Genomic DNA, 72,089 nt, shown 5'->3' with positions numbered 1-72,089 from the left:
CAACTCAAGACCTGAAGATAGAATTGGAAAAAATTAAAGAAAACACAAATGGAAGAAATAATGGAAAGGAAGAATCTAGGGAAGAAAACAGGAACTACAGAGGTAAGCATAACCAACAGACTACAAGAGATGGAAGAAAGAATCTCAGGTGTAGAAGATACAATGGAAGAAATCGATGTATCTGTCAAAGAAAATGTTAAATCCGAAAAATTCCTGTCACAGACTGTCCCAGAAATGCAAGACAATATGAAAAGACAAACCCTAAGAATAATAGGTATAGAGGAAAAAGAAGACTCCCTTCTCCAAGGCCCAGAAAATATTTTCAACAAAATCATTGAAGAAAATTTCTTCAAGCTAAAGGAGAGGCCAATTAGAATACATGAGGCCTACAGAACACCCAACAAATTTGACCAGAAAAGAAAAACCTCCTGCCACATAATTATCAAAACAGTAAGTATACAGAACAAAGAAAAAATACTAAAAGCTGCAAGGGAAAAAGGCCAAGTAACATATAATGGCAAACCCATTAGAATCACACCTGACTTTTTAACAGAGACTATGAAAGCCAGAAGGGCCTGGACAGATATCATGCAGACCCTAAGAGAACACAGATGTCAGCCCAGGCTACTATACCCTGCAAAACTCTCAGTCCTCATAGATGGAGAAAACAAGATATTCAATGACAAAAACAAATTTCAACAATACCTACAAACAAATCCAGCATTAAAGAAGACACTAGAAGGGAAAATACAACCCAGGAAAACTAGCTACATCCAAGAAAACACAGGGAATAAATAACCTCACTTCAGTAAAACAAAAAGCAACCAAGCACACAACCTGATGACCACAGCCAACATCAAAATCAAGGGATCTAACAGCCACTGGTCATTAATCTCTCTCAACATCAATGGACTCAACTCTCCAATAAAAAGACACAGATTAACAGAATGGATACGTAAACAAAACCCAGCAATCTGTTGCATACAAGAAACACACCTAAGACACAAACATAGACATTACCTGAGAGTAAAGGGTTGGAAGACGTCTTTCCAAGCAAACGGACCCACGAAGCAACCAGGAGTAGCCATTCTAATATCTGATAAAATAGACTTTCAACCAAAATTAATAAAAAGAGATGGGGAAGGACACTTCATACTCATCAAGGGAAAATTCCACCAGGAAGACATCACAATCCTGAACATCTATGCCCCAAATACAGGGGCACCCACATTTGTGAAAGAAAAATTGATAAAATTTAAAGCACATATAGATCCCCACACATTAATAGTGGGAGACTTCAACACCCACTCTCAACAAAGCACAGGTCAACCAAACAGAAATTAAACAAAGAAACAATGTCTCTGACAGAGGTCATGAATCAAATGGACCTAACAGATATTTACAGAACTTTACACCCAAACACAAAAGAATTTACCTTCTTCTCAGCACCTCATGGAACCTTCTCCAAAATAGACCATATAGTGGGTCACAAAGCAAGCCTCAACAGATACAAAAAGATTGAAATAATCCCTTGTACCTTGTCTGATCACCACAGAAAAAAGCTGGACCTCAACAATAACAGAAATAACAGAAAGCCTACACACACATGGAAACTGAACAACTTGTCACTAAATGACAGCTGGGTGAGGGAAGAAATAAAGAAAGAAATTAAAGTCTTTCTAGAAATCAATGAAAATGAAGACACAACATACCCAAACTTGTGGGACACAATGAAAGCAGTGCTAAGAGGAAAGTTCATAGCACTACGTGCCTTTAAGAAGAAATTCGAGACAGCTCATTCAATCACCCTAATGGCTCACTTAAAAACCCTAGAAAAAGAAGAAGCAGACACACCAAGAAGGAGTAGACGGCTGGAAATAATCAAACTCAAGACTGAAATCAATCAATTGGAAACAAATAAAACAATCCAAAGAATCAATGAAACCAAGAGCTGGTTCTTTGAGAAAATCAACAACATAGACAAACCCTTAGCCAGGCTAACTAAAAGGCAGAGAGACACCACCCAAATCAACAAAATCAGAGATGAAAAAGGGGATATAACTACAGACACTGAGGAAATCCGAACAATCATTAGTACTTACTTCAAAAGTCTATATGCCACAAAACTTGAAAATCTAAATGAAATGGACAATTTTCTTGATCGATTTGACTTACCAAAGCTGAACCAGGACCAGGTAAATCTACTAAATAGACCTATATCCCCCAAAGAAATAGAAGCAGTCATCAAAAGTCTCCCATCCAAAAAAAAGCTCAGGAACAGATGGCTTCAGCGCAGAATTCTACCTGACCTTCAAAGAAGAGGTAACACCAATTCTCTTCAAACTATTCCACAAAATCAAAACAGAAGGAACATTACCAAACTCATTCTATGAAGCCACAGTCACGTTGGTAACTAAACCTCACAAAGACTCAACAAAGAAAGAAAATTTCCGGCCAATCTCCCTTATGAACATTGATGCAAAAATACTTAATAAAATACTTGCAAACCGAATCCAAGAACACATCAAAGATATTATCCACTATGACCAAGTAGGCTTCATCCCAGGTATGCAGGGGTGGTTCAATATACGGAAATCCATCAATGTGATGCACCATATTAACAATTTGAAAGGAAAAAAACACATGATAATCTCCCTAGCTGCTGAAAAAGCCGTTGACAAAATCCAACATCCATTCATGTTCAAAGTATTGGAGAGATTAGGGATACAAGGCACATATCTAAATATAGTAAAGGTGATATACAGCAAGCCTATAGCCAACATCAAACTGAACAGAGAGAAACTTAAAGCAATCCCACTGAAATCAGGGACAAGACAAGGCTGCCCACTCTCTCCATATCTCTTCAACATAGTTCTGGAAGTCCTTGCTAGAGCCATAAGACAGTTGAAGGAGATCAAGTGGATACAAATTGGAAAGGAAGAAGTCAAATTATCACTATTTGCAGATGATATGATAGTATACCTGAGTGACACAAAAATTCTACCAGGGAACTCCTACAGCTGATAAACACCTTCAGCAAAGTGGCAGGATACAAAATTAACTCAAAAAAATCAGTAGCCCTCCTGTATACAAAAGACAAAAGGGCTGAGAAAGAAATTAAGGAAACAACACCCTTCACAATAGCCACAAATGACATAAGGTACCTCGGAGTAACCCTAACCAAGGAAGTCAAAGACTTGTATGAAAAAAATTTCAAATCTCTGAAGAAAGAATTAGAAGAAGATATGAGAAGATGGAAAGATCTCCCATGCTCATGGCTTGGCAAGATTAACATAGTAAAAATGGCCATCTTACCAAAAGCAATCTATAGATTCAATGCAATGCCCATCAAATTACCAACACAATTCTTTACAGACCTGGAAAGAAAAATTCTCAACTTCATATGGAATAACAAGAAACCCAGAATTGCTAAAACAATCCTCTACAATAAAAGATCTTCTGGAGGAATCTCCATCCCTGATATTAAGTTGTACTATAGAGCAACAGTTTTAAAAACTGCATGGTACTGGCATAGAAACAGAATGGTGGATCAATGGAACCGAAAAGAGGACCCAGAAATAAACCCACACACTTATGTACACCTGATCTTTGACAAAGAGGCCAAAACCATTCAATGGAAAAAAGATAGCATCTTCAACAAATGGTGCTGGTCCAACTGGATGTCTACATGTAGAAAAATGAAAAAAGATCCATACTTATCACCCTGCACAAAACTGAAGTCTAAGTGGATCAAAGACCTCAACATAAAACCAGACACATTAAATCGGCTTGAAAAAAATGTGGGTAATACCCTAGAACTCATTGGTACAGGAGAAAACTTCCTGAACAGAACACCAACAGCACAGGCTCTAAGAGCAACAATCAATAAATGGGACCTCATGAAACTAAAAAGGTTCTGTAAAGCAAAGGACACCATCCTCAAAACAAAGCGACTGCCTACAGATTGGGAAAGAATCTTCACTGATCCTTTATCTGACAGAGGACTCATATCAAGTATATATAAAGAACTAAAGAAGCTGAAAAGCAGCAACCAAGTAATCCACTTAAAAAATGGGGAACAGAGCTAAACAGAGAATTCTCTGTAGAGGAATACCGAATGGCAGAGAAGCACTTAAAGAAAAGCTCAACCTCACTAGCCATTAGGGAAATGCAAATCAAAACAACCCTGAGATTTCACCTTACACCCATAAGAATGGCCAAGATCAAAAACTCAAGTGACAACACATGCTGGAGAAGTTGTGGAGAAAGGGGAACCCTTCTCCACTGCTGGTGGGAGTGTAAACTTATACAACCACTCTGGAAATCAATCTGGTGCTTTCTCAGAGAACTAGGAATAGCGCTTCCCCAAGATCCAGCCATACCACTCCTGGGCATATATCCAAAAGAGGCTTAAGTACACAAAAAGGACATTTGCTCAACCATGTTTGTAGCAGCTTTATTTGTAATGGCCAGAAGCTGGAAACAACCCAAATGCCCCTCAACTGAAGAGTGTATGCAGAAACTGTGGTACATCTATACAATGGAGTATTACTCAGCAATGAAAAATAAGGAAATCATGAAATTTGCAGGTAAATGGGGGGATCTGGAAAGGATCATCCTGAGTGAGTTTTCCCAGAAGCAAAAAGACACACATGGTATATACTCACTCATATAGACATACAACATAGGACAAACCCACTAAAACCTGTGCATCTCAAGAAACTAAGCAAGAGAGAGGACTCTAACTAAAATATCCAATCCCCACCCAGAAAGGCAAAGAGGATGGACATCAGAAGAAGTAGAAAACAGGAAACAACCTAGGAACCTACCACAGAGGGCCTCTGAAAGCCTCTGCCCTACAGACTATCAAAGCAGATGCTGAGCCTGATGATCAACTGTTGGGCAGAGTGAATGGAATTTTATGTAAGAAGTGGGAAATAGTAAGAGCTGGAGAGGACAGGGTCTCCACAAGGAGAGCAACAGAACAAGAAAATTTGAACACAGGGAACTTCCCAGAGACTCATACTCCAACCAAGAACTATTCACAGAGATAACCCAGAACCCCTGCACAGATGTAGCCGAGGGCAGGTCAGAGTCCAATTGGGACATAGTAATGTGAAGAGGGACTGCCTCTGACATAATCTGATTGGCCTGCTCTTTGATTACCTCCCCCTGGAGGGGAGCAGCCTTACCAGGCCATAGTAGAGGACAATGCAGCCACTTTTGATGTGAACTGATAGACTAAGATCAGAAAGGAGAGGAGAACCTCCCCTATCAGTGGACTTGGTGAGTGGCATGCAAGCAGAGGGAGGAGGGAGGGTGGGATTGGGAGGGGAGGAGGAAGGGGCTTATGGGGGGATGCAGAATGAAAAAAGTGTAATTAATGAAAAATTTTAAAAAAAGGGGAAAAACATAATTTAAGAACCTTAAAGGACTTTCAAAAGTGGAGGAAAACATGGAGTTAGTCAATTTACATGGCGCACGTCTCACCCCTGGGGGCAATGGTCTCCTGAACCTACTCAGACCTCGGACTCCACCACTGCTAGTTCTAGAACTGATTCAGGATGTTCCAACGAGGGGTTAAGGCTTCTCATAATATTTCCTATAAGCCCACACCTGTTTGTTTATATCCCCCATTTTTATTCATTATTAGCCAGATAGAACCAAGTAATTGCGGTAATGATACTTGCTTTTTTGCCCAATGCTAGAATGCTAGTGAATTTAGGTATGCCCTGGTTACTCGCATGCCTCGCTGGGTGCCTGTGCCCGTTGATGCCCCTCACGCTATGACTCTCTTCAGACAGAAAAGGGATCTTGTAACTACAGCCACCATTGTTACTGCCATCTCATTGGCGGCTATTGGAGCTACCACCTTGGCATTACCCATGAGTCATACTGTGCAGACTGCTCAGACCCTTAATAATCTTTTAGCCAATGTAGCTCATGCCTTAGATGTACAAAAAGGAATTAATGCTCAACTAAAAGGAGGCTTGATGGTGTTCAATCAGAGGATTGACCTCATGCAGGAGCAAGTTGATACCCTATGGCAAATTGCTCAAATTGGCTGTCAATGGAAGTATGCTGGACTTTGTGTCACTAGCATACAATATGAGAATTTTTCCCGTGCTGCAAATCTGTCTAAACAATTGTCTAGCTATATTTTAGGTAATTGGACTGGAGAATTCAATACTACGATGGAGCAGCTGTGAGTAGCCATTGTCACGGTAAATTCTACCAGAGTGGACGCAGGAATAGCCACAGGATTATCATCATGGATTGCTGCAGCCATGAATCATCTGAAGGAATGGGCAGGCATGGGAGCGTTAGCAGGCCTTCTGGTGTTGGTCTCCATGGTTTGCCTGTGGTGTATATGCAAGATTAGAGTCTCACAACAGAGTAATGCAGCCATGACCATTCAGGCCTTTACAGCCATTGAAGCAGGATAGTCTCCCCAAGCATGTTTGGCTACCATAAAAAGCTAAAATGTTACTCTCAGGATGCGAGGCTAAGCACTGCACTCAGAGTCAGCCACTTTTGACCCAGAGAAGAGCATATCTGATTGCATGTGTGTCGATGCCCCAGGCCCTGCCTCTGAGAAAAAGGTATCAGACGGGTCTGATGCTCTTTGGGTGGATGACACCTAAATGAACATCAGTACAAAGTCCCAATTTATTTCTAATATCAGAGATCAGACCTCTACTCTTACCTGATGCATCTAAAACAAAAAGGGCGAATTGTAGAGAGCTGCGGAATGCTATGCCTTAAAGATGGAGCTGGTTTCCACCTTCTACCTTCCCGATGGTGAGTGCTCTCTGTCACGAACAATTCCACATTTGGCTAAGGCTGAAGATCTGGCTTGCTTCCATGTATGTGCACCTATCTGCATTGCCCACATGGCACGCTGGCGTTGGCTGCCCAGAAGCTATTTAAGCTGTGGGCTGGCTTTCCCCAGGGTCAGATGATTGTTCAAGGTTCCTGAATAAACTGCATTGAAAAAAAAAAGAAAAAAATATTATTTTTATATAAATATATTGATATGAATATTATATCAATTTTATTAGCAGCAATTCTATAATGGCAGAGCCTCTATGCACTATTATACTTTTAAATTCTAGTATTGGTTATTGCTGGTATATTATTTTATATACTTTTCTTTCTATTTTAACAATATACTGAACATTCTAAAGTAATTTTAAAAGTCTTCATACTTTTTGAAAATACAGATGTATCTGATTGAAGTTTTGTTTTTCCAGTTCTGACTATTATATATTCTAATTATTAATTTTTTTAGCTGACTCTGTTGACAGGGACTTTTAGTCCAATGGTATTTGACAACAGTGATTGGTAGTATCTCAACAGCATTTCCTACCAGAATGATAATTTGAACTTATCATTATAACAATTTCCATCCAACAATATGCTTAGTTCATGGAAGATATTTATATATCCTAAATTATGAAAGCAAACTTTTAAAAGAATGCTGCTGTTGCATGATTACTATGTTAAAATTAGTTCATGTTGAATTACATAAAACAATTTTTACAGCTATAGAAAGGACAATATTAGTTTGGAAACTTAACCTTCTGAATAGGGGAGATGCATTGATTCGGTTTTCATTTTTATGAGTATGCTATTGCTGAAGTAGGACTTCTTATTTTAATTTTCATAGATGCAAATTGACTTGTTAATATTTACTCCAGATCATTTGCATTAACAGTAAGACTGATCTGTGATTTCTTCACTGTATTATTTCTACCACATTTCACCAACAAAATTACCCAACTTCAAATAATAATTTTCAAAATCTTTCAACTTTTCTAATCTTAACAGTTTAAGGATTCTGCTATTTCCTTCCTAAAATATGAAAGCAATAACATTAAGTGGTTTTGTGGGTGACATTTGAGTGATTTGAAAGGTGTAATTTTCTTAATAGATAGTCTTCTAATTTTCTATCTTTTTATAAAATTATAGAAAATTGTATTTTTCTAGGGATACAGTTATCTAAATTTTATAGTTTTACATAACTACATTCAAATCTTATCACTGGCAGGGTGATTTGATCTACAGCAATATATTCTTCTCAAGTCATTTATTGATAATTTATATTTTTCATTTTTCTTGAGTGTTCTTGCTATATAATTTAAAAATTATTTTAAATCAATTTTTGTACCTATTACTTTTGCTATATATTTCATGTTTTATAGGAAAGACTGAACTAAATACCGGGTTTAAATATGACATATTTTAAAGACCTGTTTGGAAAAAAACAAAACTTTAAGGCTCTGAAGAAACAAATTGAGGAAGATATCAGAAGATGGAAAGATCTCCCCTGCTCATGGATTGGTAAGATTAATATTGTGAAAATGGCCATTGTGTCAAAAGCAATCTACAGGTTCAATGCAATCCCAGCAAAATACCAACTCATTTCGTTACACAGCTGGAAAAAAAGATTCTCAGCTTCATATGGAGAAACAAAAAAAACAGAATCTCCAAAGCGATCCTGTACAACAACAGATCATCTGGAGGCATCTCCATCTTGATCTCAAGCTGTACTACAGAAGAAGCAAGAGTAATAAAAACTACATGGTATTGGCATAGAAACAGAAAGGAGGATCAATGGAACCAAATAGAAGACCCAGAAATAAACCCACATACCAATAAGTACTTGATTTTTTTACAAAAAGCCAAAACCATTAAATGGAAAAAAGACAGCATCTTCAACAAATGGTGCTGGTCCAACTGGATGTCTACATGTAGAAAAATGAAAATAGATCCATATTTATCATCCTGCACAAAACTAAAGTCCGAGTGGATCAAAGACCTCAACATAAAACCAGATACTCTAAATCAGTTAGAAAAAAAAGTGGGGAAAAGCCTAGAACTCATTGGCACAGGAAACAACTTCCTGAACAGAATACCAACAGCACAGGCTCTAAGAGCAACAATCAATAAATGGGACCTCATGAAACTGAAAAGCTTCTGTAAAGCAAAAGACACTGTCGTCAGAACAAAACGACAGCCTACAGACTGGGAAAGGGTCTTCACCAACCCTATATCTGACAGAAAGCTGATATCCAGCATATAAAAAGAACTACAGAAGTTAAAAAGCAATAAATCAAGTAATCCAATTATAAAATGAGGAACAGAGCTAAACAGAGAATTCTCTGTAGAAGAATATAGATTGGCAGAGAAACACTTAAAGAGATGCTCAATGTTCTTAGCCTTGAGGGAGATGCAAATCAAAATGACAATGAGATTTCACCTTACACCCATTAAAATGGCTAAAATAAAAAACTCAAATGACAAAGCATGCTGGAGAGGTTGTGGAAAAAGAGGAACCCTCCTCCATTGCTGGTGGGAAAGGAAACTGATACAACCATTTTGGAAGTCAATCTGGTGCTTTCTGAGACAGATAGGAATAGTACTTCCTCAAGACCCAGCTAAACCACTGCTAGGATACCCAAAATTTGCTCAAGTACACAAGGACATTTGCTCAACCATGTTTGTAGCAGCTTTATTTGTAATAGCCAGAACCTGGAAACATCCGAGATGTCCATCAACAGAGGAATGGATACATAAATTGTGGTATTTTTACACACTGTAGTAATACTCAGCAATCAAAAATGAGGAAATCATGAAATTTTTAGGCAAATGGTGGGATCTAGAAAAGATCATTCTGAGCGAAGCATCCCAGAAGGAGAAAGATACACATGGTATATACTCAGTTTATATAGAGCTATAAGATATGATAAACATAATGAAATCTATACACCTAAAGAAGATAAACAAGAAAGGGGACATGGGGTAAGATGATCAACCCTCACTTAGAAATACAAATGGAATGTGCATTGGACATAGGAGAAAACAAGTAACAGTACAGGAGCCTACTGCAAAGGGCCTCTGAAAGACTCTACCTAGCAGTGTATCAAAGCAGATACTAAGACTCATAATCAAACTTTCTGCAGAGTGCAGGGAATCATATGAAAGAAGGGGGAGTTAGTGTGACATGGAAAGGATAAGAGCTCCACAAGGACCAAATATATCAGGGCACAGGGGTCTTTTCTGAGACTGACACTCCACCGAGGACCATGTTTGGATATAACCTCAAACCTCCACTCAGATGTAGGTTTCCCATAGTAATGGGAACAGGGACTATTTCTGACAGGAACTCAATGGCAGGCTCTTTGACTTCTTCCCCTTCCCCAAGGGAGGAGCAGTTCTGCTAGGCCACAGAAGAGGACTTTGCAGCCAGTCCCGAAGATACCTGATAAAACAGGGACAGGGAGGAGATGAGGAAGGGTGGGTGGGATTGGGAGGGAATGAGAGAGGGTGATATAGCTGGGATACAGAGGTAATGAAATGTAACTAATAATAAAAAGGAAAAAAGGAAAAAAAAAACAACTACTTCAGAAAAAAAATGACATATTATCATAAGCTTATTTTTGAACACTTGGTCCCCTGATGACAGTACTGGTTAGGAAAGGTACATAACCTTTTTTTTTTATGTTAGATTTATTTATTTATTTATTTATTTATCTATTTATTTATTTATTACGATTTATTCACTTTGTATGCAAGCTATAGCCCCTCCCTCTTCTTCTCCCAATTATTCCCCTCTTCTTCTCCTCCCATACCCTATCGCCATTTCACTGATAGGGTAGGTCCTCCTCCCCTTCCACCTGACCCTTTCCTATCAGGGCTCATCAGGACTGGCTGCATTGTCTTCCTCTCTGGCCTGGTAAGGCTGCTAGCCCATCAGGGAGAGGTGATTAAAGAGCCAGCCACTGAATTCATGTCAGAGACAGCCCCTGTTTTCCTTACTAGGGAACCCACTTGGAGACTGAGCTGCTATGAGTTACATCTGTGCAAGTGTTCTAGGGTTATCTCCATGCATGGTCCTTGATTGGAGTATCAGTCTCATAAAAGACCCCTGTGCCCAAATTTTTTGGTTCTCTTACTCCCTTTGTGTTGCTCCTGTCCCCTCCAGGTCTTTTTTTTTCAACTTTTTAAAAGTTTTATTCATATCTTAAGGAATATGTTCACATTTATTGCTTAAATATCTTTGGCAGCAATAGAAAGAATAGAGACAATGTTTGGTAGTACTTGTTAACATCATCAATTAAAAGACAGTGGTTCCTGAAAAAATTTAAGTCAAGGAACTAATGTTTCAATATCTGTTCTCATAGAGACAATATGATCAAGTACCAACAAATATGACATTTACGACTGTTCCACAAAATTTTAGAGGCATCATATGTATTTTGTTAATATTCAGAAGCAAAGACATAAATGAAAAAATAGAATTAAAATCATTTATATGTCCCTTAAAGTTACTTTATGTGTGTCTCAATATTAAATAAGCAAAGGTGAAGAGATTACAAGTTTGACAGTGGGGAGGCATAGGAGAGATACAAGGAGGGAATCTGAGGGAAGAAAGTGTTGTAATGAAATATTTCAAGGCAGCAACCAGATTCACAGATTGCTATATTTTACTATAGATAAAACTTACATATAGTGGTACAGTGAGACATTTAAATATTATTCAATATTTTTGAGTATTTCTCATATAGCTCCATGTTTTCTAGTATCAGGCAGTTGACTGTGAAAAATAATTTTCATAGTTTGTTTTCCTATGTGAAAGCAAAACACTATCAATGTTATCTTAGTAATAAACATTGCTGTTTGGAGACTCATGTGAGATTATATGAACATGTATTTTTTTAATAGAATTACAACCCCTCCAGGTCCTTCTGTCTCCCCCTTATTTCATAAGATTCCCTGCACTCTGCCAAAAGTTTGGCTATGAGTCTCAGCATCTGCTTTGATACACTGCTGGGTAGAGTCTTTCAGAGGCCCCCTGTGGTAGGCTCCTGTCCTATTATTTGTTTTCTTCCCCTTCTGATGTCTATCCCATTTCACTTTCTGAATGAGGGTTGAGCATCTTACCCAGGGTCGTACTTCTTGCTTTGCTTCTTTAGGTGCACTGATTTTAGTATGCTTATCCTATATTATACGCCTAATATCTACTTATAAATGATTATATGCCATGTGTGTTTTTCTTCTTCTGAGATACCTCACTCAGGGTGATCTTTTCTAGTTCTCACCATTTGACAGCAAATTTCATGATTTCCTTGTTTTTGGCATAGTATTCCATTGTGCAAATGTACCACAATTTCTGTATCCATTCCTCAGTTGAGGGACATCTGGGTTGTTTCCAGATTTAAGCTATTAAGAATAAAGCTGCTATGAATATGGTTGAGCAAACATCATTGTTAGGAATAGTGCTACCTCAAGTTCCACCTATACCAGTCCTACAGTCTTGTAGGACTATTAGTCACAAAATGTGCTCAAGTATACAACATAATATTAAGAAGATAAACCGCAACAGAAAAAGTGGGTCATTTGCAGTGAGCCTTCAGGTTCTATAATCCAGTCCCACATTTTGTCTGCTCTCTTATATGTGGTCCCCCAGCCTGTAGGAAAGTGACAAATCTCAGGTACTCCCTACACTGTCATACCTTCTCCATCAATTGTACCATCAAACTGAACAAAAATAAACTATTTTAGGTGGTTTTGTTACATCAGTAAAAAAAGTAGCTGTTTGTCTCCCTCATTTTAGGAAAATCATTTGAGGAATTGCTTGTCATGCTGATGTAGCATATGTTACTTCTTCACTTAAGAATTAAAAACAAGGAAATCATTAAATTTGCAGGCAAATGGTGGGATATAGAAAGGATTATCCTGACTGAGGTATCCCAGGAATAGAAAGATACACACAGTATATACTCACTTATATAGACCTATAAGATAGGATAAACATACTAAAATATGTGCACCTAAAGAAGATAAACAAGAAAGAGGACCTAGAGTAAGATGATTAATCCTCATTTAGAAAGACAAATAGGATCTACATGGGCGATAGGAGGAAACAAGAAACAGGAAAGAAGCCTACCACAGAGGGCCTCTGAAAGACTCTACCTAGCAGTGTATCAAAGCAGATCCTGAGACTCATAACCAAACCTTGGGCAGAGTGCAGAGAATCATATGAAAGAAGGGGGAGTTATAACCTAGAGAGGACAGGAGCTCCACAAGAAAAAAAATATATCAGGCACAGGGGCCCTCTATGAGACTGTTTCTCCAACCAAGGACCATGTATGGATATAACCTTGACTCGCTGCTGAGATGTAGCCCATGATAGCTCAGTAACCAAGTAGGTTCCCTAGTAATGGGAACAGGAACAATTTCTGATGTGAAGTCAATGACTGGCTCCTTTACCCCCCAACCCCTGAGGGAGGAACAGTCTGCTAGGCCACAGAGGAGGACATTGCAGGAAGTCTTGAAGATACTTGATAAGCTAGGGTCAGATGGAAGGGGAGGAGGACCTCCCCTAGCAGTGGACTTGGAAAGGGACAGGAAGGAGATGAGGAGGGAGGGTGGAATTGGGAGTGAATGAGGGAGGGGGCTATGTATGGCTGGGATACAAAGTAAATAACCTGTGATTAATATTAAAATTAAAATAAAAAATTAAATGTCCTAGGCTAGAGAGATGGCTCAAAGGTTAAGAACACTGGCCTTTCTTCCAGAGGTTCTGAGTTCAATTCCCAGAAACCACATGGTGGCTTACAACCATCTATAATGAAATCTGGTGCCGTCTTCTGGTTGCAGGTGTACATGGAGACAGAACTCTGTATAAATAATAATGTTAATAATAATAATAAAGAGATTAAATGTCCTCAGTGTTAACATAATATTTGCTGTTCTAATACTTATTCTGTCATTTCACTTCAGTCTTAGAAATTAAGTTGCAGATTTGCAGAGTTCAAGACCCAGCCAAAATGTTGTTTTCTCTTACTTTTTGGACATTTGACTTAATTTTTACATCCTGGTTTTACTGGCCATTAATTTTCAGTTTTACTTATCTGCACATGTAAGATGTCCAGAAAGTATTCTGGCTTTAATGCTTTATTCTTGGCCCTCTGTAAAAGATTTTCCTAAAATCTTCCAATCTTGTGAGAGGAGAAATAAATTTTGAGTGCTAAGTCATATCTCTATTTCTGTTGTAGCCTTATCTTTGAAATAATAAAGGCAGTTTATAGCAAGCTCATAATCAACATCAACCTTAATCAAGAGAATAATCAAAGCAATGCCCCTAAAACAAAGAACAAGACAAGGTTTTCCACTCTCTCCATACCTAATCAATATAATATTTGAAGTCTTAGCTAGAGCAGTGTGACAACTGAAGGAGATCAAAGGGATTCAACTAAGAAAAAATGTCAAAGTAATTTTATTGCAGATCATATGATTTTATTTGTAAAGAGCCATCTGGGAATTTCTGCAGCAGAAAAAAAAAAACTGTTAGCAAAGTAGGAGGATACAAAATTAACATGCAAAATAAATAGACTTCCTATGCACAATGGCAAAATGGGCTGAGAAAGAAATCAGATAAATAATACAGTAGCAATAGCTCAAAAAATACCTTAAGATAGCACTGTCATAGTATGGGTTATTTTTGCTATAATAAAACACCATAATCAAAAACCATTTGTGTCAGAAAAGAATTATTTGACTTAAAATTTCCAAACCCTTAGTCTGTTCTGTTACTGAAGGAAATCAGACTAGGAAATCAAACAACCTAAGAACCTCAAGGCAGAAGTTAATGCAGATACAATGGTGTTTACTGGCTTATTCCTCATGGCTTGCTCAGCCTTCTTTCTTACAAAATCCAGATCACCAGCTCAAGAATAAACCCACCCACAACGGCTGGGCCTTCCTACATCAATCACTAATTAAGAAAATGTTCTACAGGCTTTCATATAGCCCAATATTTTTTGGACATTTTCTCAGCTGGAGTTCTCTTCTTTCACATGACTCTAGTCTGTGTCAAGTTAAGATCAAATTAGCCAGAATAAACACAAGCTAAGCACTTGTATAATAAATAAGACCTGTGTAATAAAAACTTTAAAACTTTTTAAAAAAATGATTTGAAGAAGACATTGGAAGGTAGAGAGATCTCCTATGCTCATGGATTAGTAAGATTAATATTGTGAAAATAAGGCTGTTTCTTATAATGTTTCCAATACCAATATGTCTTCTTCTGATGCTGTTTCATTTTTCTTGATAGCCCTTGTCTTCAATTTTCTGAATATATACTTATTTGTACTCTCCTAGTGTCTTGCTCTCATTAGTGGATACTTTTCTTCTTTATTTCTTTCTTTCTTTCTTTCTTTCTTTCTTTCTTTCTTTCTTAATTTTTTATTAGTCACATTTTATTAACTCCGTATCCCAGCGTGAGATTGATTTTCAGAGTGGTTGTACAAGTTTACATTCCCACAAGCGGTGGAGGAAGGTTCCTTTTTCTCCACATCCTCTCCAGCATGTGTTGTCACTTGAATGTTTCAGCTTAGCCATTCTGATGGGTGTAAGATGAAATCTCAGGGTAGTTTTGATTTGCATCTCCCTGATGGCTAAGGATGTTGAGCATCTCTTTAAGTGTTTCTCTGCCATTCTATATTCCTCTACAGAGAATTCTCTGTTTAGCTCCATACCCAATTTTTAATTGGATTACTTGATTTATTGATTTTCAACTTCTTTAGTTCTTTATATATGCTGTATATCAGCCAAGGGCCCCTTAAAGACTCTACCTAGCAGTGTATCAAAGAAGATACTAAGACTCATAATCAAACCTTCTGCAGAGTGCAGAGAATCATATGAAAGAAAGGGGAGTTAGTATGGCATGGAAAGAATAGGAGCTCCACAAGGACCAAATATATCTGGACACAGGGGTCTTTTCTGAGATTAACACTCCACCAAGGACCATGTATGGATATAACCCAGAACCCCTGCTTGGATGAAGCCTGTGGTAGCTCAGGAACCAATTGGATTCCCATATAAGGGGAACAGGAACTATTTCTGACAGAAACTCAATGGCAGGCTCTTTGACCTCCCCACCCCCAAAGGGAGGAGAAGTCCTGCTAGGTCACAGAGGAAGACTTTGTAGCCAGTCCTGAAGATACCCGATAAATCAGGGTCAGATGAAAGGGGAGGAGGTCCTCCCCAAGCAGTGGACTTGGAAAAGGGCAGGGAGGAGATGAGGGAGTAAGGGAGGGCTTGGGAGGGAATGAGAGAGGCAGATACAGCTTGGATACAGAGTTAATAAAATGTAAGTATACCCAGCAAAGCTATCAATCAACACGGATGGAGAAACAAATATTCCATGATAAAACTAAATTTAAGCAATATCTACACAGCAACCCAGCCTTACAAAAGATACTAGAAGGAAAACTCCAATCCAATGAAAACAACTACACCAAAGAAAATATAGGATACAGATAATTTCCCAACAAAAATTAAAAGAAAAAAAAAAGAATGATTCATAATAAGACCACCAAATCCACAATAAAAGGAACGAACAGTCATTGGTAACTATTATCAACATAAATGGTCTCAACTCTCCAATAACGAGACACAGACTAACAGAATGGTTTTGGAAACAGGATCCAACATTCTGCTGCACCCAAGAAACACACATACACAAAAAATATAAACGCTACCTCAAAATAAATGGCTGGAAAAAATGTTTTTCAAGCAAATGGATTCAGAAAACAGGTGGGGGTAGAGATCCTAATATCCAATAAAATAGGCTTTCAATCAAAGTTAATCAAAAAAGATGAGGAAGGGCACTTCCTTCTCATCAAAGAAAAATTCCAACAGGAGGACATCACAATTTTGAACATCTATACACCAAATACAAGACCACGTACATTTGTAAATGAAACATTATTAAACCTGAAATCACACATTGATCCCAACACTTTAGTAGTGGGAGACTTCAACACTCCACTCTCACCAAGGGACAGGTCATCTGGTCAGAAGCAAAACAGGAAAACAAGGGCACTTACAGAGGCCCTAAATCTAATGGACCTAATAGATGTCTACAGAACTTTTCACCCAAAATCAAAAGAGTATACCTTCTTTTCAGTACCTCATGGAACCTTCTCCAAAATAGACAATATAGTTGGTCACAAAGCAAACCTCAGCAGATACAAGAAGGTTGAAATAATCCCTTGTATCCTACTTGACCATCATGATCTAAAGCTGGACCTCAACCACACAAAAACAGCAAAAAGCCTGCACATACATGGAAACTGAACAACTAGCTACTAAATGACAGCTTGGTTGGGGAAGAAATAAAGAAAGTAATTAAAGACTTCCTAGAATTTAATGAAAATGAAAGCACAACATACCAAAACTTATGGGACACAATGAAGGCAGTGCCCATAGGAAAGCTCATAGCACTAAGTTCCTGCAAGAAGAAATTTGAAACATCACATACAAGCAACTTAATGGCCCAACTGAAAGCCCTAGGGGAAAAAAAAAAAAAAAAGAAGCAGATACACCCAAGAGGAACAGATGGCTGGAAATAATCAAACTCAGGGCTGAAATCAATCAATTATAAACAAATACAACTATTCAAAGAATCAATGAAATCAAAAGCTGGTTCTTTGAGAAAATCAACAAGATAGACAAGCCCCTAGCCAAATTACCAAAAAGGCAGAGAGAAACTATCCAAATCAGAAAAATCAGAATGAAAAAGGGGACATAACTACAGACACTGAGGAAATCCAACCAATTATTAGGTCTCACTACAAAAGCCAATATGCCACAAAATTTGAAAATCAAATTGAAATGGACAATTTTCTTGATAGATTCCATTTTCCTAAATTAAGTCAAGAAAGATAGAATAGATTGAATAATCACATAACCCCCACAAAAATAGAAGCAGTCATCACAAGTGTCCTTTCCAAAGACAGCATGTTCAACAAACGGTGCTGGTCCAACTGGATATCTATATGCAGAAAAATGAAAATAGATCTGTATTTATCACCCTGCACAAAACTAAACTCCAAGTGGATCAAAGACCTCAACATAAAACCAGATACTCTAAATCTGTTAGAAGAAAAAGTGGGGAACAGTCTACAACTCATTGGCACAGGAGACAACTTCCTGAACAGAACACCAACAGCACAGGCTCTAAGAGCAACAATCTATAAATGGGACCTCATGAAACTGAAAAGCTTGTGTAAAGCAAAAGACACCATCATCAAAACAAAGCGACTGCCTACAGATAGGGAAAAAATCTTCACCAACCCTTTATCTGACAGAGGAATCATATCCAGTATACATAGAGAACTAAAGAAGCTGAAAAGCAGCAAACCAAGTAATCCAATTAAAAAATGGGGTACATTTTGGTTGTGAGCCTAGCCTTTAACAGATACCTGATAAAATAGGATCAGATGAATGGGGAGGAGGTCCCCCCTATCAGTGGACTTGGAAAGGGGCACAGTGGAGATGAGGGAGGGAGGGAGGGACTGGGAGGGAATGAGGGATCAGGACACGGCTGGGATACAGAGTTAATAAGATGTAACTGATAAAAAAAATAATAATAAAATAAAAAATGGGGTACAGAGTTAAAGAGAATTCTCAATAGAGGAATATCAAATGGCAGAGAAGCACTTAAAGAAACGCTCAACCTCATTAGCCATTAGGGAAATGCAAATCAAAACAACCCTGAGATTTCACCTTACACCCATCAGAATGGCCAAGATCAAAAACTCAAATGACAACACATGCTAGAGAGGTTGTGGAGAAAGGGGAACCCTTCTCCACTGCTGGTGGGAATGTAAACTTGTACAACAACTCTGGAAAGCAATCTGGCTCTTTCTCAGACAACTAGGAATAATGCTTCCTCAAGATCCAGCCATACCACTCCTAGGCATATATCCAAAAGAGGCTCAAGTACACAAAAAGGACATTTGCTCAACCATGTTTGTAGCAGCTTTATTTGTAATGTCCAGAAGCTGGAAACAACCCAGATGTCCATCAACGGAGGAATGGATACAGAAATTTTGGTACATCTACACAATGGAATACTACTCAGCAATCAAAAAGGAGGAAATCATGAAATTTGCAGGCAAATGGTCGGATCTAGAAAAGATCATTCTGAGTGAAATATCCCAGAAGGAGAAACACAAGCACGGTATATACTCGCTTATGTAGACCTATAAGATATGATAAACATAATGAAATCTATACACCTAAAAAAGATAATCAAGAGAGCAGACATAGGTTAAGATGATCAATCCTCATTTAGAAAGACAGATGGGATGTGCATTGAACGTATGACAGGAGTCTACTGAGGGCATCTGAAAGACTATAACTAGCAGTGTTTTTAAAGCAGATACAAAGACTCATGACCAAACCTTTGGCAGAGTACAGGGAATCATATGAAAGAAGGGGAGTTAGTCTGATGGGGAAAGGATAGGAGCTCCACAAGGACCAAATATATCTGGGCACAGGGTCTTTTCTGAGACTGACATTCAACCAAGGACCATGTCTGGATATAACCTAGAACCTTGGCACGGATGTAGCCCGTGGTAGCTCAGTAACCAATTGGTTTCCCATAGTAAGGGGAACAAAGACTATTTCTAACAGGAACTCAATGGGTGGCTCTTTGACCTCCCCACACCCCAAGGGAGGAGCAGTCCTGTTAGGCCACAGAGGAGGACTTTGCAGCCAGTCCTGAAGATACCTGATAAAACAGGATCAGATGAATGGGGAGGAGGCGCCCCCCTATCAATGGACTTGAAAAGGGGCAGGGTGGAGATGAGGGAGGGAGGGTGGGATTGGGAGGGAATGAGGGAGCAGGATACAGCTGGGATACAGAGTTAATAAAATGTAACTGATAAGAAAAAATAAATAAAATTTAAAAAAATTATCTTTTCCAAAAAAAGCCCAGGGCCAGAAGGTTATAGCTCAAAATTCTATCAGACTTTCAGAGAAGAGTTCACTCCAATTCTCTTCAAAATATTCTACAAAATAGAAACAGAAGGAACATTACCAAACTCATTCTACGAAGCTACAGTCACTTTGATACCTAAACCACACACAGACCCAACAGAAAAGAGGGAACTTCAGACCTATCTCTCTTATGAATATTGACGCAATAATACTCATTAAAATCCTTGCAAACCGAATCCAAGAGTACATAAAAGGTATCATCCCCCATGACCAAGTAAGCTTCATCCCAAGCTCACAAGGTTGGTTCAGTATATGGAAATCCATCAATGTCATCCACCATATAAACAAACTGAAGCAGAAAAACCACATGATCATCTTCTTAGATGGCCAAAAGCATTTGACAAAGTCCAACACCCATTCATTTTTAAAGGATTGGAGAGATCAGGGATACAAGACACATACCTAAACATAGTAAATGCAATATACAGCAAGACTGTAGCCAAATTTAAACTCAGTGCAGAGAAACTCAAATCAATCCCACTGAAATCAGGGACAAGGCAGGGCTGCCCATTGTCTCCATATCTCTTCAACATAGTTCTGGAATTCCTAGCTAGAGCAATAATACAGTTGAAGGAGATCAAGGAGATACAAATTGGAAAGGAAGAAGTCAAAATATCACTGTTTGCAGATGATATGATAGTATACATGAGCAACCCCAAAATTTCAACCAGAGAACTCCTTCAACTAATAAACACCTTCAGCAAAGTGGCTGGATACAAAGTCAACTCAAAAAAATCAGAAGCCCTCCTGTATACCAAAGACAAAATGGCCAAGAAAGTAATTAGGGAAAAGATACCCTTCACAATAGCCACTAATAGCATAAAGTACCTTGGGGTGACTCTAACCAATCAAGTGAAAGACCTGTTTGAAAGAAACTACAAGTCTCTGAAGAAAGAAATTGAAGATACAGAAGTTGGAAAAATCTCCCATGCTCATGGATTGGTAAGATTAATATAGTGATAATGGCCATTCTGCCAAAAGCAATCTACAGATTCAATGCAATCCCCATCAAAACACCAACACAGTTCTTTACAGTCCCTGTAAGAAAAATTCTCACCTTCATATGGAGAACCAAAAATCCTAGAATTTCCAAAACAATCCTGTACAACAACAGATCATCTGGAGGTATCTCCATCCCTGATCTGAAGCTATACTACAGAGCAACAGTAAGAAAAACTGCATGGTATTGACATAGAATCAGAAAGGATGATCAATGGAACTAGATATAAGATTCAGAAACAAACCCACACATTTATGAATACTTGATTTTTTACAAAGAAGCCAAAACCATTCAATGGAAAAAAAACAGCATCTTCAACAAATGGTGCTGGTCCAACTGGATGTCTATATGCAGAAAAATGATAATAGATCCATATTTATCACCCTGCACAAAACGAAAGTCCAAGTGGATCAAAGACCTCAACATAAAACCAGACACATTAAATCAGTTAGAAGAAAAATTGGGAAGACCCTAGAACTTATCAGCACAAGAGACTACTTCCTGAACAGAACACCAACAGCACAGGCTCTGAGATCAACAATCAATAAATGGGAACTCATGAAACTGAAAAGCTTCTGTAAAGCAAAAGACACTGTCATCAAAACAAAACGACATCGTACAGACTGGGAAAGGATGTTCACCAACCCTACATCTGACAGAGGGCTAATATCCAGTATATATAAAGAACACAAAAAGTCAAAAAGCAAAAAATCAAGTAATCCAATTAAAAAATGGGGCACAGAGTTAAACAGAGAACTCTCTATAGACGATTGTAGAGTGGCAGAAAAACACTTTAAGAAATGCTTAATGTCCTTAGCCATGAGGGAGATGCAAATCAAAATGACCATGAGATTTTACCTTATACCCATCAGAATGGCTAAGATGAAACACGCAATTAACAACACATGCTGGAGAAGATGTGGAGAAAGAGGATCTCTCCTCCATTGCTGGTGGGAATGCAAACTTGTACAACCACTTTGGAAATCAATCTGGCACTTTCTCAGACAAATAGGAATAGTGATTCCTCAAGATCCAGCTGTACGACTCCTAGGCATATATCCAAAAGAGGCTCAAGTACATAAGTACATTTGCTAAACCATGTTTATAGTAGCTTTATTCGTAATAGCCAGAAACTGGTAACAACCCAGATGTCCCTCAGCTGAGGAATGGATACAGAAATCGTGCTACTTTTACACAATGGAATATTACTCAGCAATTGAAAACGAGGAAATCATGAAATTTGAAGGCAAATGGTGGGACCTAGAAATGATCATCCTGAGTGAGGTATCCCAAAAGCAGAAAGACACACATGGTATATACTCAGGTTTATAGACCTATAAGATAGGAAAAATATAATGAAATCTATATACCTAAAGAAGATAAACAAGAAAGAGGACTTGGGGTAAGATGACCAATCCTCACTTAGAACCACAAATGGGATGGACATTGGTTATAGGAGAAAACAAGTAACAGGACAGGAGCCTAAACAGAGGGCCTCTGAAAGACTCTACCCAACATTGTATCAAAGCAGATGCTGAGACTCATAAACAAACCTTTGGCAGAGTGCAGGGAATCATATGAAAGAAGGGGGAGTTAGTAAGACCTGGAGAGTACAGGAGCGCCACAAGGACCAAATATATCAGGGCACAAGGGTCTTTCATGAGACTGTTTCTCCAACCAAGGACCATGTATGGATATAACCTAGAACCCCTGCTCAGATATAGTCCATGGTAGCTCAGTGTCTAAATGGGTTCTCTTATAAGGGGAATAGGGACTATTTCTGGCATGAACTCAATGGAGAGCTCTTCGACCCCACCCCCAACCCTGAGGGAGGAGCAGCCTTGCTAGGCCACAGAAGAGGTCATTGCAGCCAGTCCTGAAGAGACTTGATAAGCTAGTGTCAAATGGAAGGGGAGGAGGGCCTCGCCTATTTGTGGACTTGGAAAGGGGCAGGGAGAAGATGATGGAGGAAGAGTGGGATTGCAAGGGAATGAGGGAGGGGGCTATGGCTGGGATACAAAGTAATAACCTGTGATTAATATAAAAAATAAATAAATTAAAAAATAATTAGAATGCTCATCAATATCCAGTACTCTTCATAGTCCTTGATTATATATATATATATATATATATATATATATATATATATATATATAATTAACATGTATGGAACACTCCATCCCACACTTTTATCTTCCATTGCTTTATTTTAATCCTTAGTTTATTTACTTTTTTTATTTTTTTTCCTTTTTTTTTAAATTTTTCATCAATTACACTTTATTCATTCTGCATCCCCCCATAAGCCCCTCCCTCCTCCCCTCCCAATTCCACCCTCCCTCCTCCCTCTGCTTGCATGCCACTCCCCAAGTCCACTAATAGGGGAGGTTCTCCTCTCCTTTCTGATCTTAGTCTGTCAGTTCACATCAAAAGTGGCTGCATTGTCCTCTACTATGGCCTGGTAAGCCTGCTCCCCCCCCAGAGGGAGGTGATCAAAGAGCAGGCCAATCAGATTATGTCAGAGGCAGTCCCTCTTCACATTACTATGTAACCCAATTGGACTCTGAACTGCCCTGGGCTACATCTGTGCAGGGGTTCTAGGTTATGACCATGAATAGTCCTTGGTTGGAGTATGAGTCTCTGGGAAGTTCCCTATGTTCAAATTTTCTTGTTCTGTTGCTCTCCTTGTGGAGACCCTGTCCTCTCCAGCTCTTACTATTTCCCAGTTCTTACGTAAAATTCCATTCACTCTGCCCAACAGTTGCCCATCAGGCTCAGCATCTGCTTTGATAGTCTGAAGGGCAGAGGCTGTCAGAGGCCTTCTGTGGTAGGTTCCTAGGTTGTTTCCTGTTTTCTTCTTCTTCTGATGTCCATCATCTTTGCCTTTCCAGATGGGGATTGGACATTTTAGTTAGGGTCTTCTCTCTTGCTTAGTTTCTTTAGATGCACAGGTTTTAGTGGGTTTGTCCTATGTTATATGTCTATATGAGTGAGTATATACCATGTGTGTCTTTTTGCTTCTGGAAAAACTCACTCAGGATGATCCTTTCCAGATCCCACCATTTACCTGCAAATTTCATGATTTCCTTATTTTTTATTGCTGACTAATATTCCATTGTGTAGATGTACCACAATTTCTGCATCCATTCCTCAGTTGAGGGGCATCTGGGTTGTTTCCAGCTTCTGGCTATTACAAATAAAGCTGCTACAAACATGGTTGAGCAAATGTCCTTTTTGTGTACTTGAGCCTCTTTTGGATATATGCCCAGGAGTGGTATGGCTGGATCTTGAGGAAGCACTATTCCTAGTTGTCTGAGAAAGCGTCAGATTGATTTCCAGAGTGGTTGTACAAGTTTACATTCCCACCAGCAGTGGAGAAGGGTTCCCCTTTCTCCACAACCTCTCTAGCATGCGTTGTCACTTGAGTTTTTGATCTTGGCCATTCTCATGGGTGTAAGGTGAAATATCAGGGTTGTTTTGATTGGCATTTCCCTAATGGCTAGTGAGGTTGAGCATTTCTTTAAGTGCTTCTCTGCCATTCGATATTCCTCTACAGAGAATTCTCTGTTTAGCTCTGTTCCCCATTTTTTAAGTGGATTACTTGGTTTGCTGCTTTTCAGCTTCTTTAGTTCTTTATATATACTGGATATGAGTCCTCTGTCAGATAAAGGGTTGGTGAAGATTCGTTCCCAATCTGTAGGTGGTCGCTTTGTTTTGATGACGGTGTCCTTTGCTTCGCAAAAGCTTTTCAGTTTCATGAGGTCCCATTTATTGACTGTTGCTCTTAGAGCCTGTGCTGTTGGTGTTCTGTTCAGGAAGTTTTCCCCTGTACCAATGAGTTCTAGGGTATTTCCCACGTTTTTTCCAAGCCGATTTAATGTTTCTGTTTTTATGTTGAGGTCTTTGATCCACTTGGACTTCAGTTTTGTGCAGGGTGACAAGTATGGATCTATTTTCATTTTTCTACATGTACACATCCAGTTAGACCAGCACCATTTGTTGAAGATGCTATCTTTTTTCCATTGTATGGTTTTGGCGTCTTTGTCAAAGATCAGGTGTACATAAGTCTGTGGGTTTATTTCTGCGTCCTCTGTTCAGTTCCATTGATCCACCATTCTGTTTCTATGCCAGTACCATGCAGTTTTTAAAACTGTTGCTCTATAGTACAACTTAAGATCAGGGATGGAGATACCTCCGGAAGATCTTTTATTGTAGAGGATTGTTTTAGCAATTCTGGGTTTCTTGTTATTCCATATGAAGTTGAGAATTTTTCTTTCCAGGTCTGTAAAGAATTGTGTTGGTAATTTGATGGGCATTGCATTGAATCTGTAGATTGCTTTTGGTAAGATGGCCATTTTTACTATGTTAATCTTGCCAAGCCATGAGCATGGGAGATCTTTCCATCTTCTCATATCTTCTTCTAATTCTTTCTTCAGAGATTTGAAATTTTTTTCATACAAGTCTTTGACTTCCTTGGTTAGGGTTACTCCGAGGTACCTTATGTCATTTGTGGCTATTGTGAAGGGTATTGTTTCCCTAATTTCTTTCTCAGCCCTTTTGTCTTCTGTATACAGGAGGGCTACTGATTTTTTGGAGTTAATTTTGTATCCTGCCACTTTGCTGAAGGTGTTTATCAGCTGTAGGAGTTCCCTGGTAGAGTTTTTGGGGTCACTCACATATACTATCATATCATCTGCAAATAGTGATAATTTGACTTCTTCCTTTCCAATTTGTATCCCCTTGATCTCCTTCAACTGTCTTATTGCTCTAGCAAGGACTTCCAGTACTATGTTGAAGAGATATGGAGAGAGTGGGCAGCCTTGTCTTGTCCCTGATTTCAGTGGGATTGCTTTAAGTTTGTCTCCGTTCAGTTTGATGTTGGCTATAGGCTTGCTGTATATTGCCTTTACTATGTTTAGATATGTGCCTTGTATCCCTGATCTCTCCAACACTTTGAACATGAATGGATGTTGGATTTTGTCAAAGGCTTTTTCAGCATCTAGGGAGATTATCATGTGGTTTTTTTTTCTTTCAATTTGTTAATATGGTGGATCACATTGATGGATTTCCGTATATTGAACCACCCCTGCATACCTGGGATGAAGCCTACTTGGTCATAGTGGATAATATCTTTGATGTGTTCTTGGATTTGGTTTGCAAGTATTTTATTAAGTATTTTTGCATCAATGTTCATAAGGGAGATTGGCCGGAAATTCTCTTTCTTTGTTGAGTCTTTGTGAGGTTTAGATACCAAGGTGACTGTGGCTTCATAGAATGAATTTGGTAATATTCCTTTTGTTTCTATTTTTGGAATAGTTTGAAGATAATTGGTGTTAGCTCTTCTTTGAAGGTCAGGTAGAATTCTGCGCTGAAGCCATCTGGTCCTGGGCTTTTTTTGGATGGGAGACTTTTGATGACTGCTTCTATTTCTTTGGGGGATATAGGACTATTTAGTTGATTTACCTGGTCCTGATTCAGCTTTGGTAAGTCAAATCGATCAAGAAAATTTTCCATTTCATTTAGATTTTCAAATTTTGTGGCATATAGACTTTTGAAGTAAGTCCTAATGATTGTTCGGATTTCCTCAGTGTCTGTAGTTATATCCCCCTTTTCATTTCTGATTTTGTTGATTTGGGTGGTGTCTCTCTGCCTTTTAGTTAGCCTGGCTAAGGGTTTGTCGATCTTGTTGATTTTCTCAAAGAACCAGCTCTTGGTTTCATTGATTCTTTGAATTGTTTTATTTGTTTCCAATTGATTGATTTCAGTCCTGAGTTTGATTATTTCCAGCCGTCTACTCCGTCTTGGTGTGTCTGCTTCTTCTTTTTCTAGGGTTCTTAAGTGAGCCATTAGGGTGCTTGAATGAGCTGTCTCGAATTTCTTCTTGAAGGCACTTAGTGCTATGAACTTTCCTCTTAGCACTGCTTTCATTGTGTCCCACAAGTTTGGGTATGTTGTGTCTTCATTTTCATTGATTTCTAGAAAGACTTTAATTTCTTTCTTTATTTCTTCCCTGACCCAGCTGTCATTTAGTAACAAGTTGTTCAGTTTCCATGTGTGTGTAGGCTTTTTGTTATTTCTGTTATTGTTGAGGTCCAGCTTTATTCCATGGTGATCAGACTTTTTCTAGCGCAGGATTGGGTGATTTAAGGCAGTACAGTTTCCTTCCTTCCCTGTGGATTCTCTGGAGACACGGACTCCCAGTGTCTTTTTTTGCCCTGGTGCACACTGCTCAGTGTCTGCCAGCTGGCTGGCCGCAGAAACTGCCTGTGCCTGGAGCACAGCTGAGTGCTGGCAGCTCAGTCTCTTCCAGCTGTCTGGTGCGCAGAAACTGCCTGTGTCTGCCTTTGCGGCTTTTGGGAGCCTGAGTGCCTCCCTGAGCTGGGTAATTTTCCGGATCCTTTTCAGGTTGGGGGTGAGCTGAGTGCTCTGAGATCAGAGCCACAGTTTCTATCTCCGGCGGCGAATCAGGCGCGCAGGCAGGCAGGGCTCTGTGCCTGAACTTGGGTCCCTGGCTCTGGCTCAGGGTTGACTCCTGGGGTGCCCGTGGAACCCGCCCGAGTCTTTTCCAGGGGATGTCTGGGTGACCTAAAGCCGGTCCCAATCGTTTCCTGTACCCTGGGGTTATCTCTCGACTGAAAATTCCAGTCTCTGATAGTGTGGTGCACACGGTTCAGTCTGGGACCATGACCAGAGACACTGGCTTGTGGCTCTGAGCTGGGGTTGGGGCTGGAGGCCAGCAGCCAAGTGTCTGGCGGAACCGGGATCTCTTCCGTGGTTTAGCCTGGTGAGTTAAAAGCTGATTGAATCCCCCACCGTGGGGTATCCTCTCACTTGGGAAACACAATGACTGTGTTTTATGGCCGAGAGTTCTGATTGCTGTTCACTGTGCTGATCCTGCTGTGCTGCTGCTCAGAATGAGAGTCCTCCCGGCGCCGCCATCTTGCCCCTCTCCTTTTATTTACTTTTAATATAAGGCCAACATGAACTTGTGACTCTGAAAGTCTTGAAGAGGTTATAAAAAATAATAATGAAACACTAACATAACATAGAAAAATTATTAGCGTTAATACTAGTGAGGAAGAAAATGCATTTTACTCTATATCTCAGAGTGTTGCTGCTATAGAGCTTGACATTAAATTGAAAGGTTTTGAAGAAAATAGTATCAGTATATCTGATAAATACCACTTATCACAGTAGGAAATAATTTGTTCTCTCAAGAGGAAAAGTCATTTAAAAGCATGACATAAGGATTTGAAAACTAAAGCAGAACTTTACAGAAAATAAAAACCATTTTATATAATTAAAAGGAAACGAAAAATGTGTGATCTCTAATGAATTAAAGTACTAGAAGCTGATTATACATTTTAAAAAGGTAATGTTAGTGCAGTTCCAAATACTTTTTCTAAGCCGAAGATAATTTCCAGTTAATTCAGAAATAAACAAGTGCTTCACAGGTAGAGTGAATGCAAACTTCTCCCATCCAAGTCTCTATGAAGAAAAGAACTGTGCAATATCTTTCCTGAGGAGGAGGGGAGAGAAACTCAATGGATAATTTTGATTATCCATTGGTTTGATTATCCAGTGGTTAAGTTTGATTTCTAGGTGTGTGTAATGTGTCCAAATTTATTCCTCTAGAATTCAGATGTTGAACTCATAATTTCCAGTGTAGTAGAATGCAACTGAATTGATAGGTAATGACTCCAAAGAGTTAGCGAAGGTTATGGAGCATCTTTAGCATGAGCTTTCCCCTCATATGACTTGTGTTCTTTTAAAACAAAAAATTATACATACTTCTAAGGGAGAAATGATTGTGGAAGAAAGATGGTTATGTACAAGTCAAAGAGAGTCCTTCTGAAGGATATGTCAACATTGAGATCTTAAAATTCTCTTCATTGGAATTGAGATAAACTATATCTCTGCTGTTTAAATTAACTCAGACATTGATGCATTTTTTTAGAAATCTAAAAAATATAATACAGCCATGTTCTTGAACTAAAGGAAAAATAGAGAGGAATCTGGATGAATTAAATAACACAAAAGGGAAGCATTTTTTAAAGCAAGGAAAAAAATGTCATATTATGCATCCAGTGATGCGATGATGCAGTTAAAATTGAGAATATATTTTTTAGTAATCAGCAATGTACATAGTCAAAGCAATGTACATAGTCATCTCCAAGTTTTACACATCACTTTAAATCGCTAAGACAAATTTCTAAACTCCACATCTTCAATAGTCATAAGGGTAAATAGACTTGGGATTTTCTATCCTCTTCATGGGTGCCACTAATAGCATCACTTTTGTCCTGGAGTACATATTAGCAGCTTTCAGACATATCTATATTAAAATCACCATCACTCTATGTATATATTTGAGCGTGAAATATGAAAAATATAGAGTAGAAAATTTGGCAATTACATATATTTTCAAGATAATACAGTATATAAGAGAATATAATAAACAAGAAAAATAATACAAGTACCAAGGCCATTAAATTAGATAATATTTTTTATAGGTGAGCTACTGACTTCTTATAATTTAATCTTGTTTATTACTTACAAAAACTAAAAGCCAATTAAATTATTTTAATGGCATTTTTCTACACTCATGGATTAGTGCTTAGCCCAGTTGTCATCAGAGAGGCATCCTCCAACAACTGATGGAGCAGATGTAGAGACCCACAGCCCAACAGAAGGCAGTCCAGAAGAGGACAGATCCCATAGGAGGCCTAGGACACCGCTAGGTCATGACCCACAGAACAAACTAAACAAGGCCTATAGTGGCCGACAGAGACTCAAGTGAAAATCTTGGATGCCGTATGGGTCTGAGCTGCATGCATCTTCTGCATTATATGGAGGGTTGTATATCTTGCTGTTCTTGTGGGACCCCTAATGCAGGACTTGTGGGTATCTTTGACACTTTTCCTCCTGCTGGGCTGCTTTGTCCAGGTATGAGGGTTCCTGCCTGGTCTTATTGTAATTTGTGATGCCCTGTTTTGTTGGTCTTCTTTCTTTTCTTCTTCATTCCTTCGTTACTTTCTTCCTGTCTTTCTGGTTGTTGTTTTAAGGAAAATGTAGGAGGAGTGGTCTGGGGAGAGGGAAGGTAGAGGCAGGGAGCTGGGAAGAGTGGAGGTACAAAAAGCTGTGGTCAGAGCATACTGTATGTAAAGAATAAAAATAAGAAGCAGGTAATATTTAAAAGCTAACAGAATCATGAAAAAGCCAGGGTGGGACAGATATAACTGGTAATTTGTAAATATTATTGCATATGATATATGCAGGTATAAAAATACACATTTTGGTATTACAGGATTGTATTACATTAAAAGAAGATAAACATAACATTAAAGGACATGGGTTTGGCTACCATCATATTTCCAGACATGTAATTGTCACTATCCACTGATATAAGGGATTCACACAGATGCAAAAAAATACATAGATTCTTCACATGTGTTCTTTGAGTCTTTTCATTTACTTTAGTTTTATCAATTAGTCACAAATTCATCTTTTTGGTTTGAGAGATTCTAGAAACAATTTCTTATTCAAAATACTACATGTAAAGCAAAGACTTTATTTTTTTTTATATTATTTGCTTTTCTAGTTGCTGATTAATGGTACTAACATATTAACAAAAATATTGTCATTGAATCCTAAAAATTTTCTTTTGTACAGAAAATGACCTTATTTTTTATAGAAATGTTTGAAATAGATTTTTTGGATTTCTAATAAATAACTACATGCATCAATCAATCAGCGATTTCAAGTTCATTGTGCTGTAACTTCTCTTTTCTTGAAGTGGTTTGACCCCTGTCTTGCAGGAGAGGATATTTAGACTATGGGATGCTCAGAAGCACTGTAATTCCCTGCAGGCCGTGAATCTCCAGCCATTGATCTGAGTGTCACTTCTCCAGCTTTCCAGGCTTAGCAGTACTACCGTCTGGAAACACATCCTACACAAGGAAAACAACCTCCTATACTGATTATTAAGGAAAATAAATTCATCACATTTGTTTGCTTGTGTTAGAGATTGTTTATGCTTGAACATACTTATTACATTTTGAAAATCAACAGAAGTATGAAGCTTATTAAGGAAGTATTTTTAGTATATGTACATATATATATAATAGACATGTGTATATATAAAATTAAAGGATGGAAAGAGCATCAAAAAATAAACACTGAAAATAGTGTAAAATAAAAAAGCATGGGTTAGGGAGAATAAATAGACACTTGAGAAAATTTCAAGCATGATTCTTTGTCTTCTTGAACTCTGATTTAAAGGTTGCTTAGCAACAGTGGCAGTAACAGCTGGGACACCCTTGATCTTGTTGTGTAAACTATTAAAAATAGGTGATGGAAAGCGGCACCATGGAAACAATGATTTCATGAAGCAGGTGTTTGTAGTGCTGCTTTGCAGGCGATTGCTAGAGGTGTAAATTACAGAAAGACAAAATAACAGAGTAACTTTAATCTTTGCTTGTAGTACAAAATATTTGTTGTTCCTTTTTGAATTTTTTTCAAAAATTTCAAGCATGTTGATAAAATAAAATATTATTAATTATAACTGGGAGCAGTATCAAAAACTGATTGCTGAATTTCCAAAACAAATTTGACATTTAGATAAACAAGAATTGCATATAGTCTTGAGTCCACGTATTTATTTACAAATGAATAAATATAAAAGGTTGTATAAATCACATTGCACAAACAACTTTTGTATTTTTCATGTATTAGCATTAATTTTCCAAAGACTGATCATCTTGTACTTATTTTGCATATAATGTTTTAGTCAAATATTAATGAATACAAATATTTTTAAAGTTTTCTTGTGTTATGTTTTATAGTTAAATGTATTTTAACTTAAATTGTTAATTACATGTATGAGTTTGTGTTTATCTCATTTTCACTTTTCCTTCTCTTGTCTGAATTCTTCTGACATTCCCTTTATTCCATCTCAAATTCATGACATCCTTTTCTCTAATACTGTTACACAAACATATGTATATATAAATATAATTGGCTGAGTTAATTTAATGTTTTCCATATGATTATGTCACTTTTGTTCAATGACCTATCATGGAACTCATCCATTGGATGCCTGATATTTCACCCCCCGGACAGCCATTTCTAACACCTTCTAATCTCTTCTCATGCTGGCATATCACCTGGTATTGTCATTATGCTCATTTTGCTTATGTGACTCTGTTGTTGAGATTTCATAAATGCAGCTTTTATGTCACACAGAAGTCATTATTGTATAGCAACATGCCTGGTCCTCTGGTTCTTGAAATATTTTCACCCTTTTTCTAAGATATTCCTTGAAGACTATGTCTTTTTTTGTGTTGAATATGTATCAGATGAGGCTGGGCACATGTTCAATTTTTCTATTTATTTTGACCAGTACTGACTTTTTTTTATTAGTCTTTGTCTATTGCTATAATAAGCCACATTTATGAGGCCCGAGAGCTACACTTAATTATGAATTTAATATTTTCTTCTAAACAAATATTTGGAAAAAAATTAAACTGTTTTCAGAAAGTGGCTGCATTAGATTCTTTTCCAGGGTGAGCTCATCAGTCAAAACCGTTGGTTAGGTTTACAATACCAGACATGAGTTCTCTCCTATTGGGTATATCTCAAATCCAATTAGATGGCTATTGGTGACCTCAATATATAAATGCCACAATTGCACTCTTGTGATATCTTGCCATGCTGATGATTATTTTGGTTTGTAGGCTTTATTTGAGAGGACAAGTGACTGTTCTTCTCTCTTGTCATCTTTTTATTTTTATTTTTAATTATACATTATTTACTTTGTATTTCCCCCTCTAGTTCCCTCCCTCTTCCCCCCCATCCCTCTCTCTTCCTCCCCCTTCTCCATACACTCCCCTCCCCAAGTCCACTGGTAGGGGAGGGTTTCTTTTTCTTCCTTCTGATCCTAGTCTGTTAGGTCTCATCAGGAGTGGTTACATTGGCTTACTCTGTGGCCTGGTAAGGGTGCTCCCCCCTCAGGGGGAGGTGATCAAAGAGCAGGCCAATCAGTTCATGTCAGAGACAGTCCCTGTTCCCATTACTATAAACCCACTTGGACACTGAACTGCCATGGGCTACATCTGTGCAGGGATTCTAGGTTTTCTCCATGCATGGTACTTGGTTGGAGTATAAGTCACTGGGAAGACCCCTGTGCTCAAAGTTTTTGGTTCTGTTGCTCTCCTTGTGGACCTCCTGTCATCTTCAGATCTTACTATTATTTCCCACTTCTTTCATAAGATTCCCTGCACTCTGCCCAAAGTTTGGCCATAAGTCTCAACATCTGCTTTGATAGTCTGCAGGGCAGAGCCTTTCAGAGGCCCTCTGTGGGAAGCTCCTAAATTGTTTTCTGTTTTCTTCTTCTTCTGGTGTCCATCCTCTTTGCCTTTAGGAGTGGGGATTGAGCATTTTAGCCAGAGTCCTCCCTCTTGATTAGTTTCTTTAGGTGTACAGATTTTAGTAGGTTTCTCCTATATTATATGTCTATATGAGTGAGTATATACCATGTGTGTCTTTCTGCTTCTGGGATAGCTCACTCAGGATGATCCTTTCCAGATCCCACCATTTACCTGCAAATTTCATGATTTCCTTGTTTTTCATTGCTGAGTAATATTCCATTGTGTAGATGTACCACAATTTCTGTATCCATTCTTCAGTTGAGGGACATCTGGGTTGTTTCCAGCTTCTGGCTATTACAAATAAAGCTACTAAAAACATGGTTGAGCTAATGTCCTTATTGTGCATTGAGCCTCTTTTGGATATATGCCTATGAGTGGTATAGCTGAACCTTGAGGAAGTGCTATTTCTTGTTGTCTGAGAAAGTGCCAGTGGATCAAAGACCTCAACATAAAACCAAACACTTGTATCAGGTATAAGAAAAAGTGGGGAAGTCCCTAAAACTTTTTGGTACAGGAGACAACTTCCTGAAGAGAACACCAACAGCACAGGTTCTAAGATCAACAATCAATAAATGGGACCTCATGAAACTGAAAAGCTTCTGTAAAGCAAAGGACACCGACCTCAAAACAAAACAACTGCCTATGGATTGGGAAAGAATTTTCGCCAACCCTCTGTCTGACAGAGGGCTAATATCCAGTATATATAAAGAACCAAGGAAGTTGAAAAGCAACAAATCAAGTAATCCAATTAAAAAATGGGAAACAGAGCTAAACAGAGAATTCTCGATAGAGGAATATCAAATGGCAGAGAAACACTTAAAGAAATGCTTGACATCATTAGCCATCAGGGAAATGCAAATCAAAATGACCCTAAGATTTCACCTTACACCAGTTAGAATGACCAAGATCAAAACCTCAAGTGACAACACATGCTGGAGAGGTTGTGGAGAAAGGGGAACCCTCTCCTGCTGCTGGTGGGAATGTGGACTGGTATAACCACTCCCTTGGCATCTTGACAGTACTTTCTGATATGATAAGTATTAGTCCTCAGGGGAAAAACTTCTAGGGAGTTCCAGCTCAATTCCTGCAAGTTCCAAGTCTGAATTCCTCAGTGTGTGTGCATGTGTGTGTGTGTGTGTGTGTGTATGTGTTTCCTTCTAGTTCTTGTAAGGTGTGTGTGTGTGTGTGTGTGTGTGTATGTGAAGTATGTGATCACACATGTGACACTGCATATATGTGGAAGTCAGAAACAAGTTGCAGTATCAGGTCTTTCCATCAACATTTTTGTGTTTGCAGAAATAGGGCTAGAGATAGATCATGAAACTATTTCTAGGAGGACATTAAATGCTGAATTATTCCATGACCCCAGCTACCTTGTGTTTTAAAACTGTCTCACATTGCTTTTGTGTTGCCAAATAACTTAGGCTTGCTAGCCGGTGAGAACCAGCACTCAACATGTCTCCACCCTCCTAACATGGGAATTAAATCATTGGGTTGTTTTTTTAAAATGGGTTTTAGGTAATTAAACATAGCACCTTATTGTTCCCTGACATCTGAAGTTAAATTTAACTTACTAAAAGTTTACTATTGGATAGTTTCTATATAATAAGAAGTTTCATGGATTTCCCTGTTCATTTCAACCCAATGAACACATACACACACACACACACACACACACACACACACACACACATATATATATATAATTTTGTTGTTTTTATTAAACTCATGCAACAAATAGAAAATATCTATGAAATACTTAGGAAGTAATGTAACTCAAACCCTGTCCCTGGGGTCTCTCCTATACCTTGGCTTCATCTGATTGGCCAGAGAAAGAACACACCATAGATACTTCTGTAGACTGCCTTCCCAATAATGGGATTGTCAGTGCCCACCACCTCAGACTTCAGATCTTTAAATTGGCTCTGGGAATTGAACTCGTGTCCTCATGCATATAAGGCAGGCACATTACAGACTGAGCCTGTTTGCATGGATACTAAGTTTAAGAAAAGCCTAAAGCATTAGCAGTGTTATGAACCTGGTCTTCTGAACCCTAGAAAAAGAAGAAAGCATTTAGGGCTGAAATCTTAGATTTTATAGAGCAGTATGAATGCAATTCTATATTGAAAGGCATTTGAAGCCAGGTTCTTGTTTGAATCTAAGACATGAAGAGATGCTTTCCATAAGAAACCCCTCACAAATCAATTTTATTACCATGGCTCATATTAATACATAAAGATATTCACTAATGATGCCAACAGAAGCATTTTATGTAATGCATCAGATGAAATATTAACAGAATGATTTATTTAACTTTCATCTCTGAAAAATTGAAATAGATAAACAGTATATTTTTTATCAGGTATTTTTAAAAGTAGTGCCTTTCTTCACTGTTTAGTACATAGAGCCAGCATCAGTGAGAAATGCTGGTTAGCAAGTGGCCTGAGAATTTGTTTACTTCAAGTCCTAGATCTATACCTTCAATTTTCTCAACAGCACTAGGGATGTAATTACAGTCTTATATGTTGTGGTTCTATGAGCCTCACAGAAAGATGTGCATCACAGTACAATGCTGTGGGGTCAGCTAGGAAAACGGCACATGATGAAACACTCCTGGTGAAGCCCAGGTGTAGAAGGAGCTACTGAGAGCTTGGAAACAAACAATGGAAGTCAAAAAGGACAAAATCAGAATTTCTCTGTAGGCAAACTCTAAGTTTCTTTTAATGAAAAGGATGCTACTCTTGATATAATATACATGAATTGGTTCAAATCATGCCATTTAAAAAGCCAACATTTTCATTTCCCTAAAATTCAATCAATGGAAAATTTCTTAATAACATTCATTGGCAAGACATAAACATGTTTGTGTGTTAGGTGTGAAAATGTATAAAAATGGTGCTTTTCCTCACAGAACATTTGGTAAATATATATAAAAAGCACATATCAGTATCCTGATGAGGATATGTTGCAAAGAAAAGATATCTGTAAATTTTAAAATTTCCCCTGCATGTTTTTTAAATTTAGGAAAATCTTAGAAATATATATTTCAAATAACAATGATACAATTTATTTAACATTTCTTTAAATGATTTATATTTGCTGAAATGTAAACAAACAACATCAGTCATTGCTGAAATAATATTCACAAAACAACTCTATTACCATTTTGCCAGCTTTTCTGATACAGTACTGGTATGAATACCACAATTTCAAAGCTAGCTCCAGGCTGGTGATATGGTTTTGAAAAGCTGTGTAACCTCAGGAGATATAACTTATAGTGAGAAGCAGATACTGAGGACCAACTTTGAGTCTATTCCTCTTTCTGCTTCCTCACCTACTGTCAAGTAACAGCCTCCATTAAACAATAATCATTTCTTCCCTGCTTTGAATTAAAATCCTCTGAAGCCATGAGATAGAGTACTTTCTCTCTGAGTTATTTTTTTTTTTTCTTTTTCAATGCAGTTTATTCAGGAACCTTGAACAATCATCTGACCCTGGGGAAAGCCAGCCCACAGCTTAAATAGCCTCTGGGTAGCCAACCCAGGCGTGCCACGTGGGCAATGCAGATAGGTCCACATACATGGAAGCAAGCCAGATCCTCAGCCTTAGCCAAATGTGGAATTGTTCGTGACAGAGAGCACTCACCATCGGGAAGGTGGAAGGCAGAAACCAGCTCCATCTTTAAGGCATAGCATTCCGCAGCTCTCTACAATTCCCCCTTTTTGTTTTAGACGCATCAGGCAAGAGTAGAGGTCTGATGAAGCAGGACATTCTCCCCAAGCATGGTTGGATACCATAAAAAGCTAAAATGTTATGCTCAGGATGCGAGGCTAAGCACTGAACTCAGGGTCAGCCGCTTTGGACCCAGAGAAGAGCATGTCTGGTTGCATGCGGGTTGATGCCCCAGGTCCCGCCTCTGAGAAAAAGGTATCGGACGGGTCTGATGCTCTTTGGGTGGATGACACCTAAACGAACATCGGTACAAAGTCCCAATTTATTTCTCTCTGAGTTATTATTCACGGAAAATTTTTTCACCCTGGTGGAAAAATAGGTAAAACAAAGAATATTCGTTCTCTGTTCAAATATTGAATGAGGGTGCTCATTCCATGTAACCACATTTCTTTCTTAATTTTCTCTACCAGTTGCTTAATTATTTTTTGCCCTATAAAACTGAGCTTTTAGAGACTAGAGAGATGGCTTAGCTGTTATTAGCAATGGCTTTCTTTCAGAAGGAACCAATTTTAATTTCCAGTACCTAAATGGAGACTCACAGTTGTCTTCAATTTCAATTCCAGGGAATCTGCCGTCCTCTTATGGCTTTCATGGACACTGCACAGAAATATGGGCATGCAAAATACCCATATGCATAAAATATAAATAAATAAATCTTTTAAACAAGCCTGAAGTTTGGAAAGGGCTGGCAAAGTCTAGTGCTCATATTTTTAAATCCTTTAGTTTAGTATCAGGAATAGATTCCTTGTAACTATTGAAACACAGAGAAAAATGAGGGAAAATTAAAATACTTCTAAAATGTCTTTCCTTATGATCAACTTAGGAAAAGTGAAAATATGAGAGACTTTACTATTAAAACCAATAAAGTACAACAAAGAATACCATGCCCTGAAATCAGAAAAGAACAAAAACATATCAACAAATTACATTTAACAAAATAAAATTTATATTTAACAGAGTTTGGAACACTATAATCAGTTCAGAAAAGCTAGTACACTGTAGGTTATCAAGATTAGAGTTAATACACAGTACCACCACGGTTCACATTAGATGCTTCAAAGTTCAAAATCATAATAGATTAATGAATTAATGGATAGATGAACCATACGTTACTTTATGTGTTTTAACTGTAAGACTTCACCTGTGGTCAAAAAAGACACATATCAGGGCACAGATAAATGGAAAAACCATTGTGAAGTAGTTTCATTGTCAGAGAATGAAACAAAAATGGGACATTTTTCCACTAGCATAGAACACAGTATTAAATGCTCATCTACTATTCATTAAAAACTTTTCCCAAACTGTGCAGGGTGTTAATTTAGACTCTGGGTACATAATAGTGAACAAACAGCCTCTTCACTCAGGACATGAGCCTCCGAACTAGTATAGAAGGTAAACACTAAAGAGCTGAGGACTCACATATGAAATATGATAGATGAAGTAAAACATTAGGGTCCTGTGCATGAAGGCTATCTGAACTGATTTATATTAAAATTAGATGATCTGAATATGCTTCTTTTGACATTTCTTTTTTTTAATTTTTATTTTATTTTTATTAATTAGAGTTTATTCACTTTGTATCCAGCTGTAGCCCCATCCCCCTCTCTCCATCCTCCCTCCTTCTTCTTCTCCTATGCCCCTCCCAAGTCAAATTATATAGGAGGTTCTCACCCCCTTCCATCTGACCCTAGTCTATCAGGTCTCATTATGACTGGATTAATTATCTTCCTTTGTGGACTAGTAAGGCTGCTCCCCCCTCAGGTGTAGGTGATCAAAGAGCCAGTCCATGAGTTCATGTCAGAGATGGTCCCTGTTCTTATCACTAGGGTGCCCTCTTGGATAATGAGTTGGTGTGGGCTACATCTGTGCATGGGTTCTAGGTTATCTCCATGCATGGTCCTTGTTTGGAGTATCAGTCTCACAAAAGACCCCTGTGCCCAGATTTTTTGGTTCTGTTGCTCTCCTTGTGGAACTCCTGCCCCTTCCAGATCTTTCTATCTCCCCCTTCTTTCATAAGATTCCCTGCATTCTGCCCGAAGTTTGTCTATTAGTCTCAGGTTATGTTTTGGTACCATTCTGGGTAAAGTCTTTCAGAGGCTCTTTGTGATACACTCCTGTCCTGTTCCCTGTTTTCTCCCTCTTCTGAAGTATATCCTGATTGCCTTTGTGAAAGAAATTTGTGAAATACGCTTCACAATAGCTGCAAAGGACATAAAATACCATGGTATAACTCTAACCAAGCAAGTCAAAGACTTGCATGGAAAAAACTTTCAGTCTCTGAAGAAAGAAATAGAAAATATTAGAAGATGGAAAGATCTCCCATGCTCATGGCTTGGCAGGATTAACATAATGAAAATGGCCATCTTACCAAAAGAAATCTACAGACTCAATGTAATTCTCATCAAATTACCAACACAAGTTGGTAATTCTCAACTTCATATGGAATAACAATAAACGCAGAATAGCTAAAACAATCCACTACAATAAAAGATCTTATGGAGATATCGTCATCCCTGATCTCAAGCTGTACTACAGAGATACAGTAGTAAAAACTTCATGGGAGTGGCATAAAAACCAACTGTTTGATCAAGGGAATCGAACAGAAGACCCAGAAATAAACCCATACACCAATGGATACTTGATTTTTGACAAAGAAGCCAAAACTATACATTGGAAACTAAAGTCCAGTGGATCAAAGACGTCAACATAAAACCAGACACACTAAATCTGTTAGAAGAAAAAGTGGTGAAGAGCCTAGAACTCATTGGCACAGGAGATTACTTCCTGAACAGAACACCAAAAGCACAGGCTCTAAGATCAACAATTAATAAATGGGACTTCATGAAACTGAAAAGCTTCTCCAACGCAAAGGTCACTTTCATCAGAACAAAACAACAGACTGGCAAAGGATCTTCACCAACCCTAAATTTGATAGAGGGCTAATATCCATACTATATAAAGAATTCAAGAAGTTAAACAGTAACAAGTCAAGTAATCCAATTAAAAAATGGGGTACAGAACTAAACAGAGCTTTCTCTGTAGAGGAATATCAAATGTCAAAAAAACACTCGAAATGCTAAACATCTTTAGTCATCAGGGAAATGCAAATCAAAACAACCCTGAGATTTCACCTTACACCCATCAGAATGGCTAAGATGAAACACTCAGGTGACAACACATGTTGGAGAGAATGTGGACAAAGGGGAACCTTCCTCCACTGCTGGTGGGAATGTAAACTTGTATATCAACTCTCTAAATCACTCTGGCACTTTCTCAGACAGTTAGGAATAGCACTCCCTCAAGACCCAGCTATACCACTGCTAGGCACATATCCAAAAGATGCTCAAGTATACAAGGCCATCTGTTCAACCATGTTTGTAGCAGCTATATTTGTAATAGCTAGAAGCTGGAAACATCTCAGATGTCCCTCAGTTGAGCAATGGATACAGAAATTGTGGTACATCTAGACAATGGAATATTACTACGTGATACAAAACAAAACAAAACAAACAAACAAACAAAAAAAACCCAAGGAAATCATGAAATTTGCAGGTAAATGGTGAGAACTGGAAAAGATCATGCTGAGTGAGGTATCCCACAAACAGAAAGACACACAGGGTATATACTCACTAATAAGTAGATACTAGACATATAATATAGGATAAAAATACTAAAATCTGTACACCTAAGGAAGATAATCAGGAAGGAGGACTCTGGTTAAGATGTTCAATCCCCATTCAGAAAGGCAAAGAGGATGGACATCAGAGGAAGGAGAAAACAGGAAACAGGACAGGAGCCTACAACAGAGGGCCTCTGAAAGGCTCTACCCTGCATGGTATCAAGGCAGGTGTTGAGACTCATAGCCAAACTTTGGGCAGAATGCAGGGAATCTTATGAAACAAGTGGGAGATAGTAAGACCTGGAGAGGACAGGAGCTCCAAAAGGACAGCCACAGATCCAATAAGTCTGGGTACAGGGGTCTTTTCTGAAACTGATACTTCAGCCAAGGACGATTCATGGAGATGGCCTGGAACCCCTGCCCATATGTAGCTTATGGCAGTCAGTATCCAAGTGGCCTCCATAGTAATCGGAACAGGGACTGTCTCTGACATGAACTCAGTGGCTGGCTCTTTGATCACCTCCCCCTGAGGGGGAGCAGCCTTTCCAGGCCACAGAAGAAGACAAGGCAGTCACTCCTGATTAGACCTGATAGACTAGGATCATAGGGAAGGGGAGGAGGACCTCTCTTTTCAGTGGACTGGGAGAAGGACACTGGTGGGGAAGAGGGAGGGTGGGATTGGGAGGGCAGGAGGGAGGGATCTATGGGTGGATACAAAGTGAATAAATTTTAATTAATAAAAATTAAAAAACAAAAGAATGGTGACCAAATGGGATGAGAGGAAGGAAAGGCTAGTTGATAGCTTTAAATTGAATCCTATGCACGGTAATGCTATACCATGTATTTGAATGTTAGAGAATTAAGCTGGATACCAACATTAGCATGATATGTAGAAAACTGTTAATTTTTCAAATTGTTAATACCAGAATGTGAACATAATACATCAAAAATTATGTGGCCAGAACCAAAGCTGGACCTTGTTTCAGGCAAGCACCCCTCCTGCAAGGAATAGGAGTCTCAAGTAATTTACCTTTGTATATTTTGCAGCTTGACAAAAGATCAGCAAGATAACCTAAGAAAGCAGAGGAAGTAATAAAGGTAAGAGAAAAAATGGATGAAACAGAAAAATAACAGAGAAAGACAATTAAGACAAAAATTGGGACTGAGAACAACAGCAAATCAAGTTTATTAGCCTGTAACCAGAATGACCAGAATATCAAAGAAAAAAGTATAAAATACCAATTTAAGGATGAAAGAACTGTAACTGCAGAACCAAGAAGCACCAAAGAATGTGAGGGGAAGTTTTACAAAGTGTGGATGCCCAAGGATCTGAAGTTAGACAAAGTACACAGATTCTCTGAAAACTACAAAAAAAAGAAAGAAAGAAAGAAGAGAGAGAGAGAGAGAGAGAGAAAGAAAGAAAGAAAGAAAGAAAGAAAGAAAGAAAGAAAGAAAGAAAGAAGAAAGAAAGAAGGAAATGCTCAACATCCTGAGTCATCAGGGAAATGCAAATCAAAACTACCCTGAATATTCTTCTTAAGTAATGACTTTAGCTGATATATGAAGATTACCAAAATTTTGAATGATAAAAAACACAATAACTTCTAAAAATGAATTAAGAGAAGCTTGAATAGCAAAGGGGAGGTATGGAACTTACTTTGTATAAAGAATAGTTACTAGAACTGCTTTATAACTGTGGGAGTGTGGAGGATGTCAGAGATTACTGAGATCCTGGATGTTTAAAAGAAAATAAATTTTAATCCTTTTATAGAATGAGGTGATATATTTACTATAAAGAAAACAACACATACAGCAGATGTAACTACTTATCAGTATCTTATGATTAGAGAAAATGTGCTTATACAGGAGAATTCCACATATTTCTTCTAAAGAAAACTTTATAATGTACAATGTCATCTAGACTTCCACATAAAGCATTCAGTGGTATTAAAATATTTTATGCATGTCAGTAATACAATAAATGTTAACTAACAGGCAAACCATAATGTTAAATAGTATCATTAAAGCATATTATTATACTTTAAGATATTATATTTTAAATATAAAGCATTTAAGTCAGGATTACTTATCATATGATCTATTAGATTATTTACATAGTCTTTCATTAATATGCAAGAAATGCTGGTTTGAAAGCATTACAAGACAAAACCCCTCCAAAAAAATAACACTGAGTGTGCTTTGTGTTGACTATCTGCTGCTGGGCATATAGTCTGGCCTTCACAGTTTTTGTTACCAGTAAGACTTTGTTGAAAAAAAAAAAAGGTCCACTTTTTCATTTGTGAGTGTTTATCCATTGAAGATAGCTTCTGGATTGGTAATGTGGGTTTATGTCTACTTCATTTTTCAGCTCTGGGACTCCACAAGCCCAGAACAGTGTAGGTCTTATGCATGCTGCCACAGTCTCTTGAGTTAATATGCACACTGGTCCTGACATGTTTAAATAGAGTTGTTCCTTTGGTGTTCATCATCCCGTCTGTTTCTTACAATCTCTCTTCTTTTCTGCAGGGTCATTTGAGAGGATGGATTTGATGGAGACTTCCCACTTACTACTGAGTGTTCCAAAGTCTCCCATTCTTTGCACATTGTCTAGCTGTGGGTCTCTGTATTTATTCTCATCTACAGCAGGAGGGAGTTTCTCTGATAATGGCTGAACATGACCCTGGTCTACTTGTTTAGCAGAATGTTATTAGAAGTCATTTTATTGCTACATTTCTTTGGTAGAACATCATATTTGATTTCTATCTAAGTATCCCTAGGCATAAATCTGGAAGCTTCTTTCCTCCACACAATCTAATACTGTCTTATTGCTCTAGCTAGGACTTCCAGAACTATGTTGAAGAGATATGGAGAGAGTGGGTAGCATTGTCTTGTCCCTGATTTCAGGGGGATTGCTTTAAGTTTCTCTCCTTTCAGTTTGATGTTGGCTATAGGTTTGATGTATATCGCCTTTACTATGTTTAAATATGTGCCTTGTATCCCTGATCTCTCCAACATGAATGGATGTTGGATTTTGTCAAATGCTTTTTCAGCATCTAAGGAGATTATCATGTGTTTTTTTTTTTTCTTTCAGTTTTTTAATATGGTGGATCCCAATGACGGATTTCCGTATATTGAACCACCACTGCATACCTGGAATAAGCAATAAGACAGTTGAAGGAGATCAAGGGGATACAAATTGGAAAGGAAGAAGTCAAAGTATCACTATTTGCAGATGATATGATAGTATACGTGAGTGGCCCCAAAAATTCTACCAAGGAAATCCTACAGCTGATAAACACCTTCAGCAAAGTGGCAGGATACAAAATTAACTCCAAAAAATCAGTAGCCCTCCTGTATACAAAAGACAAAAGGGCTGAGAAAGAAATTAGGGAAACAACACCCTTCACAATAGCCACAAATGACATAAAGTACCTTGGAATAACCCTAACCAAGGAAGTCAAAGACTTGTATGAAAAAAATTTCAAGTCTCTGAAGAAAGAAATAGAAGAAGATATCAGAAGATGGAAAGATCTCCCATGTTCATGGCTTGGCAGGATTAACATAGTAAAAATGACCATCTTACCAAAAGCAATCTACAGATTCAATGCAATGCCCATCAAATTACCAACACAATTCTTTACAGACCTGGAAAGAAAAATTCTCAACTTCCTATGGAATAACAAGAAACCCAGAATTGCTAAAACAATCCTCTACAATAAAAGATCTTCTGGAGGTATCTCCAGACCCTGATCTTAAGTTGTACTATAGAGCAACAGTAATAAAAACTGCATGGTACTGGCGTAGAAACAGAATGGTGGATCAATGGAACCGAACAGAGGACCCAGAAATAAACCCACACACTTATAGACACCTGATTTTTGACAAAGATGCCAAAACCATACAATGGAAACAAGATAGCGTCTTCAACAAATGGTGCTGGTCCAACTGGATGTCTACATGTACAAGATATGTACTAAATACAAAGTTATAGATTAATGACTTAAATCATTTTGAACACATCCACAGTTTTTGTAACTTTAAATTGACAATTCTGTGACATTTAAATATAATATGTATCAGTTTATATACAAATTATTAAAGGATAGCTTCACATTTTTGGGGTGTTTGTTAAATTTAAATTTTAGGCACTTCTAATGCTACAATTTTGTTAACAGTATTATTTTATTTTTAGTTATTTCAGCTTATGTGCATGGATATTTTTCCTGCATGTAGTCTGTGCACTTCCCTGTGTGTTTAGTGCCCAAAGAGGCTAGTAAGGGAAACTGGATCACCTGGAACTGGAGTTACGGATGGTGTTGATTTATCATTTGGGTGCTGGTAATCAATTCTGGCTCTTCTGGAAAGCAACTAGTGCTCTTAACCAGTGAGGCATTTCTCCAGCCATGATCAAGCAGTGCTGTTTCCTTTCTTTTCTGTTTATGTACCTTATGGCTGACATAATACTTAGCACACAGAAAATATCCAGTCTGTGGCTATCCAGTGAGTGAGTGAATGATGTACATATTTAATAACATCATATAGTTGCACCTTTTTCCTTATTTTATCTTATCAGTGATCAAGGGTTGCTATGAAAAACATGAACTGTTTTTTACATACTTGGATTTAAACCCAATTTAAGTTTTTTAATTTATTTTTTAATTAGAGGATAAATAATTTTGATGTTTTGAGATGAATGAATTGTAAACATGTACAAGCAATTCATATCCCAGAATCTAGGTTCAAATGGAATTACGTACATGCATCAGCAAAATTAATAATTTTTACTTGTATATTTTTTCAGTATCTTTGCTGTTTCTGAATATGATATTAAGAGTTTAAAAGTTACTGTAAGATATGTACATGGTTAATGATTAAATCATAAATAGAAGTTTAAGTTTTAGCTTGAAAATGAGGGATATTAAATTGCCATTTTTAGGTTTGTTTGTGCATAAATTAAAGTCCTTAGGTGAAATAGTTGAATCACTCCTTAACAGACTACTGAAAATAGTTTTGCTTTTCAGCAAGTGGAAATCCTCACAGGCATGCTTTACTTTTAAAATCTAAAAAAACTACTTTAAATAATGTATATTATCATAGTCAGCTGTTAATTGCTTAGACTAATTGAACAACAGTAAATACACATTTCCCTTAAGCAGAAGAAATGAATACTTTATAATTAAACTTAACTGCCCATATAATCTTAAACAGAGTTGAACTCAAATAAGTTTCTAGATTTCCTTGTGATATTTTTTAATGAGTCTTTGTTTTAAAAACCTCTTAAAGGAGGTCAGGGAAAGTCTCAGGAGGAAAACCTCTCTTTTATAAGCCTGGGGTGATGAGCTAAATCTGTTAACACCACATAAAGACTGCAGAAAAGACTTGTACATAAAAATGTGTCATCTGACCTTAAACATCATGCCTGGCATGTACCCATACATACACATCATATACACATATACAATCATGATAAAATAACATAAAATATTGTTTCAAAATCCTCAAAGGAATATATGAATATAAACCTATGTATGTGAATTTACTTAAATTTGTGTAGCATATTTTTTGGTACTATGTTTTATTTATTTTAATTATTAGTTACATTTTATTAACTCTGTATCCCAGCTGTATCCTGCTCCCTCATTCCCTCCCAATCCCACCCTCCCTCATGTCCTCCTTGCCCCTTTTCAAGTCCACTAATTGGGGAGGACCTCCTCCCCTTTCTTCTGACCTTGTTTTATCAGGTATCTTCAGGACTGGCTGCAAAGCCCTCCTCTGTGGCCTAGCAGGACTGTTCCTTTCTTAGGGGGTGGGGAGGTCAAAGAGCCTGCCATTGAGTTCCTGTCAGAAACAGTCCCTGTTCCCCTTACACACACATGGTATATACTCACTTATATAGACCTATATGATATGATAAACATAATGAAATCTATACACCTAAAGAAGATAAACAAGAAAGAAGACCCTGGGTAAGATGGTCAATCCTCACTGAGAAAGACAAATGGGATGTGCATTGGACTTAGGAGAAAACAGGTAACAGGACAGGACCCTACCACAGAGGGCCTCTGAAAGACACTAAGACTCATAAGAAAACCTGCAGAGTGCAGGGAATCATATGAAAGAAGGGGAGTTAGTATGACATGGAGAGGATAGGAGCTCCACAAGGACCAAATATATCTGGGCACAGGGGTCTTTTCTGAGACTGACACTCCACCAAGGACCATGTATGGATAAAACCTAGAACCTCTGCTTGGATGTAGCCTGTGTAGCATATTTTATACACATATGCCTAAAATTTCATATGGGGAAAATTTGATCTTAAAATAAGTACAGTTATATCTAATTTTTTAACTAAGTAACAGATATCTTTTAGATATCGCTATTTTAATATAGTAATCATCCAACAAAATAACTAATCTATAAAGCAGATTGCCTATTCCTAATGTGAGGGCAGAGATATAATATTTTCAACCCTACAGCCTAATTAACTTTTTGCTACATAATTATCCACAAAGAACATTTATCATTAGAAGAACTGTAATTGGTAAACTTAAAACACTCAATGTTTTCTTTAAAATTTTTACGTGTTTATGGCTTAGCTTACATTTTCAAACTCTCAAGAGACTTGTAGTTACCACTTGTTTCACTAATTCCTGGGTAAATAGTGTTAACTATTCTTTTTTTTTCTTTTTATTTTTATTATTATTATTAATTACACTTTATTCATTTTGTATCTCCCCATAAGCCTCTCCCTCCTCCCCCTTCTGCTCCCACCCTTCCTCCCCTTTCTGCATGCATGCTCCTCCCCAAGTCCACTGATAGGGGAGGTCCTCCTCTCCTTCCTTCTGATCTTAGTCTATCAGATCACATCAGGAATGGCTGCATTGTCTTCTTCTGTGGCCTGGTAAGGCTGCTCCCCCCTCAGGGGGAGGTGATCAAAGAACAGGCCAATCAGTTTATGTCAGAGGCAGTCCCTCTTCCCATAACTATGTAACCCACTTGGACACTAAACTGCCATGGGCAACATCTGTGCAGGGGTTCTAGGTTAGCTCCATGAATAGTCCTTGGTTGGAGTATGAGTCTCTGGGAAGTTCCCTGTGTTCAAATTTCCTTGTTCTGTTGCTCTCCTTGTGGAGTTCCTGTCCTCTCCAGCTCTTGCTATTTCCCACTCCTTACATAAAATTCCATTCACTCTGCCCAACAGTTGGCCATCAGGCTCAGCATCTGCTTTGATAGGCTGCAGGGCAGAGGCTTTCAGAGGCCCTCTGTGGCAGGTTCCTAGGTTGTTTTCTGTTTTCTCCTTCTGGCTTTCAGAGGCCCTCTGTAGCAGGTTCCTAGGTTGTTTCCTGTTTTCTTCTTCTTCTGATGTTCATCCTCTTTGCCTTTCAGGATGGGGATTGAGCGTTTTAGTTTAGGGTCCTCTCTTTTGCTTAGTTTGTTTAGATGTACCAATTTTAGTGGGTTTATCCTATGTTGTATGTTTATATGAGTGAGTATATACCGTGTGTGTCTTTTTGCTTCTGGGACAACTATTCTTTATATGTGACGCATATAACATTGTTAACATCAACAACATAAAACACAGATCAAACACTAACATGTATAAAATATCTCTAAAATTGTTTTACTCAGCATATTTTCTTTTAAAAATTGTATTTATGTATTATTTATTACAATTTATTCACTTTGTAGCCCAGCTGTAGGTCCCTCCTTTGTCGCTTCCCAGTCCTATACTCCCTCTCCCTTCTCCCCCTATATCCCTGCCTGATGAGCCCAAGACCATGCATAGAGAAGACCTAGACCTCTGCTCAGATGTAGTCCACAGGCATCTCAGTCTCCAAGTGGGTTCTCTAGGAAGGGGAATAGGGGCTGTCTCTGACATGGACTCAGTGTCTGGCTCATTGATCACATTTCTCTGGGAGTGGTACATTCTTGCTAGGCCACAGAGGAAGACAATGCAGCCAGTCTGATTAGACCTGATAGGCTAGGTTCAGATAGTTGGGGAGGAGGACCTCTGCTATCAGTGGACTAGCATATAATCTTAGGATATATTTCCCACATATTCTTATATATGGAATTGAAAACATTTGTCAGATAGATATTGAGGGTAGAATGATGACTCTCAGAGGCTGAAGAAAGTACAGAGAGTAGACAAAGTGAGATCAATGGCTGCACACAGTTCCTCTTATACTGGGGATATGCTCTGTGTGGTGGTACAGAGAGGGATTATAGACTATATATTTAGAAATGCTACAAGAAGCATTTTGAAAGTTTTAACTTTCAGAAAATAGAAAGTATTTGAGAATGTAAAAGCTTAAAAATTTTAACATTCAAAGAAACTGAAAATAGAAAGCCATATCTTCTCATCTTCATCATCCAAAGTGGCCATATTTGTGGGCAAGAACAAATGCAGTACACATTACAGAAACATATAATCTTGCATAGCTAGATGCTCAAAAGTATGCTGATTAACTTCATGAGATAGTTAGTACTTATGCTTTGGTTGAATTTTTTTATGACACCACAGCTCTTGCCATCTGCTGAAAAAAAATGTGCTTTTGTACGTGGTAGGGCATCAAATTCAATACTTTCTAATTGTAGACTATCTAACATTTGCTTCACCTTCCTTAAGAGATTTTAGAAACTGCCTTATTTTCCTGATCACTAATTATCACTTTTTTTTTTATGAGTCATCGTTGCTCTTTTGGCTACACATAGTTAATGGCTGCTGAAAAAGAGATAGAGATGAACATAGATTGCATTTTGAAGTGAATGCAAATTTTATCTATGTTAACTCATGACTACAATCTTTAAACAAATAATTAATTCTGATGAACAGTTAACAGTGACCTTTTGTTAACATACTAAGCACCTCTCTCATACCCTCCCCCAATCCCCTGATAGGGGAGGACCACCTTCCCTTCTATGTGATCCTAGCCTATGAAGTCTCATCAAAGCTGGATGCATCATCTTCCTCTGTGTCCTGGCAAGCTGTATCCCTGCAAGAGGAGGTGATCAAAGAACTCAGCCACTGAGTTCATGTCAGAGACAGCCCTTGTACCCCTTACCAGGAAACCCACGTAGAAACTGAGCAGCCAATGGCTTCCTATGAACAGGGAGTCTAGGTCCTTTCCATGCATGGTTCTTAGTTGGAATATTGGTCTCTGCAGGACGTCCTGGGCCCAGGTTTTTAGCTCTCTTGATCTCCTTATGGAGTTCCTGTCCCTTCCATGTCTTCCTATCACCCTGTTCTTTCATAAGAATTCCGGCACTCTGCCCAAAGTTTGGCTATGACTCTAACTATCTCATTCCATATTCTGGTGGGTAGAGTCTTTTAGAGTCCTCTGTGGAAGGCTCCTGTCTGGTTCCTTGTGCTTTCCTACTTCTAATGTCTATCCTATTTGCCCTTCTGAATGAGGATTAAACATCTTCCCTAGGGTCCTCTTTGTTGTTTAGCTTCTACAGTACTGTAGATTTTAGTATGTTAAAGTCGAAGTTGATCAAAGACCTCAACATAAAACCAGACACACTAAATTTGTTAGAAAAAAGAATGAGGAAGAGTCTTGACCTCACTGGCACAGGAAACAACTTCCTGAACAGAACACCAATAGCACAGGCTCTAAGACCAACAATTAATAAATGGGAACACATGAAACTGAAAAGCTTCTGTAAAGCAAAGGACATAATCAAAAGAACAAAATGACAGCCTATAGACTGGTAAAGGATCTTCACCAACCCTAAATCTGACAGAAGGCCAATATCCAGAATATATAAAGAACTGAAGAATTTAAACATCAAAAGACCAAGTAATCCAATTTAAAAATGGGATAAGTAGCTAAACAGAGAATTCTCAACAGAGGAATATTGGATGACAAAGAAACACTTAAAGAAATGCTCAATGTCCTTAGTCATCACAGAAATGCAAATCAAAATGACCTCACACCCATCAGAATGGCTAGAGGACCCTAACTAAAACGCTCAATCCCCATCCTGAAAGGCAAAGAGGATGGACATCAGAAGAAGAAGAAAACAGGAAACAACCTAGGAACCTGACACAGAGGGCCTCTGAAAGACTCTGCCCTGCAGACTATCAAAGCAGGTGCTGAGCCTGATGGCCAACTGACGGGCAGAGTGAATGGAATTTTATGTAAGAAGTGGGAAATAGCAAGAGCTGGAGAGGACAGGAACTCCACAAGGAGAACAACAGAACAAGAAAATTTGAATACAGGGAACTTCCCAGAGACTCACACTCCAACCAAGGACTATTCATGGAGATAACCTAGAACCCCTGCACAGATGTAGCCCATGGCAGTTTAGTATCCAAGTGGGTTACATAGTGATGGGAAGAGGGACTGCCTCTGACATAAACTGATTGGCCTGTTCTTTGATCACCTCCCCCTGAGGGAGGAGCAGCCTTACCAGGCCACAGAAGAAGACAATGCAGCCATTCCTGATGTGATCTGATAGACTAAGATCAGAAGGAAGGAGAGGAGGACCTCCCCTATCAGTGGACTTGGGGAGGAGCATGCATGCAGAAAGGGGAGGAAGGGTGGGGTCGGGAGGGGAGGAGGGAGAGGCTTATGGGGGGGATACAAAATGAATAAAGTGTAGTTAATAATAATAATAAAAGTTAATAAATTGTAATAATCAAAAAATAAAGAAAATATTAAAAAAAAAACTCAAGGGATGATGCATGCTGGAGAGGATGTGGAGAAAGGGGACCTACCCACCATTACTATTGGGAAAATAACCTTGGAATAACTTTGGAAATCAATCTGGTGCTTTTACAAAAATAAGGAATAGTGCTACCTCAAGATCCAGCTATACCAGTTCTAGGCATATACCTAAAAGATGCCCCACCATTCAATAAGGACATTTGCTCAATTATATTCATAGCAGCTTTATTTGTAATAGCCAGAATCTGGAAACAACCTAGATGTCCCTCAATGGAAGAATTGATACCGAAAGTTTAGTATATTTAAACAGTGGAATTCTATTCAGCAATTAAAAACAAGGAAATCATGAAATTTTAGGCAAATGGTACAAAGTAAAAAAGACCATCCTGAGTAAGATAACCCAGAAGCAGAAAAACACATAGGATATATACTCACTTATAAGTGGATAATAACCATTCTTATTAATTGGCTGAAGGAACATTTGGGAGAGAATTTGTGGAAGAAAATTCCCATCATTGCCCAATATTTCACCATAACAGCTAATACTCATGTTGTTCCCATGCATTTTTTTTCCTGCTCTTTTCATTTAAAGTAAATGAATACTCCCTTATCTTCTCATATACATTAGTCTTTCTTTTTCTGATGATTTGTTCTTAAAATTTTATCTTCTCTCCTGTCTTGATTTTGTTGTGCACTGAATCAGTTCTGTCACTGCAAAAATCAGCACAATACCACTTCTCCTCTTAAATAAAAATTCTTATTTTCAGAGCTCTCTCTATTGAGTCATGAATGTCTCTAGTCCTCATCAGAAAAATTTTAAATTTTGGTTATTGTCTGTTTTCCCTCACAGTATTTACATCATGTCTTGAACCCAGTTCATGAAACCACACCACCGTCATTGATTTAACATTTCACATTCTCTGTCCCAGCACGGAGGATGTTGTAATTCTTCTGACTGCATAATATTGAAGCGTATCACTTACTCTCTCTTCTAAGTACACCATGCTGCCTTTACAGCAAACTGTTGAAAACAAGTATCCTACTGAAGTGCTTGTGTGTGTGTGTATGTCAGACAGAAAGATACTTGGTTGTTACTTACTATGTTTTCACAAGAGTTAATGTTCTGTAACACAAATATCATTCATTTGATTATAGTTAATATATAGTTTAAGACTGTATAAACTTTGACAATCCAAAATAATTAAATTGAAACTTAAAAATATTAAAAGGCCCTGGAAACAAAGTAACCAGAATACCAAGGGAGATTAAAATGATACACAGGAGGTCAGAAAAGAACATGAAGGCATATTTTAGATATTTAGAGTAGCATGGTGAAAAAATGCAAAAAAAAAAAAACCAAAAAAACAAAACACACACACACATACACAAGAACACAAAGGTGCTCATATATGTATATTGGATTATGGGGCTCCGACCAGAAACTCTAAGACAGGATGAAATGTGCATGAGTACTGCACTTGGGAATTAGTGACCCAGTTAACAATTCCTAAAGCATTCTGTGTGTAAATCAGCATTGAATCAATAACTAATTGCCGAGTAGTATTTTATTGTGTAAATGCACCAACATTTCTGTATCCAATTCTCAGTTGAGGAACATATGGGTTGTTTCCAGCTTCTGGCTATTACAAATAAAGCCTCTATGAACAAGGTGAAGCAAATGTTCTTATTTTATGTTTGAACATATTTTGGATATATACCTAGGAGTTGTATAGCTGGATCTAGAGATAGCACTATTCCTAATTTTCTGAGAAAGTGTCAGATTGATTTCCAAAGTGGTTGTACAAGTTTACATTCCCACTAGGATGGAGGAGGGTTCCCTTTTCTCCACATCCTTTTCAGCATGCATCATCTCCTGAGTTTTTTATCTAGTACTGTGAAGTCAACTAAAATTATGGACTATAAACAAAAGTATTTAAAATGAATTGTATACAAAATATAAATGATTGAGAAAAGAAGAGGTAGTTTATGTGTTAAATCACTTGTGCAAGTCTGACTATGTGATTGGATCTCAGGAACTATTTTAAAAGTACAGATACAGTGGCTCTTATCTTAATCACACCATTCCTAAAATCTTAGCCATTCTGGTGGGTGTCAGGTGAAATCTCAGGGTCGTTTTGATTTGCATCTCTCTGATAGCTAAGGATGTTGAGCATCTCTTTAAATGTTTCTCTGCCATTCTATATTCCTCTAGCTTTAATGATTATCACGAGCATTGTGCCTGCAAGAAGAAGACCAAAACTACACATAACATATTCTATTATTTGATATTTATTTTTACTCAGTTTCAGCTAACCATGTCAACATCACTACATAAATATTAAATGAAAAAAAAATTTCCAGAAATAATCAATTCATAGTTTTAAATTGTACGCCATTCTGATAGCCATGATCAAATCACACACCATCTTTGTCCTTTATCTAGTATATTCTCATGGCTGCTTCAGTCATTGGATGACAATTATGTGATTTAATGCCCCTAAGTCCTACAGTAGTTATGCAAGCAGTTTAAATATACACAAAAAAGTGTAATGGATTTGCCTAAATAAAAATTCAAGTTCACATGTTGTATATAAAGTATTATTTACATAAAGAAATAAATATGATTCATATAACTTTTTATTACAGAGCATTGTTATACTTATTCTATTCTTTATTACTTATTGTGGTTAATATCTCATTGTGCCTAACTTAAAAGATAAACTTCCTCATAGATACATAACAGTCAAGAAAAGAATAATATACACAATTTAATATTATTCATGGTTTCTGAGATCCATTGGGAATCCTCATATGTTAACGGAAAGGGAAGATTTTTGCACCACATTATTAATTCTATGAAATGTGGAATTAAATTATATGAAAGTGTAGATAACTAATTTAATTTTAGCATTAAAAGCAGATTAGTATTTTCTAGGTGTCAGCAAATGAGTTTTTACTGAAGGCTTTTGAAAATAATACTTCCATTTTATAGAGATAATCTCTAGTTAGTCTATTATTCTATTAAACAGTTTAATAGAAGTAATTGAATCTTACATTTTCATGTTCAATTAAAATTTATTGGTGTTAGACTATATTCTTAAAAGATCATTATTATATATTGTACAACATAGGCAAAGATCTTATATCAGCTTTGCTTTGAAAGGGTACTGAGTTTTAGAATATCAAGGAATCAAGAAAATTTTTGCCTGTGGGTCCACAGAGCTAAACAAAGACAGAGTCTATTTCAAAGGCATTATATTAAAATGATCACATTCAAGTAGCCATAAGAACTTCAAGACAAGTCAATGAAAAAAATACCCTTTCGTAGTCTGTTGGTTATGCTTACTTCTGTAGTTTCTGTTTTATTTCCTAGGTTCTCCCTCTCCGTGATTTCCTCCATCTGTGTTTTCTTTAATTTTTCCAATTATATGTTCAGATCTTGAACTGTTTTGTTGATTTCCTTCACCTCTCTGGCTGTATTTTCCTGTTTTCCTTCAATTCCTTCAGTTGTTCGTTTGAACATTGCTCTGTTTCTGTTACATCTTTCAGTGATTGTATCATTTCCTCTCTGAATGCCACAAACTGTTTAGCTGCATCTTCCCGTATTTCTTTATTGATGACCATAATCTGTTTTATTATATCTTCCCCTAATTCTTTATGCATTTTATTTGCTTCCTCAATTAACCTCTTCATAAACATAGATGTAAGGTCATCTTCTTGAATTTCACTTATGTTAGGGTGTCCAGGGTTACTTGCCCCTGGATAACTGGGTTCTGGGAATGCCATATTGCTTTGCCTTTTGTTGGTTGTGCTTTTTGGCTGGCCTCTTCCCATCTCTCTGTCTCAGGTGTTGTCTGTTAATTTCTGGTGCCTGCTAGGTCCTGGGAAGGGGAGAATCCACTTGGCGGGGTTCTGAAGTTCTCCTCTGCTTTTTGGTTATGGTCAACTGAATGGTGGTGCTTCTCAGGAATTGTCACAGTTCACTTGAGATGTATGGACCTGTGTGGTAACCTGTGTGGTGTTCAGGAAGGCTCTCCTCTCATCAGGAGAGGTCCTGGTGATGGCTGCCCTGCTGCTGGGTTTCTTGCTCTGAATTTAGTGAGCAACAGCTGTTGCTCTTAAGGTATAATTGTTGGGTGCAGCCCTTTTGAAAATCCACACATGTAGAAAAATGCAAATAGATCCATACTTATCACCCTGCACAAAACTAAAGTCCAAGTGGATCAAAGACCTCAACATAAAACCAGACACATTAAATCAGCTAGAAAAAAAAGTGGGGAATACCCCAGAACTCATTGGCACAGGACACAACTTCCTGAACAGAACACCAACAGCACAGGCTCTAAGAGCAACAATCAATAAATGGGACCTCATGAAATGAAAAAGCTTCTGTAAAGCAAAGGACACTGTCCTCAGAACAAAACAACAGCCTACAGATTTGGAAAGGATCTTCACCAACCCTGTATCTGACAGAGGACTAATATCCAGTATAATAAAGAACTAAAGAAGTTAAACAGCAAAATATCAAGTAATCCAATTAAAAAATGGAGTACAGAGCTAAACAGAGAATTCTCAATAGAGGAATATCAAATGGCAGAGAAGTACTTAAAGAAATGCTCAACCTCATTAGCCATTAGGGAAATGCAAATCAAAATGACCCTAAGATTTCACCTTACACCCATTGGAATGGCTAAGAACAAAAACTCGAGTGACAACACATGCTGGAGAGGTTGTGGAGAAATGGGAACCTTCCTCCACTGCTGGTGAGAATATAAACTTGTACATCCACTCTGGAAATCAATCTGGCACATTCTCAGACAACTAGGAATAGTGCTTCCTCAAGATCCAGCCATACCACTCCTAGGCATATACCCAAAGAGTCTCAAGTACACAATAAGGACATTTGCTAAACCATGTTTGTAGCAGCCTTATTTGTAATAGCCAGAACCTGGAAACAGCCCAGATGCCCCTCAATGGAGGAATGGATGCACAAATTATGGTATATCTACACAATGGAATATTACTCAGCAATAAAAAAAGACAGGAATCATGAAATTTGCAGGTAAATGGTGGGATCTGGAAAAGATCATCCTGAGTGAGCTGTCCCAGAAGCAGAAAGATGCACACGGTATATACTCACTCATATAGACATATAATATAGGATAAACCTGCTAAAATCTGTACACCTAAAGAAACTAATCAAGAGTGAGAACTCTTGATAAAATGCTCAACTCCTATCCAGAAAGGCAAAGAGGGAACAAGTCAGGAGCCTGACACAGAGGACCTCTGAAAGGCTCTGCCCTGCAGACTATCAATGCAGATGCTGAGACTTATGGGCGACCTTTAGGCAGAGTGCAGGGAATCTTATGAAAGAAGTGGGAAATGGTAAGATCTGGAGAGGACAGGAACTCCACAAGGAGAGCAAGTGAACCAAAAAATATGAGCACAGGGATCTTTTCTGAGACTGATACTCCAACCAAGGACTATGCATGGAGATAACCTAAGACCCCTGCACAGATGTAGCCCATGGCAGTTCAGTATCCAAGTGGGTTTCATTGTAATAGGAACAGGGACTGTCTCTGACATGAACTGATTGGCCTGCTTTTTAATTACCTCCTCCTGAGGGGGAAGCAGCATTACCAGGCCACAGAGGAAGACAATGCAGCTTCTCCTGATGAGACCTAATTGACTAGGATCAGAAGGAGGGAAAAGAAGACCTCCCCTATCAGTGGACTTGGGGAGGGGCATGCATGCAGAGGCTGGAGGAAGGGAAGGATTGGGATGGGAGGAGGGAGGGAACTACAGGGAGGATACAAAGTGTAATTAATAAAGAATAAAAAAATACCCTTTCTTCCTGAATATTGTAACATATTTCATGGACATCAGAGTATTCAACAAACATGGGATAGAATGTAATTTGATTTTTATTTAAGTTCAGTTGCATTAGCAAAAGTAATTGATAACAATCTCTACACTAATTGAACAGGAAGATAACACCACTTCTTCAAGCTTCAATGTCAATATAGTTAACACAATATTTATTTTTTAAAATACCATTTCTTTGAGTGATAGTGATTTGCCACAGCATCACATTATTGGAATGTAATTGAACAGAAAACTGACTCCCCAAAGTTTTCCTTTGACCTATGAACTATGACCTATGACAAGAGTATGCATGTGTACACACATATACACTAATCATAAATAAATATCTACCAATATCTATCTATGAATATCTTTTCAATATTAGTAAATGATTTAAGGGGAAATATATAGAATAGGTTAATATCTGATCTCTTAGTAGATCTATCATTCCATATAAGGACACATTGATTCAATACACATGTACAGAATAATTGCTCTATTTTAAGTCATGTACACATAAAAAAATCCCCAGGAATCTTTTTCTCAGTTTTTATTAATAAACATGAATTTAAGATTCATTTAAAGAATGTAATCATTCAATTTACTTTATTGATATGTTTCTAATTGGATTTAAGTCTCACTAAATGTCAGGAAATTAATGGATGATCCGATTAACCATATAACTACCTGTGGATTGTGAACTCTTGGACATTAGTGTGAATGAAACAGTTTATGCACAGGAGATTTCTAGAATAATAACCTACTTCAGAAGACAATGCACTTTTGTGTATACATTATATATTTTTCAAAACCCATAGGAGGTACAATGTAAAGAATGAACTTCAATGCCAATATATGGAATTTATCTAATAACATCACATCATTTTTATGACATGAGGTATAATGAATCCCACTAAAGTAAAATGTTAGTAGCTGAGAAAAACAGTGGTTTAAAGAGATATGTGAATATCAGATTCTTCTGTTCTCCCACTTTGATAATGTACTCTTCTATAGAAGGGTTGCCAGATTCTTGAATTCCAAAATAAAAATAATTAAGATTTTAAAAATTTAATTCTTTTTATTATTTATCTTTTTCAGATTCATGGTCTCTTTTTCATTAATTATTATTACATGTGTATATGTATGTGTATAAACATTACATTACTTAATATAATCTACTCAGTCTGTGTAATATTACACGTATTTATTTTGGGGGGTAACCATTTGTTATTGAATAACCTATTAGTTGCTATTTTCTGGGGAAGACTATTCCACTCTGAAGTTGTTCTTTGTTGTTGTTCTTGTTGTTGTCCTGTGTTTGTTTTTATTTTTATATTTTTTGTATACAGTTGAATCTTCATGGCCTTTCACCCATACTCTTTGGCATGTCTATTGGTATCATACCAGAAGGTACCATGCAAGCTTCCAGAAAAAAGAAGCAAACCAACAGCCTATACAACTAAAATGCCTGTGAACTATAGCAGCCTATCCAGCTAGAATGTCTTGGAACCACAACAATGATTTGGATGGAATGATAACCCTAAGTGCAATAGTAGCATTCATCCCTTGATTATATTCAGGAACTCTTAAAACCTGCTCAACAATACTAAATCCCTGCTTGGTACTAAAAACTTAGCCAACAACTCAGTGCTAGTGAAGTAATGGATCTTGGATGAGAACATTCAATCATGTTAACTAACCCAGCATAATCTCTACCAAAATACTTAAATATTTGTCCTTATACTCACACTTAGGTAAAATAATTAAGGTTTTTAAAAAACAAGTTCAAGAGGAATGTACAAACTCTTCTAGGTTCAATATTTCTCTATTTTTGGTTAAACATGAATCAATATAATAATACACAAGTTGGGTGTGTTGGTCTTTCTTGAAATTTCAGCAATTTTGAAGCCATCTTGGACTATGTAGAAGCAAATACATATGTGAACCATGTACATACAGATACATAAGTACTTTAACTAAGATTAGTATTCATCCTAACCCCAATTCTGCTATTTTCTTTACTTTGTTTGGGATAAAATGATACATACTTACAACTTTTTTTCACTTATATATGGACCACTATTATTTAGCCAACACAAACTGTGACTGTTGCTACTGGGACTGATATGGTTCAGGAAAACTAGGAATATGGCCCAAAACACTCATAGATAATAATGTAATGCTACATTGTGGAAAAAAAAAGTGGGCGTCCTTGGAATGAGTTATGAGTAAAAGTCATGCTTCATGAGACCATCTACATTTTTAAAACAGTGGGAGGTTTTCAATAACTCACATACTTTCCTTGTGACTATTTCTACTGATCAAGGTTGAGAAATGGGCACAATGATCAAATAACCCAACATGAAATTTGTTTTACAACAAGGAGAAATAAACAATTCTTTGTAAAAGTCATTGTTCTTTCATGTTGACTATGATTTTATACCTTGTTTACTGTGATTGATCTAGTATTGATCTCAAAAGTGGGTAACAGCTGCTACTTGATATAGCAGGGTGGGTTGGCACCCATGAGAAAGAGTAAGAGGATGAGGGAGGGTGGGACTGGAAAGAGAGGAAGAAGGAGTGCTGTGATCATGCTATAAAGTGAATTAAAAAATAAATAAATAAAAAATGAAAAATAATTCTAAAATACATGATTGTTTTGGCTTGTTTAGCAACTGATTTGTCTTGACCCATATGTTACAAAAGTTTAAAAATATTATGATCAATATTCTGCAGTGTTCAAACATTTGGTGAAACTATAAACTCTTTAGAAAAACTGTTCATGTGTGTAATAAATTTAAATTATACACTATAAAGATTGGGAAAAAGTGTCTAGTAGAGATTTATTGGTGTTCAGTGCTCCATGCAAAACATTAAAAATTAAGATAAATTGAAGAAAAGACTGGCTAGCTTACTAATAGTTATGAAGAATAATGCAAAGATACAGAATTCTAGAAAATGTAGTAATATTAATAACTGCTTACCCAATATACAGAGTTAAACATCATAATGAATAATGATTTTAATATCAATATTACCACAAGATCTCTAGATGCCTAAAATTCCTGACAATAATTCTCTTCCTTGAATTCATAGATATGGGAAGAGAGCCTAGAGTTGATTTTCTAATCTAATGAGAATAGGTTTAAGAGAGTCAATCACAGGTAAAAAAGAAAAAAAAATCTCTGACTGAATCATAAGAACATATTTAAAAAGCATGAACATATAAAAAGCATAAGAACATATCTAAAAAGTAATTTTTCCGACCTTTCTGGAAACACTGGAGAGGAGTCTTAGGAGATCAGGCTTAATGACACATACTTGTATTCTTTGTCATTTGGAAAAATGAGGAAAGAGTGCCAAAATCTCAAAGACATAACAACCAAGATTAAACACACTAAACAGACTATATTAGGAATATATAATTATATATATGTATATATACACATATGTGTAACAACATTGGTGAAATAAGACAATTAATTTTAAAGACAACTGGGGAGTAATGGGAGAGTTTAGAGAAAAGGGAATGATGTAATCACATAGTAATGTCAAGTATAAAGGAAATACTTTTCAAAAACCTTCAGAGTCAATTCAAAGCTACAATAGACGGATTACGGAGATCCTGGTCCACAGTAAAACTAAGAGTCCAAGAAGCCTGGGGCCACGGTTCAGTGGTAAACTGGAAGCCCCAGATTGAATTATAAGGTGAGAGAGGAAAAGGCAGAGGGAGGGAGGAGGGGGAGGGAGGAGGAGGAGGAGGAGGAGAGACAGAGAGAGACAGAGAGAGAGAATTATGTCTCTGTGAGTCAACAAATAATATTTCAGACTTGGAAAAAAGACCCCAAGATTCCAGCCTCATATACAGAAAGAAGTTCAGCACTCATTTTAGCTGTATGTTCAGAAGATAAAGCATTTCCGGGATTAAAATGAAGTCCTCAGGAAAAAAAAGAAAGAAAGAAAGATAGGTAATCTCTTCTAAGAAGAAAATTAAGACCATAATCAATGCACATTTTCTGGTTTTTTTTTTTTTTTTTTTTTTGTTGTTGTTGTTTTTCAAAATCAGGAAACAGTTCTTCTGAAAATGTTCCATGAAGGATTAAATGTCACATGCCAATGAATTTCTGCCAAGCTCCTTAAAGGAGAAGATGTGTACAAGAATTCAAGAGACTATTTACTTTTTATTTACTAACATTTTTTAAATTTTTTATTATTTTTTTATTTTTCTTTATTAATTACACTTTACTCACTTTGTATCCCCCCCGTGGTTCCCTCCCTTCTCCCATCCCAATCCCTCCCTTCCTCCACCCTCTGCATGCATGCTCCTCCCCAAGTCCACTGATAGGGGAGGTCTTCTTTTCCTTTCTTCTGATCCTAGTTTCTCATCAGGAGTGGCTGCATTGTCTTCCTCTGTGGCCTGGTAATGCTGCTTCCCCCTCAGGGGGAGGAAATTAAAGAGCAGGCCAATCAGTTCATGTCAGAGACAGTCCCTGTTCCTATTACAATGAAGCCCACTTGGATACTGAACTGCCATGGGCTACATCTGTGCAGGGGTCTTAGGTTATCTCCATGCATAGTCCTTGGTTGGAGTATCAGTCTCAGGAAAGACCCCTGTGCTCAGAATTTTTTTGGTTCTGTTGCTCTCCTTATGAAGTTCCTGTCCTCTCCAGATCTTACTAGTCCCCACTTCTTTCCTAAGATTCCCTGCATTCTGCCCAAAGGTTCACTCTTTATCCCCCCATAAGCCCCTCCCTCCTCCCTTCTAGATCCCACCCTCCCTACCCCTTCTTCACGCATGCCCCTCCCCATAGGGGATATAATAGGGAGGTCCTCTTCTCCTTCCTTCTGATCTTAGTCTATCAGATCACATCAGGAGTGGCTGCATTGTCATCTTCTGTGGCCTGGTAAGGTTGCTCCCCCCTCAGGGGGAGGTGATCAAAGAGCAGGCCAATCAGATTATGTCAGAGGCAGTCCCTCTTCCCATTACTATGGAACCCACTTGGAAACTGAACTGTGCTACATCTGTGCAGGGGTTCTAGGTTATCTCCATGAATAGTCCTTGGTTGGAGTATGAATCTCTGGGAAGTTCCCTGTATTCAAATTGTCTGGTTCTGTTGCTCTCCTTGTGTGGTTCCCATCCTCTCCAGGTCTTACTATTTCCCACTTCTTACATAAGATTCCATGTACTATGCCCAACAGTTGGCCATAAGTCTCAGCGTCTGCTTTGATAGTTTGCAGGGCAGAGGCTTTCAGAGGCCCTCTGTGGCAGGTTCCTGGGTTGTTTCCTCTTTTCTTCATCTTCTGATGTCCATCCTCTTTGCCTTTGAGGATGGGGATTCAGTGTTTTAGTCAGGGTCCTCTCTCTTGGTTAGTTTCTTTAGATGTACAGATTTTAGTAGGTTTATCCTGTGTTATATGTCTATATGAGTGAGTATATACGAGTATATATTGTTATTTACTAAGTTTAATAATTCTTAGCAGAACAGGAAAGTGCTGGGTTTGTTTTAGTTAATTAGAATATTTCGCTTATTTGTGTTAATTAAATTGGGAAGCCAAGACTCAGTGTAGGATCAATGTTTCTTTTTCATATGTTTTAAGATTGGACAGAATTTGAAGGTTATTTAATTCATGAATTTATGAGTGATGGTTCTGAAGAACAGAGAATCCTATGATGACTTGGTTACCAGAAACTCAGATTTGGTTTATATTTAGAGTTCACATATGTTCACAAGTGTTCAATGTCCATCTCTTGCTTATTGGAAGGTTTAGGTACTGTTGGATCTGATTTTTTAATAGGGTAAAATGAGCCAAAGTGACCACTTCTATTTAGAAACCTCAAAACAAATATGAGTTTTCCTGTACTTCCTTTATTCCCAGTGCTGCAAACACTGTGCTGAGGTGGAGAAACCATCAGCTCTGCCCTTGTGTCTTCAACCGTTGCACCTGAGTGAACTGTTAAGACAGTCATCAAGAAGTTTTAAGTGTTGAGGCACTTTGTTTGAGTTTTATTTTCTTCCTGCATCATAACTTGGTATAACTTGATAAAAGATTGTTGCATCAATTATTCAAGACAAGAGAATTTCTTCTGGTCTTCTAAAATGTATTCCCTTGCTTCATTTAATTTTTCATGTGCCGATTGTTTTTTATCATAAAAAATGAGCAGAATTTTAGGAAGACAATATGTAACAAACAAATTAATTATTGAAGACATCATATCACTGGCAGTTAAATGTCAAGCTAAGAATCAGTCTTGATTTTAATGTCATAAAAGTTTCAGAAAATTAAGAAATATACACCAGGATTTAATTAAACATATACATAGAGTTAATTAAAACACATTTTACAAGCTTAATGCTTTCTCCTTTTAGAATTATGAGTTTATATTATTGTGTTATTTAAATAAATCAAGGTGTATATGAGGAAATATATTTTTTTTGTAAATTTGTTTATGTGAGTATGAGTGTGGTATGTTACTTGTATATGGCAGTGCATGAGAGAGAGAAAAAACTGCTCATTTAGTGTACAATTCACTTCCTGCCTTATTCTCTTGAGACTGGTTTTTCGTTGAAGCTGGTGGAAAGCTGGAAGCCAGCAGGTGCTAGCAATTGCCTTCTCTTAGTAGATAGATTGGCTGGTGTTTTATATTTCACTCATATTTGGATCATATGTTGGCATATGGATTGGTAACACTTGTAGGAATTAGAGAGTAAAAGAATTTGTTCCTGCTGTGCAATGGTGAAGTTCAGTTTTAGTGGAATGATTTCTTTGCACTAAATATTACTGTTAAATGACTATTATCAATGAACCTCATCTCAGAACATACTGAGGAGTATACTGTAGGTACACTGGTCATCTTCCTAATCACAGTGATAAAATATATGACAAAAATAACTTAAGTGGAGACATTTCTGGCTCCTTGTTTTAGAGGCTCTCAGTCCACATTTAGGATGGTATTGTGGACCATTTACATTGTATGAGCAATATGGCAGAAGCTCTGCACATCATGGCAGGAGTTGTATCAGGAACCTGGCATGTCCTTGATGAGCACTTCATTAGCTAGATTAAACATAAGAATTCACAGCTTCACATGAATATCCACACTCTCTGGGAAATAAGCGCAAGTATTTGGAAGGCAACACAGATTCAAACAGTGAAACTCCACTTCGTATTTCAACATAGAAACCTGTACAACACGCAGGACTCAGACTTTAGACTCAAATTATTGAGTACATTGGCCACATGCAAAGCTAACTTTGCATTGTTTCCAGCATGGAAACGGAGTCAGTAAAATAGGCCTTGTATTAGTTACTCCAAGGTTGGATGTTAGAAATGCAGTCCTAAAACTCAGTTCATGAGCAAAACAAGATACATCTCTTCCTGAAAGAATGGAGTAGACTGACATTCAACCAAGGACCATGTATGGATATAGCCTAGAACCTCCACTCAGATGACTTGTATAGGGTCATGTTTTTTCTCTCCTTCTGTCTTATTACTATGATTCATGTAAGTCCAATTCATCAAGTCATCCTAGAATTCAAAACGTGGGGGTGAGACAAAGACTCCTAATTTTATTAAAGAAAATTCTGTACCTCAGAATTTGGGGAGGGGGCTACAGCTGACATAAAGGTGAATAAACTGTAATTAACAAAAATAGAATAAAAATTAAAAAAATTCACAATTCAGCAAGAGAAATTGGTGCCATACTCTAGATTATGTAATGTCTTCTATTGCTCCCCCAAAACAGCTGTTTCATCATTTTTTTTTCTTTTTTCCTCCTTACAATATTGCTTGCTTTGCTTTGGTTCCTCTAGTTTCTGTACCTTCCTGCTTTTCTATTTTATGTCCATGGGATCTCTCCCACCTGCCGGCTGTACTTTATATCTTCTTCCTTGAGTAAAGACATGCAAAATGCCCAACATGAAGACACATCTAATTATACGGAACTCAAAGAGATGAATATTTAAGTTAATTACAATATGTGTACTTTACTTAGCAGATGATTTATAGGCTCAGCTTCCAGTCTGAGTTCTGTTTCTTTCATCTTTGCTTTGTCCATCTTGGTAGTGAACACATGAATGCAAAGAAACCACTTTCATTCATGTACTTGTGCTAAGCTACAGAAAACACAATCTACGTAAGCTCTTATGATAAAGTGGCTTAATGAAATTATGTTTTATTGTCAATATTTACTTTAGTATACATTTACACCTTAAATGAGTAGTTTATTTCTGGTTTAACATAAGTGATTATATGTAATACATAAATATACAAAAGACTAGATTACTCATCTATTAGTGTTAATATTTCTGATGGCAATTTTGGAGACAATGAATATGACAAGCTTGAGCAGATTTGCCCACGGTCAAATATCTGTTGCCATGGTATTTTGCTGTATGGTATCCTGAGATGCTGTCCATTCTACAATTCTTGTGGAAGATAAGGTACTCTTCAAAAATAAAATTAAAAAAAAAATTTTTGAAAGGATGTTGCTTTTGGAAGAAGATAAAAAATAGGTATCAGCAATAGAAATTATTTTTTTAAAATATTGTGCTGAGTCTGATGGGGAAAGGATAGGAGCTCCACAAGGACCAAATATATCTGGGCACAGGGTCTTTTCTGAGACTGACATTCAACCAAGGACCATGTATGGATATAACCTAGAACCTCCACTCAGATGTAGCCTGTGGTAGCTCAGTAACCAATTGGTTTCCCAAAGTGAGGGGAACAGGGACTATTTCTAACAGGAACTCAATGACTGGCTCTTTGGTCTCCCCACCCCCGAAGGGAGGAGCAGTCCTGTTAGGCCACAGAGGAGGGCTTTGCAGCCAGTCCTGAAGATACCTGATAAAACAGGATCAGATGAATGGGGAGGAGGTCCCCCCTATCAGTGGTCTTGGAAAGGGGCACGGTGGATATGAGGGAGGGAGGGAGGGACTGGGAGGGAATGAGGGATCGGGACACGGCTGGGATACAGAGTTAATAAAATGTAACTGATAAGAATAAAATAAAATTCAAAAAAATGACATAATTCAACTATTTCAATAGAATCAGTGCTCAGATCAGGAAACACAAACAATATCTGTATATCTTCTATCAAGACTCTAATACAGAGGAAATTAGCACCATGTCAAAAATAAAAAATGAACAGGTTTTGTTGGGCTTCTTTTTCCAAACATAAGTGGGATTATGAAATATGTACTCCTTGTGACTTTTTTTTTATTGCTAATTCATATTATGAAACTAGTTGCTGCCTTTTGTATAGAAGTCATAATTGATTTGGGTTGATATGTACAGCTTTTTTTTTTTCAAATCATTTTTTATCATTTTACACCAGGTACACTTGCTATGGTAATAGTTACATGTAATGTGGACGTTCAATGATACACTGGGTATTCTTCAGTCTGTAACAGCATTCACTGCTCTCCACTCATAGCCATATAAATTAAAAGTATTTTTCAGATCAAAAAGTTAACTCACAACCAGATCAATTCCGTATAATAATTACCCATTTATACCAAAGTATTCATTCTGTCAGCCTTTGATAGATTTCTACATTATTTAAAGGTCATGGCTTTCCTAAATACTGTGCTATGAAATTCTCACAGGTTTTATGATACATACACACTCACCCATACTCTCTCTCATATCTCCTCTGTCTATCTGTCTGCCTATCATCTATCTATCATCTCCCTATCTACCCATCTATCACAAACACACATGTGTTTTTGAGTATATTGTACATCTAGGATCAAAAAAGCTAGGTTATAATAGATGGATGTTCCATCCTCAGGAGAAAATGCCAAGCAGGTTTGTATAGGAGGCATACCAATTACACGGTATGAAAAGTTGCTCTAAATCCTCAGTTATTTTCTCACCTTTTCCTGAAATAGGTGTTTGACGAAATCTTGTGAAACTTTAACTTTCATATGCCAAATGACTAATAGGCCGCTTGAGTTCTTTGAAAAAAAAATTGGCAGCTGAGATATTTTCCTCATTTACTTTTGGTTTTGAATTTCTAGATGTGTATACCCTAATTGTTTGGGTTATACATGATTTCTCTGATTTTTTATTATTTTCCCTTTTTTAAGAGAAGTATTTTGTAGTCCAGACTGACCTCAAACTCAGTGGATAAAAGAGAATGGCTTTGAACTTCTTATCCTCCTGTGTCCACCTACAGGGAGGAAGTGTTACAGGCATGGGGTGGCACACACACACACCTGGATTTATAGAGTACTGGGCATCAAAACAGGAATGTTTGTGTGTTGGGCTCTACTCTAAGAGTTACATTCCCTCTTTAAAGTGTGTTTTGACCTGACCTTTTAAAGATCTAAAAATCAGGATAAAGTGTTGGGCTCAGCACAGTATGGTCCCTATGTCTGGTTTCTAAGCCCCTGATGTGCATATATTCTGGGGTTTTCAACCCCCCTGCTTAGCTCTTCTGCAGTCTAGCTGCATTTGATGAATAACTTGGCTTCTCGCCCAGCATAACATCAGTGTTACCAATTGGCTCAAGGTTGGAAGCACACAGCTGTTTAACTCTCATTAATGAGATTCCCTTTTTATGGTTTCCTGTTTCCTCACATCCTGGTTGTCTTGGCTTTGCAAATGTTATTAAACAGTTTTTTGTTTTGGTTTTTTTTTCCCTGATTTTAGTTGTTCTTTGAGAAATTTGGTACTCATCCACAAGGTTGTACAGTTTAGCCTGAACCAGAATTATCAGCATTGGTTTGACAAAATAAAACAAAACAATAATAAAAAAAGAGTAAATGTGATATAATTGCATAACTATTCAAAAGCATAGCCACATTCCTGTCTATATAATAGCTCTGGAATTATTTTCCCAGAAGTGAATGATAAGTGTTCTACTTATAATTGCAACACATATTATGATTTTATTTCTTTCTTTCTTTGTTATTTGTTTGTTTATTTGTTTTTATCCACATACATGAATCCCTGTGTCTATGTTCATGCAAGTGCCCACAGGAACCAAAAGTGCTTCTGATTCTCTGGAGTTGAAGTCAAGTTTGCTGTGCTCCATCATGGTTGCTGGGAACACAACTCTGCTTCTCTTTTGGGAATAGTAAATTCTCTTAAACACTGAGACATTTCTTTTTCCTCTTCTGGATTTATTTATTATGTTTGTTATTCCTTTTTCATGTAATTAGCTTCATTGTGATAATTAATATTATTACTTTGAAAGCATTGGCTTATATTTGTTTCTAATGTTGAAGTTTCTTGCTAGCTAATACAAATATGCAGCCCTAGAAAAGTGACATATTTTTTGAAAAGTAATATAACTTATTATGATTGTTGCACAGAAAAAAGTCTCCTTTATTATAGTCATTTTGAGAGTCAGGAAGGAAGTGTTTGTTCCTGTTGACTGCCTAAGGGAAGTGCATGAGGTGGAGAAGAGAGGGAGGTAGGATGGGACCAGGAGGAGACAAGTGAGGAGACTACAGCCAGGATACAAAGTGAATAAATAGTAATAGGTAATAATAATAATAATAATAATAATAATAATAATATAATTTAAAAATAATATTTAAGTCAAAACACAAAAATAGTGACACGGTAAGGCACGAGGCACAGAGCACCAATCTCCCATTAGTAGAAAGCTCAACGAAGGAGTGTAAACACGTCATTTTCTGGCTGTTGCAGTCACAACTGGGGAAACAAGGCTTCCATTGCAGTTTTGTAATTGAACCTACTTTATATCCCAGCCGTAGCCCCCTTCCATCATTCCCTCCCGATCCCACTCTCCATCCCTCATCTCCTCCCTATCCCTTTCCAAGTCCACTGCTAGGGGAGGTGATCCTTCTCCCCTTCCATCTAACCCTAGATTATCAGGTATCTTCAGGACTGGCTGCCATGTCTTCCTCTGTGGTGTATCAAGACTGTTCCTCCCTCAGGGAGGGAGAGGTAAAGGTTAATATAAAAAAAAAAATAAAAATTAAAACAGAAAGAAAAGAAAAAGGAAAAGAGAAAAAATATTAAAAAATTACCCTAAAAAAAAAAGAAAGAAAGAAATTGAGCCTACTACTCCTTTTCTGTATCTTTCATTTTTGGCATTATTATTTGTTTTGTTTTGTTTTGTTTTATTTTTGTTTTTTTTCCCAGAGGAATATCTGTCAACCGTCCTAAGTATTGTACATCCACTCATACAGCTCTAACATCAGTACTACATCCAGTAATACAGGTAGTAGTTTGCTCTTTATTATAATTAGATATTCAAAATCAAGGTAAAATGTAACCTTATCAGTGTATATTATCTGATATGAAAGTCATGATAATATGTAAAATAATCAAGCTTATATTATAAATAATTATTAATTATGGTGTTTAGTTTTAGGAAACAGGATCTGGCTCTGTAGCTTGTGCTGGACTATAAATCAGTATGTGATCAAGAAATGCTCAAACTCATGGAAATCCTCCTGCTTCAATTTCTCAAGTTCTGGGATTTTTTATTTACTACACTGGCTACTTATTCTTATCTGGCAGACAAGTAGGACTCAGAATTTTAAGTACTTGGAAAAAAAACATATGCAAAGTTAGCATTTGAAACAAAATCTTATGGGTAAGTACAACACTGTAAATGGAAATAGTACAGTGCTTGTGTGTGGTGAAATATTTATGCACACAATTTTTCAAAAGGCGGTGGCTGCTTTAAAGTATCATTATAAATGTTATTAGTGTGTTCAATGTTTTACTCTACTTGTAGACACTGAAAATGTATAAGGCCAAGCAAAATGTATATGTCCGTTCCTTCTATTTGCTGGGAGAGAAAATAGTTCTGACAATGTAGCAGTGAGTATCAGATGTACTAAAAGAGGCATACCTGGCCATGCTTGTTTTAGCTGTTCCTCAGTCCTCATCATTCTCTATGGTGACAGTGTTATAGCTTTATTTAACAGTGTTAGAACAGTAAGTCAAAGTCTTTTTAGGCTTCAGAATAACAGGGCACACAAAATGCTGATATTTACATATTTTCTGTGTAGGCACACAGGAGACTATCACTTCTTCAATATTTCAAAATAATGATAAATATGAAGGTCATAACAATAAAATTAAAGGCAAAAATCATAAGATATAATTTAATTCTCATTACCTAAAGTTAAGCAAATATTATTTTCACAGCATTTAATATCTTACATTATTCACCAAGAAAAGAGAAATATTTGATTATTTCACGATTAAAATTAGGTAGCATATGAATTGTACCCCTTCTGTAAATTTTATTCTGTATACCATAAAGAGCTAACAAAAGAGCTCTTTGTTGTATCCCACTAAGTGTGCTTATAAGCACCTTGATTCTTGAAGTCCACCTTCCTGTTTGTGTTAATTTTGCTGTGTACCCTAAACAAATTTTGATCATTAATTTGTCTTGTTTGCTTATAATGACATGGAAAGGTAATCTCAACTATTCAACTATCTCCTTTAAAATGAGAAACACAATCTAATTTAGTGTAGGTGTCATAGCACCCAGAGAAAACAAATTACATCAGAGTGAGGAGTGTAATTACTTAACAAATAAATGGCCTTCAACTGACAGAGTATGTACCTAAGAATGGTTTCTCCCACAGTTCATCAATTACAGGTAGGCCAAGTGAAATATACCTTCTAGCTTTACAGAGAACTAATCCAGAGTAGATAAATGACATTTAGTTAAAGCTATTTTTCAATTTATTTGATCAATTAGCACAAAATCATGCATATGATGAAATAGATAAACATTTCTTTATGTTTTTCTAAGTCTTGCCGTTAATTGTTTTATATATAGTTAGGAAATACTAATTTACCTTCCTTTTCTCAGTGTAGAAAGTACATTGGTTCAACTTCAGTTGAGAACCTGGTAAATCAATGACCTCACTTTAAATAAGTATATGTAGATATGGGTTAGTGATAAATGGTTGTACATAGATATGGCATGATGGAGGAGTTTCTCACAAATAAACATGGAACTGGTTATTACACTCAAAGCAACATCAAATTTTGCAGAAAGTAACTTCACCTTAAGTGTAGACTCTAACCTCAACCCTCCATAGGCATGTTCACACTCACAGGCACATCTGATCCTGTTTTATCAGGTATCTTCAGGACTGGCTGCAAAGTCCTCCTCTGTGGCCTAACAGGACTGCTCCTCCCTTGGGGGGTGGGGAGGTCAAAGAGCCAGCCATTGAGTTCCTGTTAGAAATAGTCCTTGTTCCCCTTACTTTGGGAAACCAATTGGTTAGTGAGCTACCACAGGCTACATCCAAGCCGAGGTTCTAGGTTATATCCATACATGGTCCTTGGTTGAATGTCAGTCTCAGAAAAGACCCTGTGCCCAGATATATTTGGTCCTTGTGGAGCTCCTATCCTTTCCATATCAGACTAACTCCCCTTCTTTCATATGATTCCCTGTACTCTGCCAAAGGTTTGGTTATGAGTCTTTGTATATGCTTTGAAAATACTGCTAGTTAGAGTCTTTCAGATGCCTTCGGTAGACTCCTGTCATATGTTCAATGCACATCCCATCTGTCTTTCTAAACGATCACCTTAAGTTTTAAATTATTCTCTCTTTTAAAATGGGTATACTTTTGCATAATAAATTTAGTCAAAGTATAACATTTTAATTAGAAAGACTGTGATGAAATATCAACCACGACTTATATACAAGAATAAACACATCTAGATTTATGTATAAAAAAATAAACAGCAAACACAGCTGTTATAGCCATTATATAATAGGATTTTATTTTTAATTTTAATATATTAATGCATAATTTATGTGTTGTGTATATATGTATCTGTACATATACATATAGACATGTGTGTGTTCACATGTGTATGTGATCTTGCATCTGTATGGATGCATGTGCCTGTGTGTGTGAACATGCCTATGGAGGGTTGAGGTTAGAGTCTACACAGTCAGACTATGC

This window comes from Meriones unguiculatus, chromosome 3 (genome assembly GCF_030254825.1).
Source record: "Meriones unguiculatus strain TT.TT164.6M chromosome 3, Bangor_MerUng_6.1, whole genome shotgun sequence".
NCBI classification, from domain to species: domain Eukaryota; kingdom Metazoa; phylum Chordata; class Mammalia; order Rodentia; family Muridae; genus Meriones; species Meriones unguiculatus.
Note: the sequence above shows the minus strand (reverse complement) of the source record.